The following is a 72,089-nucleotide window of genomic DNA, read 5'->3' as shown; positions in this document are numbered from 1 at the left end:
TCTGGTTCTAGGAGATTCAAGCAACTATACTTGTTGTAAGAGGGATTCTTACAATTGTATATCATGGGATACTCGAAAACATAGGCAGCTACAAGTGGAAATTCACCCAAAACCACATGTTAAAGTTTCACAAGTTTCAGGTACGTAGCTGTGTTAATAAATTACCCCCATTACTTTCCGTCCGATTTTCATGAAATTTTCAGTGTTATATTTGTTGGATTTATCTCTTTTTATTCAATTCGACTTTTTGTTGTCTTTTTAACAATATACTCATCGATAGATAAAGATTATCTCTTAAAACATTGCCTATTTTATCATGATCAGTGGAATGGTTGATTATGACAACACATAGATAGATAGATATGTAAAAAGATGGACGAGTAAAGTTATTTTTTAAAGAAAGAAAATACACTTTCACAAACATCTAAAGTAGATTTGTTTGTTCGTTTTGTTTTAATGTTATTTCTGCGTTCACAATACATTATCAAAAATAATTACACTGTTTTCGATATTCAAAATAATCCTTAATGTATACAATATAAACATTGTACATAATTTAAAAAATGGTGTGGGCATATACTTTACATTTAAAAAAAGGAACATTAACAAATGAACGCAGAAGACCGCCATCGTGAGCGGTTAAGCTTGTAATTTGATGGCGGCCTCAATTTAAGAAATTTTGATTCATGACATAATTGGAAGCTAAAAGTAAGCGGTACAGAAAATCAGAATAAAATGTATGCAAAAACAAAAATACGAATATAGATATAACAGGAAAAAAGAAGAAACATAAGAAACAATGAAAAATGAAGGAAAGGAAGAAGAAAAGGAAAAAGGAAAGAAACAAACAGTTAAAAAAAGTTAAAAACAGTATCAGAATAAACCACAAACATGGCAACGGATGGAAAACTACTAGAATACTGAATTAAATAAAGTACAGAAAATGAAAGAAAAATAGAAAGAGTATCAGAATAGTCTGCAAAGAGAAAAAAAATAAAAATCCATCTTGTTATCAGTTAAAAGTAAACCATTCGTGCATATTATAGATAACTTTATGATAATTCTATTTTCAGATTTGGACTCAGCATCTACCAAATCCAGCCCACCGATTTCCACAGTTGAAACGCTCCTCGCATCTACTGTCTCTACAACTGTTTCCGATGAAATTTATATCCCAACGAACATGACGAAACCTGATAACGAAGCACTCCGTCAAAATTCTCGAGCCGTCTACACTATAGGTCTTCCATGCGCCATCGCGTTCATCTTGGTAAGGTTTTGTTTGTTGCAATTTTTTACTAATATTTCATTCAACGGAATATCCAAGCATCGCAGAAATTCCGTACACTTTACGACTGTTCGCGATCCGATTTAGGAACAAATCGCATTTTGCTCAATTTCTGAAAATGTGAATGGAACATATCATTTTATTTGAGGTTAAAAATTAATTGAAAGAATACTAATATCACCATTTTGAAAGATTGCAAGCCTTTATTATGGAGTAAAGGCCAAATTAGTTTCAAATCGTAGCCAATCGTACGACTTTTATACAACGCTGTGGACTAAATGAACCTTACAGTAGTTGTTTAATAGTTTAAACAATCATGTTTAATTTATTGAAGATTAGATATTGAAAATTAAACTTTGTTGTTTAAAATTTTAAACACTTGTTCAAACTCTTTTAACAATTACTGTAAGGTTCATATAGTAAACATCGTTGTATAAAAATTTTAAACAGCGTTTTTACTGTGTAAATAATCATATCTGATTGATACAAGTCTGACAAAACTCAAATACACACACACTTGTCGGTGTTAGAAGCCATGCATGGCCAATATCTGTAAGTTGGCAGAACTACAGAATTTCAAAAAATCTACATTTTCCCTATTATGTAAAAATATAGGAAATCGTTAGAAAAATATAGGAAAAATTAAAGCCCCGTCCACTCGAAAATGACACTTCAAAATGCAGTAGTAGACCACCCCCCCCCAAAAAAAACTGAGGAATTAAAGTTTTGGGGGTTTTTCTTAGAATGTTTACATTGTTAAATCTTTAAGCTCAATCCTGTAAAAATTCCCCATTAATCTTCGTTTCCCTTCATTTAATTGACTACTTAATCAAACCGGATATGGTATTCCCCCAAATGGACGTTGGCGGGAAAAAGACTTTCAACTTTCCTCAAGAGCTGTCTTCCGGCTGACTTTGTTTTACAATGCCGTCTTGTTCAAACAAGATCAGTGTCATTGCAACATGTATGATACCCTTTCGTGCTACGATTTTAGGTCATTTTTTAAAGGTTCTTGTCAATTAAATTAGAACAGTAATAGTTACTAGAATGTTAATGGATTCATTTTTTTTAGTTTCAAATTAATTCAACCAATCATTAAAAAAGATAAGTAAAAAAATACATGTATGTGTACAAAATGTAATGCAACTAAAAAATGAAAGGTTTTAGACCCCCTGGAAAGCAACGTTTATGAATGAGGGTTCAACATAAAAAATACATTGTAAGTAATTGAAATTACAAGGAATATACCATTAAATGTGAAATTATTTTGTTTTTTACTTCATTTGTTTTTAACCAGATGATCGTTGTTATCGCTATCGCCCGATATCACTGGAGGAGGAAGCATTTCATGCATGTGGAGACTCCCGTCGAGAGCTTCGAAGAAGCGGTCTAGTCAAATCTGACTAACGACGAACTCACAAAGGTCTGATGCACCAGAAATATCACAATATCATCATTGGTATAAGAGTCGTTTTTTGTTTTGTAGTTTCTTTTGTGCTGGATTTTTTTTTTGTAATGGCCGGTACGCAATGTGGGGAGAGTGTCACGAGAATGGTTGCTCTCAGCCAATTAGATGCAAGGATTTCAGTAGCTTATAACATGTTGGTTGGTGTAAAATCACTGACCGCGAGACCTTCCCTGTTCTATCAGAGAATTTTATGCTAATTTAATGATGGGGAATCGTGATTAGAAATTTATGCAAAAAGTGATATTCTGTTGATTGGTATTTTTCTTACAACAATCAAAATGAAGTGGTTATTAGTTTTAACGCAGAACTCAGTTATACATGCAATTTTCTTTAAAGGTGCTATTGCTTAATTTGATTATTCTTATACAACAAAAATATAAAGAAAATCCCGAACAAGTACCCTCGTTTAAGATCATATGCAAAAGGTGCATGCTGGGCGATGTTTACCAATTCCAGGCACGTCCTCATACCTGACTACAATGCCTCTTTGGGAATTTCTTTGTTCTTAAAAGACACACTCTTAAAACAAATCAGTCAAATTGACTAGACCAGTAGTCAGCTGGGAGCAACTGATATGATAATCACTGATATTCACATTTCTGACATATATTCTAGTCAGAAATGACTCTGTTTTAGTAAGACATGACTAGAAAATAGTCAAATATGACTAGAATAACAGTTGCACACAGCTGACCCTATTAACTAGTCATTTTTGACTGATTTGTTTTTAGAGTGCAACTACCTCCTTCGATGCCTCTCTGCTCCTTTGATGATACATATTTGAGGATTGACAGGAGATTTCTTTTTAAAAATTAATATCTGACATTAAGATCACCAGGGGCCCCTTGCAGAAAGAGTTGCAATCGATCGCAACTCTAAAAATCATGCGCAACTTGATTTTCAACCAATCAACAGCGCGCATTTGGGACTTGCGTTTGATTTTTTTGACTTGCGTTTAAACGCAACTCTTTCTGCAACAGGCCCCAGAAATATGAATAACGCATTTTTTGGAGATGACTATAGTATTTTTTTTTACTTGCATTGGCCTATTATTTTAGATCGTATATTTTTTTATGTACAAAGAAGTTGCAATATGTGTAGATAATCATGTATACCAGTGTTTGTTTGTGTGTGTGCTAGTGTGAATATAATTGAATATCATACACTGTAAAAACTACGGTGTTAAAACTGAAGTGTTAAAATTACACCCTAGAGATTAAACATAACACCAAAGAGTGTAAATGTAACAACAAAAGGTGTTGTTATAACACCTATGGGTGTAAAACTAGCACCGCCAATTTAACACCGGTGTAAAATAACTGGTGTCCTCTTTTACACCGGTAACACCACAGTTTTTGCTGTGTAATAGATGGGACAGATTCATCTTTTGAACTCTTTAAGGTGAAACCTAAGGCTTATATCATCCTTTCAATATAATCGCAACTTGGTTTTAATTCATTTTGGTTTCAGAAATCGAAGTTCTAGATGGATTTGATTTTTATTATTATGGTCCATGTTATATAATTTCTATAAAACAAAAATATTTCGGAACACTTGTACAACCATAAGCTTTTACGAGATAAAACAAACGTATCTCCATGTACAATTATATGAGTCAGTGTAATTATTATGTTAATGTACATTGACATATTGTGAACGCATAGATGTAATAAGAAATGATTTATAATGCTAACAAAAAGGGTTTTCTTTATACCACAATCACAAAAATGTGCCTGATTTTTTGGTAAGCTTCTGCTTGCTAGACTGCAAGCTTCGTAAAGATCTTCGTCGTTTTTTAATCATTATCATTATCAAAGATGCCAGAAGGTGCAAAATACACCTGTACATTTATGACATCGATGCACAATGAAGACTATATGTTGTTGATTGGTCAAGATGCCCGCATCTATCGTTTTACTCTAGGGTTTTAAATTCATGGTGTTAGTTGAACACAAGTGGGTGTTATTACAACACCTTTGTTGATACTTGTACACTCTTTTGGTGTTATGTTCAATCTCTAGAGTGTAATTTTGATACCTCAGTGTGTGGTTCTCTACAGGGACACACCAACGGGTTTCAGATTTAACACCTCAGCATTTATCAGTGTAAAGGTGTAAATTTTAGTCTTTTTTATAGTATAAATGATTATCAATATTGCTTATCGTAGCCCCCCCCCCCAAAAAAAAAAAAAAAATCTCATGAACCATAATGAAAATGTCCAGGGTAATACGGTACACATCATCACACCGATTATACGTTTTTGAACGGAAGTAACTTGTGAATTTGAAATTTCGAATGTTAAATGAATCTTCGAATGTTGAATGAAGTTTTATCGGAAATCATTTAGAAAAACCCGATATCCTTTTCAAGGTCACCAAATATTATCATAATTATAGGATAGTGTGAGTCCCTCCTAATTACTTTCACTTATTTTGGTTTTGTTATACATTTAATCAGCTATAGTCAAGTACTTCACATTCAATTTCCTCTCCGATATGCATGCACTTTCACTTTCGTTACGTAAATATTTATGTCACACACTGGTGTTAACTGTCATTGATAACGTAATGGCGTATAATCTGCACTTAACACTATTTTCATGATTTTGTATGTGTCCTTAAAGGGGCTTTCACAATTGCCAATACGATCGTTTGCGATCACTTGGTCACAATATATGTTGCACAGAATCGCAACGGTTGTTAGAACAGTCGCACCACCAATTGTGAAAGGGGCTCAATAAAATTGATGATTTCTGGTTCAATGTGTTACAATTTCTGATGTATGACTCTTTTTTTTTCTAGAAATAGTCATTAATTTTTTTATTTCATTCCTCTCTATTCCTAAGTTCGGATTTTAAGTCAGAATCAATGCGACGTCGGTATTATGGTCGACATCGCTAACAAACACTGTAATTTCAAATTTATCAAATTTGACTAGGAACTGCACCAATTTGGAGTTACTTCTGTTACTAGTCAAAGTGACCCGTTTACAATTGAATTTGACTCGGAATTGAGTGATTTTACAGCTGATGCCACGCCACACCTTTCCGAATCACTTCATTTTGAATCTGAGTCACTTTGGCTCCAAGTATAGAGTGACTCTTGGCTGTCAGCGTTCTAAGGCAAATTTGACTCTACAAAAGTCAGAGTGAAGGCCCTACTTATGGTGCACTCTATTTCGGGGAAATTATGATTTGGTTGTTTTTAAATTGGCCAAATATCTGGTGTTTTTCGATGTGAGTGGAATTCTCGATCAGAAAATTCCCGGTAAAGTGCGAAACTTGACCTTTGACTATCAATGCTTTTTATAAAAAAAAATATGATAAATCCTGTCATGGTGCAGCTTTCCCCGAATTATGGAGATTCCCCTGCTCGTTCCCGTTGCTTCTTTGATTTTCAGGTAAACCTCATGCAATAGCCATTCGATAGTGGAGGGAAGTATGTAGTTAATAGATGTTTTGATGTTGATTTATCCGACATGATTGTCACCGATATCATGATGATGTCATGTAAGTGTCGGTACGTCATACAACATACAGTAGACTATACTCGACAAGGTGGCGGAGGTCAAATTCATCTATGGCGACCTTTGGGTTTCCCCGTCGAATGTCATCTATGGCGACCTTTGGGTTTCCCCGTCGAATGTACGTGCTGAGAAGTGGCATTCGTAAGGGAATCGAAGCCGATTTTACTCCCGAAAACGAGCAGTAATGTGCTCCTCCTTTTGTCCTATACCTAACTGCACAGATTAATGAACGCAGAGAGCTTTGCTATTACCCCCTCCCCCCCAAAAAAAAAATACAAACACAAACACAAACAAAACAGAAGGAAGAATAAATGGCTGCTTTCATTCTATTCAATTCAACTTTCCTTTCGAACGGCAATTTAAAAAAAAAATCCATTTAACATGTTTAAAGTCCATGTTTAATGTTCCCTCAACATACGGAGTGAGGGAACCCCGCCCCCCCCCCCCCCCGCACTTGACTCTTTCCAATCACTATTGCTTAACGAGACATTAATCGAAAGTTGCTTCTTTCCCACTCCTTCGGCTAATTATGACCTACAAATTTATTTTAAAATAAAAAACTGGTATAGGATTAATAAGCCAAAGTTATTTTCAGTTTTTATATGGAATCTATAACCTTGATTGATAGTTTTGTTTATATTTTTGTTCAACCTTTCTTTTCTCCCACGAAGTCAGGATATTTGGTTCAGAACTATACATCCGCTTTCACTTTGGTTCCAGAAATTTGAATTTGGTTTGATTTCATTTTGAAGGATTTCTAATTTTTCTTATTTATTATCATCATCATTTTTTGTAGAAATAGTTCTGAACATAAATAGATCTTATGAGAGAAAATATATATATATACATTGTAGTATTCATCGCTATGCATAATACGTATGAGAATCATATTTGAAGATGTATGTAAATTGACTTGTACATGGTGTATATACAGTATACGTGACTTGTAATAAATGATTTGTATAAAAATGTAATTGCTCATTCAGAGTGAGATCCAATTATTTGTGTTCGTTCTAGAATAACTATAAAACTATTAATAAAAAACTAATCTACATTCTTTCTCTGCAGGGATTTAAAATAAATCCAGATGGACTGTTAGGTCCATTCGAATTCTGACTTTAGTTTTAATTCTAAAAATTCATTTTTAAAAACCTATTGGATTTAATTCAAATCCCTGGAAATTTAAAAATGTTTTTCTAGGATTATTCTCGAAGGATTTGAATTCGAATTCCGTGAGATTTAAAACCGCTTTTTAAACTAAATCCAGAATTCGATTGGTCCCTTATTGCAATTCATCGAGATTTATTCTAAATTCACGCAATGTAGAGTGTATTAGATTGTAGTCAAATTTAACTAAATAAACGTGAATAAACCAAATTGATACACTACAAAAACTCCGGTGTTGATTGAACACCAGCTCGGAATATATGTATGTCCACACCAGAGAAGTGTTAAACAGCACAACTTTTGGTATTAGTCTAACACCAGATAGGTGTTTATACAACACCAATTAGTATTAAAACAGCATTGGTTTGATTCCAAACTGGTGTTGTTTCAATACTTCTCTGGTGTGGACATATTTAGATTCCGAGCTGGTGTTAAATCAACACCGGAGTTTTTGCAGTGTAAACCAAGTTGATAACTTCTTGAATAAACTCTTCTTTTTAATAGTGACGAAAACTCTTGGGGGATCACGAACCTTAAGAGAGGCTTTGACATTTTAAATGTTTTGCGGAGAATTTGAGACAATCAATACGGTATTCCATTGTTTTGAGAAGAATGTGCTTATGATAAGCGAAATATGATAATGACACCGAAACCTTGAAACCAACAAAATAAATGAATGAAATTTCGTTTGGTATATTTAAAGAAAAAAGAGAAGAAAATTTGACAATTCATTCTCACCACCAGAAAAGAAAAGATCGCGGAAAGAATAGATTTATGGCAATGTTGGATATCGTTACAGAAAATGGTCATTTTTATACTTCATGTCGATATAACAATTTTAGAAATTTGAATTACTCTTTTTAAGTTATATTCATTTAAAAAATAGTTTTTCATAGATCAAAAGGAAAATTACAGATATTCAAACACAATTTATGTCTTACAACGTAAAATGGTTGTTTAACTTTTTAAGCAGTCTTGATTCGGATGTTAAAACGGAAAAATGAAATATAATTTTTTCGTACTGGATTGATGAAATTAGTATTGATGTAGTAATGAGTTGTAAGTGTTCACCAAAACATTTACGATTTATTAAAGGTAGCATATCTGAATTTTATTACGAGTTGCATTAGACTTGGTTCACGGTCAAACACACGATTTCAAAATAAAAACAACTTTCTTATAAAAGAGTGTTAAAAGAAATGTTATGGCTGAATAATGATGTTACATTTAAAGGAATTTTAGAAATTGGATAAGATCCAACATTATTATCGGTCATTTTCTAAACAATAAATAACTTAAAGTCAAACTTGCATATGGGCAATTCCATGGAAAATGTTCACTTAGAGAAGAAAAAGAAGTTTAAGATTTCACTAATCAGTCAAATTTTCTTAAAAAGTAATCTATAAAGTACCTATTTCCAATAGAATAATCGCAATATTGATAAAATTTTGTAGTTTTTTCCATCATCAAAAAAATAGAATAGTAAATTGCAAAATGTAAAAAATGTGGCTATTTTTAAACAATTCATCTTTCCTGTCTCTACTAAAAGCAAACAAGGTCCCAGAGATCTCTTTTAACTTTTGGATAGTTGATTAATGTTTAAATCAACAGAAAATCAGAGTTAAATTTTATGCCATTCATCAATCTTAGAGAAATCTGTCTTCAGATTTGTGTGATTTCTTTACCATTATCAGTGTCATGTCCGTTACGTTTTTCACTTAAAGTTTTCATAGCTTACAGGAAATTTGTCTAAAGGTACTGCAGATTCAGATTCTATGTTAGAATTAAACCCCCTACCATGTGTAGCAATCATTTTCCCTTACCACTTCTCATTTTCATAAAAATGGCGTAACGGACATGACAATTTGCGTAACGGACATGACGCCTTATATATGACAAAAGGCAGCATTCACAAAAACAAAATATTAGGCTCAGTGTCACAGACTGAGGTCAGTCTCAATTGCTTGAGGATAGCTGGATGTAATAACTCCTAGAATCTGCATGTCATTCAAGCCATTTTTAGAAAATAGTGAATGATGAAAGTTCAGCTCTTGTTCTGGTATATTTTTCTGAGAATTAACGGTATGCCACATAATATTAGGAAAGATGCAGCTAGATCTGGCAACATACTTAGATCACAATCAATACAATTGATTATCTTCGGTGTTTGCACTGACAGTTTGGAGCATGATAAAACTTCAACTTGTGAATTCATGAGATCATTGATGATGATCAATCAACAACCAATGATCAATCACCAACCTCTACTTCTTCAGTGATGGCACGGGCTCACATTAAAAAAAAAAGTTTGTATTCAGAATCAGATATCTGTGTTACATGGTGTAGCTCTATGAATCCATGAACCTACAGTGGCACTTCTTTGCAATATCACAAAGCAAAGGAGCTGTGAAAGGAATGTGGCGCGATCAATAAGTTATGTCATCATAGTATTTTGGTCACCCATAATCACGATTTGAATGATGTATCTTCATTTGTACACAAGCAGCGCGGACAATGCAACGAAATTAGATACAGCCACATTTGTCAGCAAGTAAGATCGTAAGATTTAGAACATCCAAGATTTGATGAAAGGATGATTATACTCAGGATGATATATAATTCGAATGAAAAATTATTTCAGAAGCAATTTACAAACATTCCGATTGCCTTTCAACTCATACATAATCGATGATGAAAGATTGGTTTCCAGGTACTGCTATTAATTTTTAAAATACTTTTTAATGTCATTTTTTTAATCTTAAAACTGACATTAATACTACTACATATTCTTTATCATAAAATACATTTCATAATGTTCATCTTAGATTTATACAGGTCTGGTACATTTGTTTTCTTCTCACAAAAAATGAGATTTGGTCTTCTCAGTGTGCCGTAGTGGTACGATAAACATTGTATTCTATATAAAAATATCATGTATATGTACATGTAGGCTATAGCTATTAAATTAATGATACCTGCCAATAATATCTACATATTTTTCTTAAGAATGTTAGTAAAGGTACTTTGCTGTTACATAATTACATTCATTATTCATATTTCTTTCATTTTGAAACTAAGAAGTGCTAATGAAGTTCACTTCGTAAGGGTGTCATGTCCGTTACGCTAATGTATATTATCAAATAGTAAGCCATGAATAAAAAATAATCTTTACTATCAACTTTTTCTCTTTTAATTAGGTGTAGAGGATGGTAGTAACTGGAAAATACTCTCTATCTGTTGTTAACTGGTGTAAAATAATTTTTTTTCAATATTTTTTATTTTATAAATATTGTATGAAAAGCCCCCCTCTTAAATTGCAAAATAATGGGAGATATTACAGATTACCAGTTATGATGTGTGTCTCTAACCTCTAGCCTTAACATGTAAACAATTAGACTTGTACCATATCTTGTAATAAAATAATTATATTCGCTTACAAAAAGTGGACGAAACTGTCATGTCCGTTACGCTTCGTGTGTCATGTCCGTTACGCTACATTTTGAGCTATGAATACAGAATGCACTGCAAAACTGTTGTTAAACACCATTTTATGGATAGAGCATGATCTTAAGGTTAAATTAACACCAATGTCAGGTGCATGCAATCTAAGAATTCACAGGAATTTTGATAAGCAATTGGAGGTAAAAATGCTTCGTCCATTTCGTGTCATGTCCGTTACGCTCACAAAGAGTGCAATATCTCAACAACTGTTCAATGAAACAATTTGAAATTTCATGTGTATGTAACTGATACTGAAATGTGTCTGATAAGCTCAGTAACAGTTATCAAAAGACTGCTAATTCTACTGTATAAACCTTTGAATTACAAAAATTTGTCTGAACGTCATGTCCGTTACGCTGGAATTGACCATATACGGATGGTAGATGTTTAAGTGAATATGCCAATGTGAGAACAGCAATAAACATTAGATCAAATGCATAAAAGAAAATGAATAAACAAATTAATCGGTTTTGAATAGACAAATGCAGTTTACGTATACTCTACACTGAATCTTGTGAAACACGATGTACGCGTAGATGTGAAACAAAATTGTAATGATCTCTTGACTTTAAAAAAGAAGACGTCTAGAGCAATTTGTTATCGGAATCAAATTTTTAACCCGAATCCTGCGATTAATTGGAATATCGCTTTGGTTTTATAAGTTAAAATATGGTCATGATAACACTCTCATTGAATTCAATTTTAAGTTTATGTACAATATTTTGCCAGTTCCATTCATATTGTTTAAATGGATATTGGAAGAGTCTGATATTTGTAATTATTGTGACCAAAAGGGAGAATTAATGCATGTATTTTTTCTTTCATGATTAAGTTAAACCGTTCTGGAATACTGTAGAAATCGTTTTACGGAGCATCTGTTGTGAGAATTTTGTGTTTTCACATCAGTTTGCCATATTTAACTTACTTAAAGACAGAAAATATCAATGAAATAAGATTGTATTGACTACGCACTTTTTATATTTACAGAGCCGCAATGTAAGAAATAAAAAATGCGACACATAATAATTTTGAAATATTATTCATCATTATTGTCGAGAGACCGCATAGTGATAGAAAATAGCAAAAGCAAAACAATTAAAGAGATAAATATTGAGTTGTGGAAAAGGGTCCTCGGAGGATTGGAATTCCATAATTCCTTTTTAATTCATCGTTGTCATCGTATTCAGACAATTTCTATTTTTTCCTTGTCTGTACCTGTAATTATTGTATACAGTGTATATTTTTTCATTTGATAAAAGGAGATATTGTAATATGATTTCATAATTTTTTTTATTTTATGATTTTTTTTAATGTGGATATGATATGTGATAAATGAGACCAGAAATAGTATAAAGAGAAAAAAGAAATCGAAAATCGAACAACGAACAACGGAAGAATACGGAAGTTAGCACAAACTCCAAAGTTTAATCGTTTATAAACAATGGCTCATTTACTTCACATATAATGTTACAGCATGAGACTTTTAAAACATTTCAATCTTGCAAAAAATTCATCAGATCTAACTAAAACAGGTTGCCACTATTTCCGAAAGCACTTTCTGTGAAAAAAAATCCCACAAATATTGTGACATCGCGCCATATCCCTGCCCCCCCCCCCTCCCGGCACGCTAATACCAATAATGTTGGTTTTGGTAGTAATGAAAATGATCATACATGTAATAACAATGATAATAATATGTCAATTTATATATCGCTATAGAACTATGTGCATATACTCAACTGCGCTTTGATACGTGGTATCATAATATATAGTTACCCCGGCCAGTTTTTTCTCCAAAACTGTGTACAAAACGTACATAATATTGTGACTTTTTGCATGATCAGCCCCCCCCCCACACCCACTTTTTGCTCGTAGCGACCGAACGAAAAAAATAAATCACATTTTCAAAATTTTTCATCTATAACATGCGTAGATGAGGGCATTTAACGATTAAGGACTGGATATCAGGAAAACAATTGTGTTTGTACTCTCTCCAGTCGTTTTTTTTTGTAGCGATATTCTCAGAATTTTTTTAAATGGTATGATAGAACGTGACAGTGGATGGAGTTTTAATGTCAATGACATCCTTTGAAATATTTCAAAGGAATGTGGTGACCGGGGAGAACATTATTTTGTGAAGTTAAAGGGGTGGTCCAGGCTGAAAAAATTTATAGCTTAATACACAGAGTAGAATTCACTGAGCAAAACGCTGAAAATTTCATCAAAATCGGATAACAAAAAATAAAGTTATTGAAGTTTAAAGTTTAGCAATATTTTGTGAAAACAGTCGTCAGGAATATTCATTAGGCGAGCTGATGATGTCACATCTCCACTTTCCGTTTTCTTATGTTATTACATAAAATCCTGTTTTTTTTCATTATTTCATACTTGTGTGAATAAAATGTCTCCCTTATAATGAAATAAGTTGCAGCAATAAATATCTAATGCACTAAATCAGTTGTCAATCCAATTTTTCTAGTTCTTGGAGGAAAAAATTGAATAAACCTAATTTCATATAATAAAATACAAAAGATAAAGTGGAGACGTGACATCATCAGCCCACCTAATGAATATTTATGACGACTGTTTTTACAAAATATTACTAAACTTTAAAATTCAATAACTTTGCTATTTGTTGTCCGATTTTGAAGAAATTTTCGGCATTTTGCTCAGTGAATTCTACTCTATTTATTAAGCTATAAATACTTTCAGCCTGGACCACCCCTTTAACCCTTGCATTTGGAGCACTTTAAGAAATTCCAAGATGTATGTACATGTACATCTGTAACATCGTTAAATTACTAAATGGGATGCTCAACATGCATATAGGCTGCAAAGAATACGACCCAACGATCACTGCCCTGTATACAATGGGACAGTGCGTATCAAAAAAGTTTACACTTAGAAAAAGTCCTGTAAAATTATATATTTGTAATATCCTGAAGATTTTTCCACATTTTAACATTGGGACAGATCCATTTAAGCAAATGACGATGTAACTGTCGAAAAATATCTCCGCTTGAGTGAGCACCACTTACTTTTGGAAAGTTAGTGAAAATGATTTGCGCAGAACTTGAAAATATTTATGCGAATAAAAGTAGACCTTAATCATGAAGAACACGTGGAATTTAGCTAGTAAAATTCATTTGATGTTATCTTTTGCCTTTTTAAACTTGTTTCCTTGCCCAAAGCACTTCGAAGAGTGCATTGCGCCCAACCCCACTCCCTCACACACCGAGGCTATCTTGACAATATTTGCTTTACACTGAGCTGTGATTTATTACATGAATGGCTAAGGCTTCATTTTATTAATCCTTGTCAAGCTTGGGAAAAGTGTGGAGGAAACAAGTAGCAAATTAAATATGAATTGTAAACCCACTTTAATGACACAAACTTAGTGAAAAATGCTGGAGATGTCTGATATAAACTTAAGTTCACATCCCGTTATGTCCTCAGATCCAGCTGGCACCCAAAAGGGTAAAGGTTGTGCTTACTAAGTGTTGAAATTTCAATTTGGGTAGAAAATTGTTACAAAATGCTGGAATGTATCCGATTTATTTCAATCGACTAAAATGCAAGGGAAATGTGTGAGAAATGTTTCGCAGGGTAAGTTTCAATTTCGCCCTTTCCCCTTGACACAGCGTGAAAACCGGCATTTCTGCGCAAACAGATTTCTGCGAGCTTTACAAAAATGGACAGTGCTCACTCAAGTGTAATATTCTGTCAAAACTTTTACTTTCATTAGATAGATGAGACCTAAACCCAAGATTATATTGAAAAAATACCCACATGTTGTATATTTTTTTATTTCCCAGGGCTTTTTCAAAGTGTAAGCTTTTTTATACGCACTGTACAGTGCGTATCAAAAAAAGTTTACACTTTGAAAAAGACCTGGGAATTAAAAAATATACAACATGTGGGGGTTTTTTTCACATACAATCTTAGGTTTGGGTCTCATTTATCCAATGAAAGTAAAAGTTTTGACAGAATGTTACACTTGAGTGAGCACTGTCCATTTTGGTAAAGCTCGCAGAAATCTGTTTGCGCAGAAATGCTTGTTTTCACGCTGTGTCAAGTGGAAAGGCGAAATCCAACTCACCCTGCGACACATTTCTCATACAATCCCCTTAAACTTTTACTCAATTGAAATAAAACGGACACATTCAAGCATCTTGTAACAACTTTGCCGCCCAAATTGACATTTCAACACTTAGTAAGCATAACCTTTTTGTGCCAGCTGGATCTTAGGACATAACTGAATCTGAACAAAAATTAATTTCAGACATCTCTAGCATTTTTTCACTAAGTTTTTATAATTTAAAGTGGGTTTACATTTCATTTTTCATTTAATACTTGTTTCTCCACACTTTTCACAAGCTTGACAATGATTATCAAAATGAAAATCAAGCCTTGGCCATTTCATGTAAATTACAGCTCAGTGTAAAGCAAATATCATCACGATGGCCTCGGTGTGTGGGGAAGTGGGAGTGGGGCGCAATGCACTCTTTGAATTGTTTTTGGCAAGGAAACAAGTTTAGAAAGGTAAAAGATATCTTCAAATCAATTTTTCTAGCTAAATTCCACATGTTCTTCATGATTACGGTCTACTTTTATCACATAACTATTTCAAAGTTCTGCGCAAATAATTTTTCACTAACTTTTCAAAAGTGAGTGGTGCTCACTCAAGCGGAAATATTTTTCGACAGTTATATCGTCATTTGCTTAAATGGATCTGTACCAATGTTAAAGTGTGGAAAAATTTTCACGAAATTACAGATGTATAATTTTACAGGATTTTTTCAAAGTGTTAAGTTTTTTTTGGTACGCACTGTATAACACAATACACAGAGAATAGAGTCAATTCATGCTTCTCCCATGGGGTGGGGCGGAGGGCGGGGGCGATCGCCAAGAAAATATTGAGGATGCGGCAAGCGTATCGATTTGCCCTGCCCAATAATTTTGATAAATTGAAAAAATTGTTATGTATCTATCCACTGCAAAAAATGTGTTTGAAAAAAAAAATCCAAAAGCGTCACAAAACCATCAAACTTTGACATGTTTGACATAAAAATACTTAAACATATAACATTGTAATTTCTTAAAATTTGTGGACATTGTCTCGCCATCCGAAACATGGAACGGCGGCACTCCTGGCTCTAAACTTCATGTTTTTAATAAGTTTAGTCTCGATCATGGAGTATATAGCGACAGATTTATCCTTATGTTCTTTATAAAAAAAGGATCCTAAAGAATTCGAAAAATTCGGAGCGTTTTTGACGAAACAGGAAGAAGTTTAGAGTTAAAACGTAAATATATAGCATTAGTATTGTTATATTCGTGATGGATGAAGTATACAGGGAGGTCCATTTGAAAAAAAAGTTGCAAGGCAGTCTACTTTATGCAGGATATCATTGACTTCCCATCACACTCGCACTTTGATAGAGCATTAATGTATTCTGCACTCAGATGTTATTTTGCGAGGGAGCGTTTAGTAACCGAGCGGGAAATTTTTCGAATTTGAGTAGTAAAATCTGTGATTTTAGAGCACTTGACGACATGAATAAGATACTGCCTTAAGCTATACATATATACGCATATAGGGCCTACACATATATCTAGTGGTCGGATGGTTTTTTTTTTTGGGGGGGGGTTGTCCAACGATTTTTTATGGTTTGGTGGAAGCGTCGTGGTGTAGCGGTTCTGACTCTCGCCTTGTAATCAGAGGGTCGTGTGTTCGAATCCCACCATGGCCTAGCGTCCTTTGGCAAGGCGTTAATCCACACTTTGCCACTCTCCACACAGGTATTAAATGGGTACCCGGTAGGATGTGAAAGACTATATGTAGTATGCATAGCTATTGAGTCCAAGTTGGAACTCTTGTTGAAATGCTCCTCAGGAAGTGGAGAAGGTGCATACATTGTATGCGGGCATGCAAGGATCCGATGACCGGGGTAATAATATGTCTGTAAAGCGCTTAGAAACGTCGTTCCGATGTATTAAGCGCTATATAAATGCGGAATATTATTATTACTGGTGGGGCTTCAGTCCAAAAAAGTCCCCCCCTTAAAACCGTGTCTGTTCATTAGTAGATATTAAATTTGTCAAAATTTTATAGTGTGTGATGGCAATGGTCTGGTGGCAATGGTGATTTTTAATGGAAGAATGGACAATTTAGAAGTATGTTGCCTATTGATGTTGTAAAGTTGATTAAAACGAGTAAACACCTTGGAAGTTTCAGGGTTATTGATAGTGGGATGAATTTGGATGTTGATTGATATTGCTGATGGTGGTGGTGTACAGTTGCTACTGGTGTCAAGTTATATTGGTGTTTATTCATTTATTTATTGATCTATTTATTCATTTATTTATTCATTTATTTATTTCAGTTATTTATTTATTTATTTATTCGTAGATTTATTTATTTATCTATCTATTTATCCATTCATTTGTTTATTTATCTATTCATTTATTTATCTATATATTTATTAATCAATTAATTTATTTATTTATTTATTCATTATTTATTTATATATCTATTTATTATCTATCTATTTATTCATTTATCTATTCATTTAACTATTTAACTATCTATTTATGTATTTATTCATCTATTTATTTATTCATCTATTTATCTATTTATTCATTACTCAATTCATTAATTTATTTATTTATTCATATATCTATTTATTTATTTATTAATCTATCTATTCATTCATTCATTTATTTACTTATTTATTCATTTATTTATTCATTCATTTATTCATTCATTCATTTATTTATTTTGTATTCTTTAAACAGGACAGCCCCGTCACTATCCAGATACTGTCACACTTTGGGGCCCTGTAAAACATGAAAAATAACAAAATACACGCGTATATACAATGTAAATGGAAAATATATAATCATAGATGTGACCAGATGGAACTCTCAGATTTACAGCGTCCGATACATGACTCCGATTGCTCAGTTAATTGTCCGTGCGATTGAAATTTCCAAAGTAATAGGTTTACCAGCTGTTCTTTCTCTCCCCTTTTGAAATCACCTTTGCCTTTTTGTCCCCTAAAGGTAGAAAGTGCCCCAGGTCATGTAGGTTTGTCTCCATATTCCACCCCCTCCGAGATATCCCATTGCTTGGTGTTGTTGTTATTGATCATGTTAAAGGACAAGTCCACCCCAACAAAATCTTGATTTGAATAAAAAGAGAAAAATTCAACAAGCATAACACTGAAAATGCTGACAATGCTGAAAATTTCATCAAAATCGGATGTAAAATAAGAAAGTTATGACATTTTGAAGTTTCGCTTCATTTCACAAAACAGTTATGCACATCTCGGTCGGTATGCAAATGAGGAACTAATTACATCACTCACTATTTCTTTTGTATTTTATTATATGAAATATGAAATATTTTTATTTTCTCGTCATTGTCATGTGAAACGAATTTTCATTCCTCCCTGAACACGTGGGATTCCATTATTTCAACATTTTGTGCTTCAGGCAAGGAGGTCCTAATTGTCAAATTCGTAAAAATTGAAACATTGTATAATTCAAACAATAAAACACAAAAGAAAAAGTGAGTGAGTGACATCATCGACTCTCATTTCGATGTAACTGGCTCATTCATATCACTATTTTGTTAAAAATAAGCGACATTTGAAATGTCATAACTTTCTTATTTTACATCCGATTTTGATGAAATTTTCAGCATTGTGCTTGTCTGATTTTTCTCTATTGATTCAAATCAACATGAGGTGGACTTGACCTTTAATAACGATTTTGATTGAGATGTTTATCATAATTTTAGAGGATTAATTTCATTTATTGTGGAGCGTTGTGGCCCAGTGGATAAGTCCTCTGACTTTGAAAGAGAGGGTCGTGGGTTCGAATCCCAGCCACGGCGTAATTTCCTTCGGCGTGAAATTTATCCACATTGTACTGCACTCGACCCAGGTGAGGTGAATGGGTACCCAGTGGGATTAATTCCTTGAATGAATGAGCGCTGAAAGGCAGCTCGAGCTAAAGCGGGGATAATAACGAATAGAATATTTCTATATAAATGCCTATTGTTATTAATATTATTATCTTAATGAAAGAAATCTTGGCATGCAAGGTTTATTGTAGACATGGTAGACATCCTTTTCTTTCCCCTTTTCTATAAAGAGGATACTCAATTTTAATTGGTGCTTTTCTGTTTCCTCTCTCACGCTTACTTTGGTTTTGAAAAGAATAAGGACTTCCGACGATTAAAAACAAGTGCTAAAATATTTCTCAATAATGAAAGTTATCTCTATATCGGTCCAACCAGCAAGAGTTTCGAAACCTTCCGAAACATTTTGTTTGAAGTGGAGACTGCTGCCCCCTTTCTGTCTCTTTCTATCTGGTTTTGAAGTATAAAAGCAGGATTTTCTTTTGAATGTGTCAGACACTTTCGATGTTCGTATTATTTTATTTTGATACAACTTTTTTCTTTTGCAAAATGGTATTAAGTGGAGCTGATCTCATCCCTCCTTTCGAAATGATACGTAATTGTGAAAGTCTACTTAAAAGTCAAGATCAATTCATATATACTTGACACTTTCATTGTTTACATTATTATATTTCTTTTGTCAAAATGATACACAATAATAAGTGGGATTAGTTAACCCATATTACGCATTTTTTCGTTATTCTATGTACAGAAACTACTTTTTTAATGTATAGAAATTAACTTCCTTTCGAAATGAAACGCAGCGATAACGTGCATGGTTTTTATTTCGGTGAAGACGAACGCAAACCATATTTGTCAGTTTCGTTGGAGATATCTTTATATTTCACTATTAATTACCCCTCAAACCAGAATGACCAGATTTGGACAGTCGAAATACCGAACACTTTAAAATTAGATCAGTTATATAATGAGCCAAACATTTTTCATAGGGCTTGGAGTAGATGTTACAATTATTTAAATAAGAATTTCGAGCGAGCGAGGAGAGCGAGCAAAAATTGTGTGAGAGATATTGACATACTAAACGATTATATTTTACCTTTTTCCATTTTACTTATATGCATACTAAGAAAAACATTTAATGCTTGAATAGTCTTACACAAAATGTGTTCGAAATCGTGAAATACGGGAAAAAACGGCGTCGCGAGAAGTTTTATTTCGGGACAAATTGCTGAAATATATACGGGACTGTCCCTTGAAATCCGGGACGTCTGGTCACCCTGCCTCGAATCGACAAATTCACAACGTACTGGTGGGATATTTTGGATGGAAAGGAACTATTGCCCCTCAAATTTTCACATTCATGAATTAAAGCGTGACAATTTTATGAGATTTTAGTTATCTCTAGAGCTTTCAATGACCCCACTGGAAAAAAAAGCTTTCGAGATTTCGTGGGTCATCCTGTGCAAGCCTGTTGTTTATTTATGCTATTTTATAAATTAAATTAGATTTATTTATTTCCGTTCAAACAAATGATGTAATCCAAGTACAGTGTAAATACATGTTCAAAATAATATATACAGTTCTATAACATTTCATAACAAATATTGAAGATAAAATTATCTGAACGGAGGGACTTGCCAAGAAAAGCAGAGCTTGTAAAAAAGAGGCAAGTCCCTAAACTTAGTTCCAATACTAATTAACATAATATACAAGAGACGGATGGTAAACGAAATTAAATTTCATAATCTAGAAAATACCCAAATAGAGCGAATAAGCGATAACAAAAAGTGGAAAGTAATTTGGATAATAATTGTAATGATAACGATAATAATGATATTTTTTATAGAAATTATTAGAAGAAGGGAGGCAAAGGAAGAGAGAGGGAGAAAAGGGTGGTGCAAATAAAACTGAAAATGAAAAGAGGAACGTGACAGATGCACAAATCATAGGGCACTGTAGTGACATTATTTAGATTATACAATATTAGACAAATTTATTGATAATTAAATGTTAGATGTAAGTACGTTTAGTTACAGTTATATATTAGCTTGAATTCCAATACACTGGTCCAGAAAAGACGAAAGAGTTTTTTGCTAATGGTACACAGGTCATAGGGCACTGTAGTGACATTATTTAGAATATATGATATTAGACAAATTTATTGATAATTAAATGTTAGATGTAAGTACGTTTAATTACAGTTATATATTAGCTTGTATTCCAATACACTGGTCCAAAAAAGACGAAAGAGTTTTTTTTTTTGCTAATAGAGTACGGGTTGGGGGTAGATGATAACAATTACGTTGTCTCGTTGGATAATCATGTATGGAGGAGTTTTTACATAACATGTTTGAAAAAACTGTGGGGAGATCATTTTTATTTAGTTTATGAATAAATTGGGCGAGTTGAAAAAGATATAAATCATTCACTTAAAGAATATTTTTTTTGGAAAAAAGGGACGTCTGTGTGTGATCTGAAATTAGTTTGAAAAATTATTCTAAGGGCCTTCTTCTGCAACAACAGTATCCTTTGTAATTGTGTTTGGATTGCACAACCCCATGCCAAAATGCCATAATTAATGTATGTTGTGGCGACTTCCGAAATAAAACAATCGGTTAATAAATAAATCAATCAACCAATCAATCAATCAATCAATCAATTGCAAACGACATACAACCATACCCATGATAACATTTTAAGTAAAGATGAAATTTAAGGAATAATTAGTTTCAAACTGATTCACAGTCCTAAGTTTATTTCGAGAGTTAAAGTCCGGAGGAATTCGTAAACACTTCACTCATTTTCTTATTCTCATTATTTACCACAGACTCCCTTATTTTAAAATATAAAGAAAGTAACTTTCTTACGACAGTGCACGAGGATATTCATTTAAAGCAAAAAGACAGACACGAGGGAGAGTCATATCAAAGTGTGGTCGTAATGATGATTAAACGTGATAAAAGACATTTTCACAGTTTGGCAGCTAAATATTTCTATGAGCATGTGCGGATCTCCCCAGGGAAAAAATATCGAAATTTAAATACTTGACAAAAGGCTTAATTCATTTTGACAAAGCAAATCTTGGTATAATGTAAAGATACAAATACACTCGAAGAAATATTGGGTAAAAGTGCTCCATGAGGGTAATTATGTGTCCAGCCAACAGTGGGCATTTCTTTTGGGCATTTTTATTCATCCAGAGTGATGAAAATTTTGCCCATTCAGAAGTAATTGCTGCATATTTTTTAAACCTAACTGGACAATATGCTTCCGCGCATTGGGTAAAATACTGCCCAAATTGGTTGGACATAATTACCATCGTGGCTTCTGCTGGTTAAAATTTCATTTAATATTTCTTCAGTGCATAGGGGGAAATACTATGTATAGGAATAATCAAACAGAAAGTACAACTACTTTCTTGAACACATTTTTTAACAAACGGAAGGAATCTAGTTGTTGACTGTCTAGACTAGAAGAAATAAGAAATTGGCAATTTATAATCAGAAATATTATTCTTTTTCATTATTATCATTATTTTGTAATTGCAAGAGCAGGTCATAAAATGTTGCTAACCAAGGAATTGAAGTTGAAGGGGAGTCATGGATGAAGTGTTGCATGAATCGTGACTTCCAATGACCGATTTGTACTCTGTTTTATCAGGGCCCTGTCTCAAAAAGAGTTACGATTGATCCAAACAATCGTAACTCTATGGAAATCCATCCGTGTCATAATTTTTTTTCTACAGGAACTTTGTAAAATGTCCTTTGTAATCAAAGGAGATTACACCGAATTGCCAAGAAATCAATGAATTTATGGAAATACATTCATATCTAGATTTTTTTTAACAAAAATGAATTTTATATGTTGACTTTGCTGGCTTTCCATAGTTGTGATTGATCGGATCAATCGCAACTCTTTGTAAGATGGGCCCCAGATGTAAGGATTTTGATAGCTTCTAACAGTTGTCATTGAAAATCACTGATTATCTATTTTATGAAAATACTCCCTTCACTCAGCCGCTGTCTTGGAAAGTCTAGTCACATGGTATCTGAGTTTTCTGGTTCGATAACCTACGACGGAAATGGGTGCAGAGATGTACAGAGTCAAGCGGAATTGGACATAGTCTACAGGCACAGATCCTGATTGAAACTTTGTTGAACAAGTAAAGTGTCTCCACGCAAAGACTAGCACATACAAAACTTGGCTGCAGACCCTTACAGGACAAGTCCACCCCAACAAAAACTTGATTTGAATAAAAAGAGAAAAATTCAACGAGCATAACACTGAAAATTTCATCAAAATCGGATGTAATATAAGAAAGTTATGGTATTTTAAAGTTTCGCTTCATTTCACAAAAACAGTTATATGCACATCTCGGTCGGTATGCAAATGAGGAACTGATGACATCACTCATTATTTCTTTATTATGAAATATTTTTATTTTCTCGTCATTGTCATGTGAAATGAAGTTTCATTCCTCCCTGAACACGTGGAATTCCATTATTTCAACATTTTGTGCTTCAGGCAAGGAGGTCTTAATCGTCAAATTCGTAAAATTGAAATATTGTATAATTCAAACAATAAAAAAAAGAAATAGTGAGTGAATGATATCATCGACTCTCTCATTTGGATGTAACTGGCTCGTTCATATAACGATTTTGTTAAAAATAAGCGAAACTTTGAAATGTCATAACTTTCTTATTTTACATCCGATTTTGATGAAATTTTCAGCATTGTGCTTGTCTGATTTTCTCTATTGATTCAAATCAAAATTTTCTCTGAGGTGGACTTGACCTTTAACTCGAGTGAAAGGTTTGCACAGCAGGCTAGATTGGACCCGGGAAGATTGGGGCGGGGGAGGGTGTCCGAGTTGGTCTCTTCCCCCTTTCATTTTTTTGGGGGTAGGATGGACATGAACAGCTAATGTACATGCAAATTCTCTATATTGGTGGTTCTAACATTTTTTTTTCTTTTGCCCTTTTTGTAGGCCCCAGGTTTGGGTTTTTTTAATGTGCGCACCCCCCCCCCCCCTCAATCTGCTAAATCCTGAATGCCTTCCTGGAGTAGAGTTCTTGAACCATTTTCGTAGAAGTAAAGCTACAAGAAAAAAAATGTCAAAAATATTTGTTTGGACAAAAGATGACCTCTCTAGATGGTGTGTAAAATCAAAAGTGATTGAAATAGAACATATCTCACTCTCAAAACAAAATGAAATAGGCCTTGAATCCATTATCTTCATTGGAAATCTACGGACATTGTATTATGCTATTATTAAAGTATTGTCTTTGTTAATGTTATCATTGTACTATTGTAACAAAAAAAATGTCCTTGTCAAATTAACGAAGTTTTCTAATAAATTCAATTCAATTCAAATTACGAAAAAGACACTTTACTGTACCGATACTGAATTCGGGCAAAAAAAGAGTAGAATTCCGATTAGTTGACCTCCCCCATTAAAGATATAAAGAAAATAACAATTTTTGTGGCTTGCGCCTGTAATTCAAGGTGTGGGGAAGTTGCAAATTGATGCAGAGGTTCGAGGTTCGAGCCCTGGTCACGTCTTTCGGATGGATGGTGACGTTAAGGTCGGTCCCAGACGTAAATAATCTTATCTGATTGATACACTTCTGACAAAACTCAAATACACCCCCACACACACACAAAACACACGAGATATCTCAAACGACTCTATAAGTGTCCGGTCGACGATTTTGATTGCAACTCGTTCGTTGGAAACAAGTTTGCGATGGAATTATAGATTCCCATTGCGTATTGACATGAGCGATGGGCTTGTTGAAGGTCAAAATGTTGGAGTAATGGAGACACTTATTTCCATGCCTCAAAATTGTAGATATGATTCTTCGTCGTCGTACACAATTAGTTTTCTCGGGAGGGTGGGAAAATGAAACAGATAATGCCAAAGGAGCACGCTACTGAGCTGACAGACAGAAGGGGGTTTCAGATTCAAATAAAGGGCTAGAAATGGGCACATCTGTCTGAAATAAATATGAACAAAAAGCGGAGTAAACCTAATGAAAAGATATATAGAGAGAAATGGCAATCTTGTTTTTTAATCACAGGAAAATTTGTATACTGTTTGTACTATGTGACTCATGAATGTTATCACAAATTTACATGTAAATATCCACAATGTCTGCCTTGAGAATCAAGCAACACTTCTTTACGACATTGCTCTTGACATAGACCGAAATGAAGTGCATGAGATGTGAATTAACTATGAAACATTAATGTGTTACACCTCATTCACACCAAAGAAACCGTCTCCATACCGATCAAAGTTATTACGTTATTTCCAATGACATAATCGATCAATTTGGGGTCGATTTCAGTCGGTATAAACACGACTCAAGACAAAATATGGGGACAAAGGCCATGTTTTATCATCTATAAGGTGTACATCAAATTCGACTTTGATCTCAGTGACGGCTTTTCTCGAAACCGTCAAGTCTAAAGCCCTAGCTAATACTAATGAACCGTGCTGGGATAGGCACGTCTAACTAGTCGCTATGTGGGGATGCCTATGAATTTAGATTCAGAGTTGTGTTCGTGAAACCGACCCCATGATTTTGCAGGCATTGTTTACGCAGGTATACAATACAACCCTGACACAAAGACCTTGTGACAGAAGACCATATTTGCGTCAATTATTTACGACATCACAAAATAATGACACTACATTTTAAGAGGTAGATTCAAGAACTTATTCGACATAGCGTTTATGTCGCCTATTTTTACAAAGCATCTGGAACTACCGGACGATGACGATGACGTCGCCATTACGATGGGGGGTCTGCACAGCTGGTCTGATCTCGACTGACTTCGTTTCCAGTTTACAAGGCCATTCCGACAACCATCGGGTGGTCGCCGTCGCGACCCGGTCGTTGGAAAGATCGCAGAAGTTTGCGACCAAATTCAAGATTCCCACCGCGTATGGTAGCTATGAAGAACTTGCTCAAGATAAAAATGTAGGTGAGTGGACCCACACTGTTCTAATAATGATAATGTCATATTTTACCCAGGGTAGCCACTTCAGTTCCGAAAACGGTTCTCTCAGCGCTGGCCGATCCGCACGGCTATACCTTGATCGGGCGCTCGAGCATTCGAGGAACTTCTTCCTACCGGGTACCCATTCACCTCACCTGGGTCGAGTGCAGCACAACGTGGGTAAATTTCTTGTTGAGGGAAAACACGCCATGGCTTGCAATATACCCTTGTCCCATAGAGTGAAACACGGGTGTCATAACAACTAGACCACGGCGCTCCTTGAAGATAGCACTGTTGTGCTATCATTTGACATTAATGATGATGATGATGATAATAATATACTGTAGTCAGTTTTTATACAGCGCATAAATTATGCGCTTCAGAAAATAAAGGAGAGGAAGAATATGTGTTGGTGAGTTCACTTTGTTGAGTTGAGGTACAATTTGAATAAAGGCGCTGTCACACCTTGGCGTTTTAGACAGCGTATCCCGACGTTTTAGAGAAATTTTGATACGTCGGCATACGCTGAACTTTGTTGTTGTTTTTTTCAACTCTGGGCGTATACTTAGCGTATTCATAACGAGTTGGACGTACACATAACGTATTAGTAACTTATATCGAACGCTTCGTTAACTTATAAGTAACGTATTCCAACGAATGCTTAGCGTATTGCTGGCGTACACAACTTATGCCCTACGATAGCCTAACGTAAGGCGCTGTCACACCTTGGCGTTTTAGACAGCGTATGCCCGACGTATGAGGAATTTGGCGAATACGCTGGCGTACGTCGAATACGTTACGGGTAAGTTTTGCATACGTTGAGAGTACGCTAAAACACGCTGGTATACGTCGTCATACGGCGAGGTCGTCGAAAAATTTTGTGCAAGCACAAAATTTTTCGACGTATGCCAGCGTATGGCTCATACGTCCCGCATACGCCATGTACGCGGGCCATAAGTTGTAGGCAAGTTACGCGATCGTTGATACACGTTGACACACACGTTACTCGTAAGTTACTCATAAGTCGATGTACGTCGAGATAATGTCCAGCGTACCCTAAAACTTACTTCTAACCTATGAGTAACGTGCTTTGAACGTATGTGTAACTTAACTCCAACGTATATTGACGTATGAAGACGTGCTCCGGATGACAACAAAACTTACTGAACGTGTTTATAACTTACAGCTACCGTATAATGGCGTATTGACAACGTTTATAGGAATTGGTATACAAAGGTGGGGTTCACAGGAGTTTTCTTCGGCATGGCGGTGGTGTTGATACGGTGATGTATCGTGCGGTTATGATTTGAATAGTCGAGGGCAGCCTTTTTATAGGCTATGACACGTGTTCGTCAGCGATACGCTGCCGCGCGCGGTACCTGTAAGTTATAAACACGTTCAGTATTGTTTTGTGGTCGTCCGAGCACGTCTTCATGCGTCAATATACGTTGGAGTTAAGTTACACATACGTTCAAAGCACGTTATAGGTTAGAATTAAGTTTTAGGGTACGCTGGACATTATCTCGACGTACATCGACTTATGAGTAACTTACGAGTAACGCGTGTCAACGTGTATCAACGATCGCGTAACTTGCCTACAACTTATGACCCGCGTATGCGGGACGTATGAGCCATACGTTGGCATACGTCGAAAAATTTTGTGCTTGCACAAAATTTTTCGACGACCTCGCCGCATGACGGCGTATACCAGCGTGTTTTAGCGTACTCTCAACGTATGCAAAACTTACCCGTAACGTATTCGACGTACGCCAGCGTATTCGCCAAATTCCTCATACGTCGACATACGCTGTCTAAAACGCCAAGGTGTAGGTTTTCAGGGCCGATTTGAATTTGTCAACCGAATCAGTTGTTTTCAGGGACTTTGTTCCATAAAACGGGGACTGCATGCATGAGCAAATAAACGTGCGCCATATATTTTCGTTGATATTGGAGGAAAAATAATATAATCATAGTCAATGAATCAATTGTTTTTAGGGAATTTGTTCCATTAAACTGGGGAGGAACGATGAATGAATTCTTACTTTGTGAACGTAGATGACATGTTGGCTTTAAGCCCATGTAGCACACACTACGCGATCCGATAAAACGCGATTTATATAATAAATCGCATTTTGCATTGAATATGAAAATTTCAAGAAGTATAATCGATCAAATAGCCATCTAATTTGTTCCAAAAATGCATAGTATGTCTTTTTATATTTGTTTCGTAAAAATGTACGTGTATACACTGATATAGATAATCGATAAAGCACATGGGCTTATGGCAGGAAGCCAGCCGAGTTAATGACCTCTTTCTTTTCTATTTCAAGTTACCGGGGCCAAGGGGCTACCAACCTCAATTATTTTTTTTTAAGTGATAAAGGATGTCACAGTAGATTTAGAATTGCATTTACTCGCGCGTATCTTAAAATGAAACAGATTAAGAGAGAGGTAATCTAGAGAATGTAAGAACGTGCTTTTTGTGCCATTGGTGGCGAATTGTGAATGATAGAGAAAGATGATTAATGAGATTAGTGATGAGATTAGTGATGAAATTGAGGATTAATTTTCTGATGTGAAAGAGGTCCTAATAGGCCAGAGGTCATTGAAATGTCTGAGAGTAGATTTACTGAAAGAGGTTTAGTTTCTTAGTGTGAAAGGGTCTTCTCTATAGAATCTTTAATGCAAGAGTTAATTGAGCTGCATGCCTTTTTTTATTCAGCCCAGGATAGGTTTTTGTGTTTAAGAATTTTCAGGTGCAAATATATGCAAATTATAATTTTGGACATGTTCCTTGTACTGAACATGTAGAAAGGTACACTTGGGGCAGACACACCCAGCCAGTAAGAGAAGGAGGGCATGCCAAGCCTGGGCATGGATCCTCAGGAGATTTTGTTCATTTAATTTCTTCAGTAATTTCTGGTGAAGTCTTTTAATTCTCCTAGTTTGAGAACAAGAGAAGAACCTGTTTGACAGTTTCCATTATTTAACAAATAATCATTATTTATGAATAATGATTTCTTAATATATACACGTAGTTAATTCAGCACCACCGGTGAGTTCACTCAAGAGCTTTTGTATGTTTTGAAAGTAACAGAAATTACAATGTATGTGAAAGAAACAATACTGACTTATGATAAAGGATACTTTATTCTAGTAAATGGATGATTCTTTATGACCTACTTATAAAGTATTCGAGTAAACCCTATAATAGAATTGTTTGATTTTTATCCTTATTGTTTGAACTTCTAGAACTCATGTCAGCATTTCAAGACTGATTGCAATTATGCATGTATTTATAGGGAGTCATTGGACTTTAAATGGAATATGGAAGGATGCCATAGATTCTGAATTATTTAGTAATTATTTAGTAAGATGCTTTAGTGCTTTGATTATGAATAACTATTCATAGAATCTGAACCATATACATTTGTAGAAGGGAGTGTTTTTTTTGGGGGGCCGTTATTCAATTTTAGATGGCACGTAGTCTGGGGCAGGATGCACCCCCTTCGACGCCGATAGAGAGCTGTTTAGCGAGGTGGGCGACAGCTGGACTCCGACTTTGTCTATTTAAAGCATTGACTCTTCTTCGGAGCTGCACTCATTCAATGAACAAGGTTATGATATAACCTTGTCCTCAGTTATATCTCCATGTGTGGCAAAATAAGGGTGGTAATGTTTGGCTTATTTTCTCTTTTTCTTTGATTCTTTTACACTGACAGTATCCATTGCACCTATAATTCATACAACTTGGCTCTTATTTAAATTTGATTCTTTAAATCATTTTTTTTTCTTAATTAAAGATAGAGATAAAAAAAATGAAAATTTTCTTGCCATATTACTTTCCACCATTGCAGGGCGTACACAAAAATATGCCAAAAATTCAGGTTTTTGAGCGCTCTGGTGAATACAAAAATTATTCCCAAGTTACTAATGAAAAATAAATTGCAACTGTATGGAAATTAGTAATTTTGGTCACAAAAGTGATATTTAAATAATTTTTTAAAGTGTGTGCTCTGTACAACATTGGCATACCATAGTCCTACCTGTAGATTCCCCACAAGCAGGATGGTAGCAGTGAAGAAGTGCTTCGGAGGATGAACTATTCATCAAAGACTGGTGACGTATGGAATTGAGACCATGAGCATGATTGAATTATGAGAACAATTATAGGCGCATATTTTCAGTTAATTATTGCATAGCGAGTACGTCTACTTTAGCACATAAGGCAATGGTTTAGAATGATGTGTTCAATAATGTTAAAAGGTATTATTTGGATATTTAAAAAAAAATGTGTTAGTAATTGATTAGGAGTAGATTTAGAAAGGTCGATCTGTTTTGTGCACTGCCTTAGTTTGCATTTACGGTTTTGTAGCTTGGAAATTGTTTGAAGAATATTGTTATTTGGAGAGAGATAAAGCATAGTATGCTTTAAAAATAAAGAATATGATTGAAAGGCATGGTTGATGTGAGTATTGTGTTTATTTGGTTGTTCCCATGTGACAAAGGACCTAGGAAAAGAATTAAGAAGAAAAAAATGTGAAAGAACATGAAGAAGATAGAAAATCAGCGGAAAGAGAGCTAGGTATAGGTCATGTAACTTTATATTACGCTTGTAATTAATGTAGAAACAAGAAGACTTGTGCCCCCCCCCCCCACCACCACCACCCATCAAAATACGGTGGTGCCGCTCATTGCCCTGGAAGCCGGGGCTGATTTACACCAGATTTTTAAAAAATATGGTTGGTATTACACAGATATCCATCATTTGGAAATGAACCTCCCTCCCCTTTTGGGGAGGGGGGAGGAGGGGGCTTGTCAACATTTTCTCAGCAAACTAGCATCCCCTCTTAGAAAATCGTTCCCAGGACCCTGAACTGCCGCTCCTGATTTCAAATCCACGAGTAAATTGAAATATAAAGTGACCGGAAACGCCATCATCCCATACACTTATGTGTACTATTTAGGCGTCTATAAGACGCCTATTAACAAAATCGGGGTTTGCCTTGTAGTTTTAGCTTTTCATTCTCAATAATGGTTGTTTTCAGGGTTTGTTAGTTCTAATACATGCACTTGTACACATGTTCCATCTTGGTTGAGAATTTTTTAAATAGGCTGCTCACAAATTTAAGCAATACATTTAACCATTTGATCCCTTTGACAGACGTAGTCTACATTGGAGCCGTTAACACCGAACACGTCAGACTGAGCAAGCTGTATCTCAACCACAAGAAAAACGTTTTATGCGAAAAGCCGCTGGCGCTCACTCTAAGGGAAGCTCGGGATGTTCTGAAGACTGCGAAGGAAAATGATGTGTTCTTCATGGAAGTAAGTATCAACATACTTTGTGCATCGACGTCATCGCGTTGGTCATTGTGTTGTGTAATATAGCTGGCGCATCTCTAACAATTTCTATATCCTCTGAGGGAGGGCGCTTTAAGATTATGACGTCATATATATGCATGACAGCATGAGGTCTACTTAAAGCATTATTTAAAATGGTGTTTGGTCATAAATGTTTATATGCTGGAAGAAAATAGCATTCAGGGCCTGATTCAGGATTGACCAGGCGACACGACATATGTTCCGGCGACAATTGCTCCGGGCTTTATTTGGACTAAGATATAGGGTTAAGATGGTTATGGTTGCAATGGGCGTCTATGTTAGGTTTACGACACATGAATTTTATATTACGTTTAGACAATGAATTTTATCTAGAACATGTAAAAATAAAAAAATCAAACAACAGAACGTGTTATTTTCTAAAATTCCATGCCAAGGACCAAGCATCTCCCTTGCCCCCCCCCCCCCCCAAGTCCTCATGCACTTGACATGACAATAGATATTATCATTTTGGCTATTTCCAGAGGGCTGTCACGTTTTCAAGCTTGCTTTTGTGACGACCCTTGCAACCATCCTATTCATTGTGTAACAGAAAATACCACTTAATATTTTTTCATTTATATAAGATATATTTGATGATTTATATACAAAACTATTGTTCATTATCTTGATGTCAAATTTCAGATATGTAATTTTCTTGTCCAGAGTTTTGTTATGGAAAATGTTGCAAAAACCAATAAATGAAAAGAAAAAAAACGATTGAGTTTAGGATAAGGTAAAGCGCTACAATCCAGGGTTGAAGTTGGTCAGTTCCATTTGTGTGTGGAATTCACAGTGGAGCAATTGTCGCCAGAGCAAATGTCATGGAACCATTGACCAGGGCTCATTTCTATGATTGATACTTACTTTTACGCCTATGTCCCCTCCTGGGACATAGGCCGTCAACAAAGTTCCTCCAGGCAGAGCGGTCCTGAGCCAGCGTCTCCAGTTCTTTCCATGTGCGGCCCATCCTCTTAACATCTGCCTCCATGTCTCTGCGCCATGAGTTACGAGGCCTTCCCCTCTTCCTTTTTCCTTGAGGATTCCATGTCAATGCCTGTCTAGTAATATTAGGCATTGGTTTCCGTAGGGTGTGGCCAATCCACCGCCATCGTCTCTGCAAGAGCTCTGCCTCAATGGATTGCTGATGAGCAATCTCCCACAAGTCTTGATTACTAATTATCTCAGGCCAGAAGATTCTGAGGATACGCCTAAGACAAGTATATGATGAAGGTCTGTATTTTCCTAATAATGGCAACAGTAGTTCTCCATGTTTCTGCACCATATAGGAGGACCGGCTTGACAACTGTGTTGAAGATGCGTATTTTAATGTTCCTTGGTAGTTTTGTAGATCGCCATATGTTATTTAGCTGATGGAATGCTCTCCTTGCTTTCCCTATCCTTATTCTTACATCTGCATCTGTCCCACCTTGTTTATCCACGTTACTTCCCAGATATGTAAAGCTTTCAACCTCTTCCAGTGATTTATCTTCCAACCCGATGGCAGATTGATTTGAGGAATTGATTCTTAAAATCTTGCTCTTTGTTTGGTTAACATTTAGTCCAAGGCGACCTGACTTATCTCTAATGATGTCAGTTTTATCTTGCATCTGCTTGTGAGTGTGTGAGAGCAAGGCGATGTCATCTGCAAAATCAAGATCATCCAGTTGCTGCCATAGAGTCCACTGGATTCCATTCCTCTTGTGAGTGGTGGAGGACTTCATAATCCAGTCAATGGCCAATAAGAAGAGAAAGGGTGAGAGGAGACACCCTTGTCTTACTCCTGTCTTCACACTGAATGCATCTGTTAGCTGCCCTCCATGAATTACCCTGCATGACAATCCCTCGTATGAATTCCTTACAAGATTGGTAATTTTTTGTGGTATCCCATAATGTCTCATAAGCTTCCACAGTGTTGGTCGGTTAACGCTATCAAACGCCTTTTCATAATCAATGAAATTAACATAAAGGGAAGAGTTCCATTCCAGTGACTGCTCCAGGATTATGCGCAGAGTGGCAATTTGATCAGCACATGATCTACCTGATCGAAATCCTGCTTGTTCGTCTCTCAGGTGTGGGTCAACAGCGTCCTTCATCCTGTTGAGAAGTATTCTGTTGAAAACCTTCCCAGGCGTTGACAGTAAAGTTATTCCTCTGTAGTTTGAACACTGACTTAAGTCCCCCTTCTTAGGCAGCTTAACTAGATATCCCTCTTTCCAGTCTGACGGGATGCTCTCCTCCTTCCAAATACTCTCAAATAAAAGATATAGCATGTCCACACTGGCTACCAAGTTGGCCTTCAGTGCTTCTGCTGGAATGCCATCTGGTCCAGCAGATTTTCCATTTTTCAGCTGATTTATGGCCCTTCGAATCTCTCCTTTGGAAGGTACATTACAGTCAATGTCCAAATCATGGTTAGCTGGGTGTATGTCTGGTGGGTCATGTGGATCTGGCCTATTCAGTAGTTCCTCGAAATGTTCTGCCCATCTTTTCTTCTGACCCTCTCCGTCAAGGATAGGTTGTCCGTCCTTGTCTTTAATTGTCTCTCTGACTTATATAAATTTCCCTGACATTTTTCTGATTAATGAATAAAGTTCTCTTAAGTTTCCTCTTTTAGATGCAGTTTCAGCTTCATCTGCAAGACCTTCAATGAACGTTACTTTGTCTTGTTTTATCCTCTGTCGCACAGACTTGTTAGCCTCCCTATACTCTGTCTGCGCTTTGGATTTCTGAGCTCTTGTGCGGCTATTGTTGATTGCTGCTTTCTTTTCCCTCCTTTCCTCCACTTTTTTCAGAGTATCCTTTGTGATCCATTCCTTGTGGTTTTGTTTTACAGGACCTAATACTTCCTTACACGTCTTTGTGTAGGTCTCTTTGATTCCTTTCCAAGTCCCTTCAACTGTTTTCTCTCTCTAATGTATCCTGGAGTACTTCAAATCTATTGGAAAGGTTGATCTTGAATTCTTTGAGTTTCACTGCCTCCTTTAACAAAGTAGTATTGTATCTTTGGCGTTTTGCATTCTGTCCTGCATAGTCCCTCCTAAGTTTTAACCTTACTTGTGATACCAGTAGATGATGGTCTGAAGCCACATCTCCTCCCCTCCTTGTTCGAACATCTTGCAAAGAACTACGGAACTTCTTGATTACACATACATGGTCTATTTGATTCTCAGTTGCCAAATCTGGTGAAACCCAAGTAGCTTTGTGTATACGCTTGTGTTGGAAAAAGCTCCCTCCAATAACAAACTTGTTTGCAGCACAGAAATTTGCAAACCTTTCCCCATTGTCATTCATCTCTCCCAAACCTTGTTTGCCCATGACTTCTTCAAAACCGGTGTTGTCACATCCAATCTTGGCATTGAAATCCCCATCAGAATTGTAATTTTCTTCTCTTCTATTCTATTCTGCACTATTGTGTGGAGTTGATTGTAGAAGCTTTCTTTGTCTTCATCTGTCCCATCATTCGTAGGAGCATAACATTGGATTACATCCATATTAATCCTCTGCTTATCCGTTCTGAAGGATGCCACAATGATCCTTGGACCATGGGCTTCCCAACCAATAAGCGCCATGAACTCTCCAGTCGGAGATCCGTCCTTCCCCAGGTCCATTCTGTTTAAGTTTCTTGTTGACGTTTTCGTAGCAATCACATTTTTTTACAGGGTAGGGTCGCTAACCCGACGCCCAACCCTCCTCCTTTTCCGGGCTTGGGACCGGCATGGTGGTGTGTGCAAACCAAGGCGGAGTTATGATTGATTGATACAATGCATCATAATTCATTACGCACATATGAGATTGATTAATCACCAAGAGTTAGGGTAAGGGGCCAGCAGGGAAAGCACTTTTCATTCCAAACTACTAATGACAAGCCATACAAAGTTTGTCATCACTCATCGTGGGTTTTATTCTGGGCATATTTTTTGTGTGTGTTTGTGTGCCACAAGCCAAAGGGAAAATCGGGATCTAGGTTTTATGAATATATCAAACTAAACTCAATATTTTGCAAAAAAAAAATGTCCGTGATTTTTTTTTTTTGCTTCTATCGTGTCTATCACATTTTGTTATCAATGGATTGTGCATTGAATTTGTCTTTTTTTTCTTCAAATGTCAAGTTTCAACTTAAAACGTAGTACTGAATCTATAATTTCAAATTTATGTCGCATGCAGATTTGAACTCGGGTTTAAATTAAACCCTGGTTTAAAGTGTTGGTTTAACTATGGAGTGCTAAATGGATCACAAATCCCTTACAGTAAACATTCAATTTATAAACTCATGTGGCAACCCAAATTGATTGTAATTGTCTGGGAATGATAACTGAAGTACTTATTGTCATTTTGAAAGCGAAATGAAAAAAAAATAGTAGAAATATACAATATAAACACAATTTTTGAATATTTGGCTCCCCATAATTTTATCAGAGTTAGTCCGTGGTCTAAGTTAAACCTGGGAAGCATTTCAGGAAAGGACTTGTCAGACGTTTAATCCGATAAGTCCTGATATATCCGATATTTTCCGTAGTAACAGAGATACCTAGCCGATCAAAATCAAGGAAAGTTGTCGGATCAGACAACTTGTCAGAAAGATGTGTTGATGAAACGCCCCCCCCCCCCCCGACTTCAGAATACAGGCCTTATAGTTGTTGGTATTTTATACTTCAGGCTGTTTGGAGTCGGTTCTTTCCAGTCTCAGCTAAGATCCGGGAACTCGTCTCATCGGGACAACTCGGTGACGTCAAATCAATATTTGTCAATTTTGGACTGGATTTAAACCATGTCGAGAGGTTAAAAAAGAAAGGTTGGTATATCATTCATATCGTTAATATTAATACTTTATACAATGACTTTAAAGAATTTCAATTTAGCTATTATTTGTCATTTTAAATTTGTATTTTGGGGGAGCCGGTGTAAAAATACACTTCTCTGATCCATAGATATTGTCAATATTTCAAAATTGCATATAATCATTAACAATTATTATTGCGTTGATCATAGGCGGCGGAAGCGGGGGGGACGGGGGGGACGGTCCCCCCCCCCCCCTAAATTTGTTGTCGATGACCTTTTTTTTTTTTTTTTTTTTTTTTTTTTTTTTTTTTTTTTTTTTTTTTTTTTTTTTTTTTTTTTTCCCACGTCCCCCCTAAAATTTTTTGGGTTGAGAACTTTTTTTTTTTTTGCTTGTCAAAAAAATTTTGGTTGTCCCCTCCTAAAATGTGGGGCTTCCGCCGCCAATGGCGTTGATGATGGTGGTTGTAGTCAACAACAACAAAAATGGCAAGATATGGACAAATAATTTTTTTTATTAAATAAGTAAAAAAAAAGTGGAGGGGGGGGCAAGGCCACGCTCGCTTCGCCCACTTACTCTGCCAGATAAGCCGCCTGGTTGTAATGATAGTATTCTTACTCAATAGTGGATTCCGCAGTAGTCTTGAATAAGATGACAGTCTTTGTCAGATTATTGAGTAAATATCCGGAAACTTTTGACGATGTGACCCCCAAAAAAAAATGAATAAATGAAATAAATGAATAAATAAAGACGGGCTTGAACCAATTATAGGTCCTGTGATAGTACCTGTGATGCAATTAAAACAATAGGTCTGTGATGCAATTAAAACAATATGTTACTTTCAGAGTTAGGAGGTGGCGCCCTTTACGACATGGGAATATATCCTATCCAACTTACGACAATGGTCTTCGGACGAGCACCGTCATCGATTACCACGCAGGGATTCCTCAATGATGACGGTAAGAAATACGGAGAATAGCAAAATATGATAATTTAGGTAGCTAACAACAGAAAGAGAATGGGATAATGAATGTGATGAGATAAAATAAAAGGGCAGAGTTGTGTTTCAATGCAGCATATCTAGCGACCAATGCGAGCGAGCCGAAAATTGTACATTTTTGAAATATTCCGTATTGTATACAGGATGTAAATAATACGTGCATCTACAAAAATAATATAACAATCACAATAAAATCACATTAGTATATTGGCATGGTAGGTTAGAATTAAACAAAAATGTTAGCTGCCGTCGAAAGATGATGGAGCGAACTTCAACTACCAAGGTTATTTTGGATGAAGATAATATCCCAAGCGAAGCCGAGGGGTAAAGCGTGTAGGTATATATTCCCTCCAAAGAAGTTGTGGTTTGTTCCCTTCCATTTACCTAAAATAAGATTATTATTTACACCGAAAACGCCGGTGTTAATTTAATACCACCCTGGTATCTATATCGGAAAACAAGAGAGAGGTGTTGAACAAAATCGGTTTGGTGTTAGGCTAACACTATATATAGGCATTATTTTAAACAACATATACTCAGTGTTAAACCAATATCGGTTTGATTGTTAACTGGTGTTGTTTCAACACTTCTCCGTGGTGCTTTCCGATATAGATACCAGGCTTGCGTTAAATTAACACCGATGTGTTTGCAGTGTATAAAGTATTGTTTGCTCTAAGTTGCACCGACTGCGTTTAATTACAAGCATCTTGTAGCAAAAGTTGTTGTTTTACCTAAATATTGTCTCAGGAAACTTCAATAAATCAATTTTTATTCAGGTGTTGATGAATCTTATACAACTGTGATGAAGTTCTCTAACAACGCTCTAGCAACGCTCTCGAGTAGTTTCAAGGTCAAGTACCCGAACGATGCGGTCATCATTGGCACAAAAGGACGTTTACGGGTAAGAACCGAGTCGAGTCAGACACTGTAAAAACGTTGTTAACATTTCATGCTCGTTGTTTTCGCCAATCACTTTAGGGCTTAAACAACGTCTTAACGGTGTATACATTCAGGCGCGGATCCAGGAGGGGGCCGAGCCGGCCCCGGCCCCACCCCTATTTTTTGACAGCCTGCAGAAAAATGTGTACTCTTTATCTTGATAGAAACTACGAAAAGCAGGAAGAAAAGTAAGAAAGAGCTATTATACCCATGATGTGTAATTTACAGCCTCGTAACGGCCGGCCCCTACCCCGAAAGGAAACAAGAAAAAGATGAGGGGAAGAATTGGAAAATAGACTTTATATAAAAAAATTCGCTCGCGCATCGCGCTCGCATTGCCTGTGTAATGAATCCCATTCAAGAGGATTAAATGGCACTTTATATATCCAGCTCTGAAATCAATTTGCACACAATATTTTAGCTCACATATCAAGCTTATATTATTTTGTTTGATTTACACAAATTATTATATCAAAATTTTCAGCTCGCGCTGCGCGCTCGCACCGTTTTATTTGTGAGATACCTATCCTCTTTGGAAATTTCCAAAATTTGTCAAAATGCTCCTGTATCATGTCAGTATATAAAAAAATTAAGCTCGTGCTTCGCGCTTGCATTTAATTCCTTGAGACACACAAGCTTGTTCTTTAATTTTAAATAAAAACGCGCTTAGACCGTCCAGTTTTCAGGTCGGAATATCACTCTTATTTAATTGGTGATACTTGTATCCTCTTCATTAATCACTAAAAACAGTCCTAATTGAGTCCCTTAATTTTCACGTTACTGTAATAAAATTTCGCGCTCGCATTGTTTAGTTGGATAAATATCTTTGTTCATGATTATGAAAACTGCTCATAATCTTCAGTTTTAAGGACATAAAATATCATTATATATTAAGACCCATGAGATACCATATCTTGTTTATAACAATAAAAACTATAACAGCCTTTAGTTAGGACTACCCCATGAAAAACCAACAAAAAATAGAATTATGGCGTCCAATCGAGAAAAATGTTGCTGAAAATATTTTTCGCCCCCCCCCCTTATTGGCGAAAGCTGGATCCGCCCCTGACATTGAACACGTTCCATGTTCGTATCAGGTCGTAAGATTCAGACATGTTTTTTTAGGGATGTATTTTAATAACTGATCCAATCAGTTAGGTAGCAAGTGATTAAGTACAGTTTTATGTACAATCGCCTTGCTATGTTTGTGAGTGATTTGAAACGGTTTGGAATACGGTTACCCGAATCCCTTTCACTGTGTGAGCGTTTTCTTATAAAAAAAAGTCAGATTTCAGTTATTATGCGTAAGGGAGGTACTGCGAGTAATGTCACCTCAAGTCAAACACTGCGCAAGCGTCACATTTTCTCCCTCGTCCACTTACAAAATTGAAAATGTGAAAACGGCGATTCTCTTGCAGTCCCCAAATAATACACGTTGTCCATAAAGCATACACTCACTGTCTGTTCCATCTGATTCAGACGCTATTTTGTCAATATGATCATGAAAAATTTAACAATGTGACGCTTTTCAGTAGTCTGATGCTCAGTTGTAAGCAGCAGATTTAAAAAATTCTCAAACCAAGATGAAACATGTGTACAAGTGCATGTATGCGAACTAATAAACCCTGAAAACAACCATTATCGAGAATGAAAAGCTAAAACTACAAGGCAAACCCAGATTTTGTAAATAGGCGTCTTATAGACGCCTAAATAGTACACATAAGTGTATGGGATGAAATTAAGATGGTATTTCCGGTCATTTTATACTTCAATTTTTGAAGCACTAAATAATTTTTTAGAGCGCAATTTTTTCTGGGCTTCATTTGTGTAACATATCACAGACACAGGTGACAAGTGCGACCTTCTAGCTCAGGTTTTTTAAAAGTCAAACCAATGTTAACCAATCACTTTAATTCATTCACGTATAAATTTGCCTTGTTCTCATCGGCTAACGCCCTCGAATAGCCGTACTATAATATATGGAAGGCGGAAAGGAAAACATTGGAATTGTTCGCCTTTCTAGTCATCACAGGAGGTGCCGTGGCCGACTGGACATGCTGGAGATCTAAGGATCGGGGGTTCGATTCCCCTCACGGAACTTATGTACCTCAGCAATGTATTTCATCCATATTGCTGTTTTATCGTACATTAAATAAATGAAAATGCTGTATGCATTGTGAATAGCCATGTGTGGACTTAAAAAAATCACAGCGAATCGTTATTTCATTATGTATATTGATCATCGTTAGTTTAACTTGATGGTTCCCTAGGCTTCCCTTTCCGCGTTCCATACCTACAACGTAAACCCCTTTGGATCACCGGAGAAACATTTCTTTGAATTTCTAACCAGGTACCTGAGCATTTCTGGGCACCAACTGACTTGATATGGACGTCACCAAGCGGTGAGATCATCGAAAGTTTTCACTTCCCCTTACCCAAGCATACTGATGAATCAGGAATATCCTTTCACGATCTACCATCCGGGCTGCTATATGAGGCAGATGCTGTCAAACACGCGATTCAAGAAGGTAATACTATAATACACTCTTTAAACAAATCAGTCGAATTGACTAGACCAGTAGTCAGCTGGGTGCAAATGATACGTCTTGTCACATTTCTAACTATGTTCTAGTAAAGTACGACTAGAAAACAGTCAAATATGACTAGAATAACAGTTGCACCCGGCTGACCCTATTATCTAGTCACTTTTGACTAGATAAGAGTATAGATCAATTACAATTGCTGATCAGGGAAGGGCAAGCCTGGGGTAGGAGGGAGTTGGGCTTGCGGAGTAAATTAATTGGGAATGGGAGATCGTCAGATCCCAGTCGAAATTTCCCAGATTTTTAGCATTGTTCGAAATGATTGATATGGAAGCGGATGCGTGGGGGGGGGGGGCTCGTATAGGGAATTAGTTGGACATGGAGGATGGTTAGTGCCCCTCGCAAGAATTTCTATGATTTTCAGGGTTGTTAGTTTGTATGAAAATTTATTTGCGACTCACAGTATTAGATGGTATATGGAATTATTAAATTGTATACACAACCTCCCAATTTGGAGTAAACTTTTGTTTTAGTGATAATTGACATGATTGATTAAATTATTCATCGATTCACTAATGTCTACACTATGTCTACATTTGTAATAAATTAATTTATTTATTAATCCCCTATTTCGTCCATTATGTTTCATTCATCCAACCATTCATGCATTCATTTTTTTGATAATTTATTCATTCGAAATATTGAGTTTTTTTCATCTCTTGTTCGTTAGGTAAGAAGGAGCACGCCCTCATGAGTTGGAAGGAGAGCGAACTGATAGCCACTGTGATGGAGAAAGCTCGCCGAGATTTGGGCGTTGTGTGGATTCATGAAGGCCAATCACCGATTGTCATTCTTGCTTGAAGTTACTGTCGAAATTACGATTTTACTATCTATATCATGACTGTATATGTGTATGTTTTATGAAATAAGCAAGAACATGGACCTTCTGCATCTGCTCTAAATGGATCATTAATAATAGCGCTTAAAGGAATGGTCCAGGCTGGGAATATTTATATCTCAATAAATAAAGTAAAATACACAGAGCAAAATGCTGAAAATTACAGCAAAATGGTGAAAATTATAATCAAAATTGGATAACAAATAACAAAGTTATTGAATCTTAAAGATTTGCAGTATTCCGGTGAAACAGTTCTAGGCATGCCTTCATGAATATTCATTAGGTGGGCTGATGGTGTCATATCCCCATTTGTTCTTTTGTATTTTATCATATGAAATTGGGTTTATAAAAAAATACCAAGAACTAAAACAAATGGATTGACAACTGATTAAGTGCATTAGTTATTTATTGTCACAACTTATTTCATCATAATGGAGACACACCATTTACACGTGTATGAAAAAAATGAAACATTTATGATTTCAAGTAATAAGAAAAAGGAATGTGCATGGGATGTGACGTCATCAACCCACCTCATGAATATTAATGACGATGTGCATAATTATAACTGTTTTCACAAAATATTTATAAACTTTATAATTCAATAACTTCGTTATTTTCTATCTGATTTTGATGAAATTTTCATCATTTTGCTCTTTGAATTTTACTCTTATATATTTAGATATGAATATTTTCAGCCCGGACCATCCCTTTAACAATTACCTTATCAGAAGTCTCGCAGTATTATGACACTGGCATTAGCAGAGCAGCTATTACACGCACTGTGTTCCAAGGAATAAATTCCTGCCAGGTACCCATTCACCTCACCTGGGTCTCGAGATAGATTTCTCGCTGAAGGAACACACGACATGGATTGGAATTGAACCTACGTCCCTCAGATTGAAAGACGAGAGTCCTAACCACTGGACCACGACAACCTCATATGGACTTCACGTATGAGGACCGGAGTATTTCGGACTATTCTAATATAGGATTTCGTCAAATTTCCCAACCGATTTAATGATGTAATAATTCAATTTGCAACTAATTTGAATGACCTATGAGATCAGCATTTGAATATCCAAATACTTAATTCAATTTAATTCTATTGGCATGCGATTTCATGGTTATCTCATTGAAACATGTATGAATCACGATCAAATGAAAATAGCTGAGGAAGAGTTTTCAAATTCGCACCGGTACCTTCCTTGCGAACGTTTAGGAATTCAAATCATTAATATGCAATCACTTATAGGATATGGACAGTGTTTTTCGTTGTTGTTGTTGTTGTTGTTGTTTACTTCTTTTGAATAATTATGGAAATGGATTTTACACCTAAATTGGATGTTTACGATCTTACTGAAATGACGAACCATCATCGGGACAAAAACTCATTTTTGTGCCACTTTCAATACCATGTTTCTTATCCCTACCCCAAAACGATATAAATCACAATTATGTAAAATAAACAAGAACAGGATGATGACGAGAAAATACCTGCCATTTGCATAGGTCATCCACCCACTCACTGGCGGATCCAGGGGGGGCACAGCCGACTCGTGCCCCCCCCCCTTTCGGCACGATATTTTGACCCTTATTCTGGACGGTTCGTGGTACCTGCGACGCTTTGGTTAAAAACATTTTTTTTGCTCGTCAAATTCCTCGGGGGAAATGTGCCCCCCCCCCTTTGAAAAATCCTGGATCTGCCCCTGCACCCACTCATCAATCACTAAAAGAATAAGCGTTTACAACCATATCCTATAAGTTTTACATGAATTACGTCTTTATCAAACATAATGGAATAAAATCATTTTAACTGAAAAGGTTAGAAAAATAGAAAATAGGATAATAAAAGTTTTAAAAAATTGTTTTACGTTATGAAAAAAAAATGAACACAGAAACATGCTATCTAAATTTGGACGTTTAAAGTGCAATTATGTGTGCCGATAAATGAAATTGAAAATTGTATTTAAGGCGAAATTAAATGACACTTTGGGTCATTAAGTTGAACGAATATCTCTCCAAATTGAATTTCTACAAAATTCAAAGGAATGATATAGAACGGAATTGAATGCAAAATAAATGAACCATGAGTGCAGAGGGTGGACGAAATATTTCGAATTTGAACGTCCTTTCATTAATTTGAATGCAACTCTGATGAAATTGGACGGGAAAACCTATAGTATTCAATGAAAAAAAAAACAATTAGCCAAAGCGATTCCCTTTCAGTACACGCGTCAACTATTCACTCTGAAAATTTTGGGCAACATACTTTCCGCACAACATTAAAAATATCAAACTCTGGGTAGTTTTCAATCAATACTGTGTAGTTTTCACCAAGAATGGATAAATTTAACCAATTGTTGTACAGTGCGTTGCAAAGAGTTTGGATTACGTATTTCGTGACAGTGTTGCAATATTAAGTATGTATTCTATTATTTGTTGGTATTATTTGAAAAAAATATCGTGTTGATCAAAAATCGATATAGAAGTCTATTGTGTATTAACACTTAAGTTTGAATAAAGAGAAAAACAAAAAAAAACTCAATTATTTTGTGTTTTTGGTTTGTAATCCCGTAGGAACTCGGCAGGACAGCATTTTTTGCTGGTAACGCCAAGCTGGTATATAACCAATTACCTTGGAAACAGTTTACGTCTAGGTTAATCAGTCATAGTGGCTGACGTAATAGACGACAGATATCACTCTTGGGCCTTTTTATCAAAGTGGAGACAATGGCAGAGTTGGGATTCGAACTCACAACCTTGCGATTATGAGTCCAATGCTCTAACCACTGGACCACACGACACTCTGGGTGATCTGAAATAGACATTAAATAGTTTGATATATCATAATTTCAAAAAAAATATTGTATATTGTATTTTACGTTTTAATATACACTTTTCTTGTACTGATATATTCATTTGCCCTGTTTTTCTATGAAATATAAACGAAGATGAACGGAAATTAATACTCTTGTGGTGTTTTTAAACCAAAATAATGACCGACTTCAGGTATACACTGTAAAAACTGCGGTGTTAAATCTGACACCAATTGGTATTAATAGAGGACCACACCCTGAGGTGTTAAAATTACACCCTAAAGATTAAACATAACCCCAAAGAGTGTAAATGTAACAACCACAGGTGATTTAATAACACCTATAGGTGTAAAAGTAACACTACCAATTTAACACCGGTGTAAAATAACGCGTGGTCCTCTATGTACACCGGTTAACACGACAGTTTTTGCTCTGCATGATATTAATATTCGTTCAATAAACATTTACAAATGGTAACTTTGCAATTATTATTATAAAAAAACCTCTAATATAACGATCGGAAGTAAAATACTGTTGAAGGAACATCAATATTACTTCACAATCCCGAATATTTCTTTTCGTCAAATATGTACGAAGTCATTATAAACGTCAACCGGTAACAAAATAACTTGAGTGATGGCATGTTTGTTTAACGGCTATTGACTTATTAGTCCATACAGGACTACTGATCAAAGTTCTGTTTTAATTGCTGCAAAACATTGTTCAACAGTCACTTCAGGTTTGGAAGTAATATGACGAGTATGGGATTGGTTTTAAAAGGGGAAGTCTACCCTGACATCGTTTTGTTTGGACTAAAATGATACGAGAGGTATAATTGATGAAAGTTTGGCAATAATCCATAACGGAGTTGTGGATTTGATATGCATTTGGATTTATAACGTTTATGCCAGCAGATCTTCCATATACCATGTAATCATTATTACCTATCATTTTATTGCTTTATGATCTGTATTTATAATAGCATGTATGAAACTTTATGTATTGTATTTTTGAATGCACAATTCTATATTTCTTAGAAAGCAATAATTATGGAGACTTCTTACATGTTATGTCAAAAATTAAAAACTTGAAAAAAAAATCGTTATTGTGTTATATTCTTGGTGAATTATTACAATGTCACCCAACGTGTTCTGCAATGTTCTTGGTTTTATTTTCCATCATCATGATCATGAAATACTTTATTCTTCAAACAACACTCCCACTTATTTCAATACCAGTCGTATTGCTGAACAATGCTGAACAAACTACTAAAACGCTCATTGACTTCTTTGTAAATATGAAATGCAAATGTTAGTTTTTGTCACAAAACGCTAAAACGCGAAATATTCCAGGTAGCTGTCAACTCTTAACGTCCGCAAATATGTACAAGATACCATTCATATATGTATTTTTTCGGGGGGGCGCTGTGTTGACCCATTAAAAGAAAAAAATATACATGATCGAAACCGGGCACTATCACTTTCGAAAGTCAATAACATTAGATATTGTGTCATGATACCATAGCATAAGTAAAACGAAAATTCCCAAGTAAAAAAAACAAAAAACAGAAAAATCCCCGAAGAAAAAACCCATCCCAGTCGCATTGATCGACGTTAGCCCTGTTTACCATTTCCTCTTTGCTGTACTAACAATGATATAGGTTAAAAAACATTGTGGATTACTCAAGGATAAAGAATCGTTTCTACTTTAGTTTTTACTGATTGATTGTTTGATTGATTACTTCTATAGAAGCTTTCAAGTAAATTGTATGATCTCGACCTTTATTGTAAACTCGTCTCGTCTGAAGTATGCTTATTTTTTTAGAGAATGATGTACTAACCATTTTGAAGCATTCGTCATGTTGACGAATATATACAAAACTCGGGCTAAACTAAGAACTGATCGAATGATTTGTAAACGGTTTTTGTAGAAATAAAACAGTAGTATATTACACTCACTGGCTGAGAGCACTTGACACCAAAGGTTTCACGAACAAGAAAACATAGTAGAAATTAAAGGAAAAGAATAAGGGTGAAATACTACACTAATTTCTGAATCTTATAAAGGTTAAATTTTCAATCTCTATTTCGATCGCTTTTTGAATATTTTTTATATAGATTTTGCCCTTGTGTCATGTTATGCCCCCAAAATATTAGTGTTTACAAAACGGGAACAACTACAATCATCGCGCCTAGTTTTTTTTATTTATTTATTATTTTGTTTTATTATATTGCGGTATTGTCTCAATGTTATGACTATTTGGATAATGTTGTCTTGTTACATTTTATTCATTATTTAGTTTCCAATTTGTTAAATTCATTTAAATATTTGACTCGAGTTTACAATGTATAACAAGCGTTACAACCAGGGCTCTGGGACGATTTTTTACAGTCGGAGTGCTGATGTCAATTTGACAAGAAACAAAATCACTACAGAACAAAGATCAATTTGGTCCAGAAAAAAAATTAACAGGCAAAAAACTATTAAAAAACAGAAAGGGGTTTTACTACAAAATGGAGGTCATTCTGGTCCAGAGAAATTTGACAAGCAATAAAAAAAAACTTTAATGAAAAAGGGTTTAAATACATTTTAGTTATATATTTCTACATTTTGCTACACCAGAATTCCAGGGGTGCTGCCTATTGAGAATAACACACGCAGCACCCCCCCCCCCCCATCGGAAAATCTTTGGGGGTAATTCAGCACCCCTGCTTGCCAGGACCATGCTCATAGCGGAGATACAAAAAATAGATGTTAAAGATCATCCGAGTCCTGAAGGTTGGTGCTAGGCATTGAGAATGTTTGAGTCTTACAAAGATCAAAGTTCATCATATAGCGGTCTTAATAAACCAATTACAGGTGAGCCACTCAACACTATTTATTTCCGTTTGTACCTACAATCCTGGCAGTGATGATCCACAAAGCCGGAACATCAAGTTTCTTATTTCTTCCGACACTAACCTGTTGTACTAGCATTTAAAATAGGAAGGGCTACCTGGACTAGGCTCAAGTCATGAAGACGGCGAATATTAATTGGATTTGATAATTCAAGACGGCATGATCTGGTGATATAGCGTCTGACCTGGGGAAAAATTGGACAACGTAACGTAATGTGTTATCTTCAACGGAAATTATACAGCTTTACTTTATTGAGACTCAATTTCGCCAAGATCAAGGCTTCCTTAATCATGTTCATGATGTCCACGAACTGATTTCAGGGAGCATAGCTATCGTTTTGTAAGGCATTTTCATGATAATTCACGATTGTACATATTTTTCCCATCTCTATTACTAGACATTTGAGCTTGAAGACTGGATATTTTCAGAAATAAGGTCTAAAACACAGCTTCCAGATTTGATCACAATCTTCTAATACATTATCATTCGAATGAAGATATGACTACATGAACAGAATTTGAACCTTGTGAGGAAACGTAGAAAACAGCCATGTCGACATCGGCTCCGGAACCAAACCTTGATAACTTAGGCAATACCGATATTAACCCTGATGAAGACGTCACTATCAAGAACATCGACTTGAGTGTCGTTTTGGAAGGACCAGCCCCGCTTCGGTGGGGGATTTGCGCCACTGGCCTGATCGCGCACGACTTCGTCGCCAGTCTCGTCGGCCATGAACGCCAGCACGAGGTGGTCGCCGTGGCGTCTCGGTCAGCGGATCGGGCGAGGAAGTTCGCGGACGATTTCAAGATCGAGAAGGCCTATGGAAGCTACGAGGATCTAGCGAAGGACACTAGCGTTGGTATGACACATTAAATGGTACCTTAAACTTATTGTGAGTTCATAATGTAATGCAATGTAATACATTTTGTTACTTTATTTAAAAAAAAATGGGGATAACGGAGTGGAATTGCCCCGTTTTTAAGACATGTTTTATGTCAAGGTTTAGAAATATTTATACTTTTTGCATATAATGTGAAAGAAAAGATTTAGCATGACCAGGGAAAGCTCTATCTTGGTTCGTGCAAAGGAGAGTATTCTAAAACGGGGGGGGGGGGGTAGCGTGAGCCTACTCCCTAAAATATATACATGTATATCGTTTTGCTAAATCGTTGTAGGCCTGTATACTGTGTCTACAGGAATTATGTGGCATTGTAATCTTCTGTTTTATATGAGGATTTTTTTAAAAAATTGGTCCCGCCATCGGAACAATCCATGTTTTTAACCCCTCCCTCTCCATATTTATTTCTCTCATGTTTTTTTTAAAACCAGACATCGTTTACGTTGCATCTATTAACACCAAACACCTTGAGCACTGTCTACTGTTCACAGAGCACAAGAAACACGTTTTATGTGAGAAACCCATAGCACTAACGGTCAGAGATACACAGGAGATCCTCAAATCGGCAAAACAAAATGGCGTCTTTTTTATGGAGGTAAGTGCATATCTTCTTTGTTGACAGGCATCCCACTGAAAAAAATATATTTTTGAGTATTTTTTTTATCCAGTAGCAGTTCTTTAATGGGCTGAGGATCATACAACTAACTTCTAGATGAAAAAAAATTGCAATTTATTGGAATATTCAGATCTTATCTTTTACATTTTGGTATACCAAAACCGAAAAGAAAAAGTCACTCAAAAAGACACTATGGTCAAATAAGTCACAAGTCACCGTTTCGTTTATTTCGTCGGTGCTCTACGACACACATAAACAACTCAAAGATGGCAGCTGTCACAGCTTCTGCAATAAGGCCCCCATCCCCCCACAAAAAAAAACAGACAAACTCATAAAAAAAACATCACTTAAAGGACAACATCCCCCAAATTTATCAACTTGGGTCGCCAGGGCACCGTTGCATAAAAAAGGTACCATTATCTGATTATGGTAACTCTGCCATGCAATGGTAACTTGTACGGAATCGTTGATTGTGATTGGCTTGTGATCAGCGTTGCCATGGTAGTTACCATTGGATGTTAAGTTACCTTGATAGTAACTTTTGTGCGACGGGGCCCAGAACAGCAACACTACTTTTCGCCCTTTCGAAAGGATCCTTGAAATCACGTTTTAAAGGGGAAGTTCACCCTGAAGAAAACTTTGTTGTAAAAATAGCAGAAAAAATAGTGAAAAATATTGGTGAAGGTTTGAGGAAAATCCGTTAAAGAGTAAGAACGTTATTAGAGTTCAAAGTTTTGGATTTGTGACGTCATAAACGAGCAGTTGCCCCATGTGTTATGTAATATAAAATGCATGAATTTCAAATTTTGCATGGTTCCTGATGACTTAATTTTGTTTTCTTTTCATGATCGGATGTGAAATGATTTGTCTATTGATATACAAAAGGTACAGTGAAAACCATTTTGAATTGTCTGAGAAAACGACATTTCATTAATTTTTTACCATTCGCTATGTAGGAATGCTGCTCGCATATGACGTCACAAATCAAATAATTGAAATTCTAATAACTTTTTAATTATTTGATGAATTTTTCTCAAACCTTCGGCAATATTTTTTATTATTTTTTCTGCTATTTTTACAATAAACTTTTTGTCAGGGTGAACTTCCTCTTTAATGGAAGGACCCAGCCTGATTAGACGAAATAGTTTTGTGCACAAACAATACCGGTCCTGGAATGGCATTGTACACGGTAACTCTTTGATTGTATCCAATTCGATTGGATCCGCTATTGTAAATTGACGAGGTTTGTAAGCTTTTCAACAATTCCTTTGTTACCATGGTTACGAGTGACTGAATTTTGAATGAACTCTAAGAGGAAACTTATTGTTATTCCTTTCTCGTGTTTTGTACTTTTCAAGTTACTTTTTATTTCTACAGGGAATGTGGACAGCTTTCTTTCCAGCCTGCGAGAAAATCAGAGAAATCATTACATCCGGGCAACTTGGTGACGTCAGAGCTCTGCTCGCAAACCACGGCCAGAACATATCACATGTCGAGCGCATTTCAAGAAAGGGTAAATAAATCAAACCAAGAAAGGGAATCTTTTACTGCATGGGGCCGCGGAATCGGTGAGGTGGCTTTAGCCCCCCCCCCCCCGCACTTAAGAAAAAAAAACTTGTACGAAAATGATTTTTGCATTGTCAGCAGCCCGGTCCGTCCCCCATTTCAAAACTGTTCCTCGGCTCCAGTTTGAAAGTGACCCTTCAGTCGTAATATACACGAGAAATGTCCCGTATTACGTTACAGGCGTTACACATAATTATTTTTATTGATGTATATTTCTTCAGTTTTTGTATTTATCTTTTAATTCTGTCTCTCAGTATTGTTATGTAATGATGTATCATAAACAAAAGTAATTGTTTGTAAAATCATAGTGACAAGACATCCCGAATTTCAAACGTTTTTGAAAACAATAACAACATTGCTTTTATAGCATATCAATTCAAAGTTTTTAAAGAAAATAATATAACGTACGTTGCTATGGTAACCATTTTCTTATTTCAGATTTAGGAGGAGGTGGTTTATATGATCTTGGTGGATACCTGATGTACTGGGCTGCCATGGTGTTTGGAAGGGCGCCTCTCTCGTTATACACACACGGATTCCTCAACTCGGATGGTATGTACCAGTTGAAACCAGTCAGCACCGGTTAAAACCAGTTACGGGCAATTACATGGGATTTGTCAGTTTTATAGGGTCTTGATAGCTTTTCTGACATCCTGGGCTAACTTTAGTCTGCTGGGCAAACCCTTCACTCGAAACAAGGGTCTGAATGTGCAGCCTACTCATGCCTTGTAAGTTTTGTATGTGCTAGTCTTCGCGTGGAGGCACACTTGTTGATCAAAGTTCCAATGAGGGTCTGTGCCTGCAGACTAGGCTAACTTCGCGTTTGGTGTGGCTCCTCTTTCATTATACCCTCACGGATTCCTCAACTGTTCTGTTTATCCGCTAACATAATATTCAGAAAATAATATATTTCACTCTTTCCCTTCCTTTTTTCTTGGGCGTGATTTTTTTTTTTTGGGGGGGGGGGGTAGGGACCATGAGCCCAAGCCCCCATCTGTTCACCAGTAGTGACGAGCCATGAGGCGAGTATCCAATGAACACTGTTTAAGGGAAATCGAGCTTTGCATTATTTTTTTTTTACACTCTAAAAACATGAAGTACTAATTTAGCTTTTAAAGAGCGTGTATAGTTACTTCACTTCGGAGTGTTGATTTTTCTCGTTCAAATTTGAACTAGGCAAATCAGCACTCCGAAGTGCAGTCACTACACACTCTTTAAGAGCTAAATTAGCACTTCATTATTAGAGTGTAAAAGGAGGATTTAGTAAAAACGGCATGGACCTATCCACGGAGGATATGTCTATTGTTACTAGGTGTGGCTGTGACACTGCTCAGCACCCCCAGTATAACAATAGACTAATCCTCCCTGGATAGGTCCCTGAAAACGGGTTAAAGGGTTGTACGGTTTTGTACTTTCTTTACCCCAATATTCGAATGTGTTTCATTTTAGTTTCAATTCGAACTTTGAAACGGTATATCATCGATTTGCACCTTCAATGTTTCTCAATTTCATTTCAGGCGTCGATGAGACCTTCACGACCACCATGCTATATCTAGGGGGCGCTGTAGCGACTTTGACGTGTAGTACCAAGGCTAACTACCAAAACGACGTCACAATAATTGGAACTAAGGGTAGAATTAGGGTAAATCAATCATCAAATAAAAATTATGAAATACAATAAATAAACGCTTATTTTGATATATTCAATACAATTCGGTATTAATTAAATGTCATAGTATATGTGCTTCCCCTGTCTATAATGAATACGAATTATAGTAATGATTATACACCTCGGACTAAAGGTTGCTGTAAAGCACAAAAACAGAACTCAAAGACAGTTATGGCAAGAAAAGTTATACCCAGCCATTCCAGCAGTTAAATCAACTTTTCATGAAATATTCATCGATCATTTACGATGTTAAATCAGAGGGAAATTAGTTTAGTTGTAGAACATGTTGCTTGAATGTTATAATACTTAGAGCATTTGATTAAATTCAATTCATTTTTTTTTCAATTCAATTTCAATTGAATTAAAAAAATTGAACTGAATTAAATATGAACAATAATTTATTCATGGCAGATTCCGAATAATATGTGGCGTCCATCTAGTTTCGAGTGGATTAATGAAGAAGAAGAGTCGACATTCTTTGAGTTCACTAACCCAATCTCCGATCAATCGTATCATTTCGGCACGGAATGGTCGGCCATGTATTTCGAGGCTGAAGCGGTCAGACAGGCGATAGCAAGAGGTTAGTAATTTATTGGGAGGGGTTCAGGGGGCATTTACCCCCTTTACCCAAACCCAAAGCCATAAGGACAAATTGTTGAGAAACTGGCGAAATTTATACACTCGTCATTGAACCAGAGGAAGCGCCGAGAGGGGACGGGGTGGGAGCAAGGGGCGACTATTCTCAATTATTGTTCAAATAGTATAAGAAGAGGAGGGAAATGGGGAAAGAGGAAGAAAATAGAAGGAAGGACGAAGAAGGATCGAAAAATGAGAAGCTTGGGCTATGTAACTCTGTTACCAAGTACTCCAGCTGAGAAAATATATGACGTCAAATTTATGTCGCTTTACCCCCCCCCCCCTATAAAACAAAATCTTGTCGCCACCTATGCCTTGATCTTCTCTATCGGTATGTCTTTTTTATCATTTATTCGTCACCTTTTAAGAGTACACATCGATGTCTTTTTTTATTAATAATGACCGACCTCCTCTCCTTTTCATCATAGGTTTGAAGGAGCACCCTTTGATGAGTTGGAAATCTACCCAGCTGATCGCCCGTCTTCTTGAACATGCAAGAAGAGACTTGCGTATGACGTGGAACGATGAAGATTGTCTGTGAAACCTGGTCCACGCTTTCAAGACTTTTTAAAGCTATCATTCGAGGACCGGTTACACTTTTTGCTCCAATATGAAGGGAATACCAGGGCGCCGCCTACGTTTATTTGATAGGGCATGGGGTATTAGCGAGTTATACAGTCTTTCAAAAGTAACAGTTTTTCCAATTTCTTTGACGTTTTTAATTTATTGTTTTGGGTTTTTTTACGAAACAAGACCAAGAACAGTTTCAGCTAACTAATTGCCTTTGGTAATAATAATGATTATTCTGAGACATAAATTTAAAAAAATACCTATTGTAATATTTTTGTATATGTTTTCAGATATTTTTAAAGAGGGGTTATTTGGAACGAGCGCCATCTCTCGTGAGTTACCTCAATATAATTAATTGTTTAATTACCTTTTACGCCTGATCAGATTTCATCTTCATGATATTCGATTCTATTTACATGAAAACCAAAGAATATGAAGACTGACGAGAGATGGCGCTAGACATGTACATTTGTGCGAACAACAAAAATTAAGATTTTTTGTCCTATTCGGCATATCATCACAAGCATGCTTGTTGCATCATGTTTCATACAATGACAAGAATACCTATGTGGCAGAGATTTCATGAAACTATTTAATGTCGATTTGGCAAGGTACATGTCACCATTTTGGATCTACGTCGACGTGATAGGCCAGACTACATATCTCGTCAACTGGCAGTGCTAAAGCCCCAGTCACATATAGACCCCGGACCATCCCGGATCTGATCCGGGGTGGTCCGGGGAGAGATCCGTGTTGGCGCCTTGGGCATCCTTGGAGGTCCGGGGTGGTCCGTGTTGGTCCTTGAACGTCCGGGAGGCCAACACGGCAGTTTTTGACTGTCAAAAACATCCGGCGTCATCCGTGGACTGCCGGGTTGGCAAAGCCATCCGGGATGGTCCGTGTATGTCCGTGTGGCTACCGTGTAGGTCAGTGTGGCTGCCGTGTAGGTCCGTGTAGCTGCCGTGTAGGTCCGTGTGGCTGCCTGGAGTATCCTTGGCAGTCCGTGTTCTTTTTTCCCATCAAATATTTACAACGCTATTTACTTTATGAACTTTTCAGTAGTTGTTAAACAGTTGATACAAACATGCTTAATTTATTTATGATTAAATGGATGATTAAATGATTCAGGATATTTTCTTACGCTTTGGAGATTGGCCTCAACCTAATATTTGTAAACTTAGTGCATGTATGAATAATTCGTTTTCCTCTTTTTTCTAATATTTACCCCAACTTTGTCTGTTATTATTATTTCACATTTCATTTGTTATTAAATATGTTATATGTATATGTTATGTACCTGTTACATCGAAATTGTACATTAAGTTTTATACTACTGCCCTTCATCGACAGTTATGTGTCATGACCTGGGCCTATCTTAAGTTTTATTATGTTTTCAATTGAATTGGAAAATTTCTTTCCTTTATTGTGATTTCAATAAAGTGATATCAAATCAGTGGCGTAACTAGGATTTTCCACAGGGGGGGGGCAAAATCGTCCGCCAAAAAATGACAAGCCAAAGTTTTTTTTATTTAATAAAAAAACGGTTTTCAATCACAAATAAAGGATTTCGTACCCGAAAAAAGATTGACAAGCAAAAAAAAAAAGGTTTTCAATCACAAATTGGAAGTTTTGAGTTTTGATATCTTTTTTAAAAAACATCATAAAATAATGTTGCGACAAGGATGAGAAAAAATGAATAAATAAGTATATCAGCTCATTATTATGAGCAGATTTAATTTGCCGTGCTGGTCAATATAGCTGCCGTGTTGATCCTTGAGCTGACGTGTTCATCCTTGAGCTGACGTGTTGGTCCGTGTAGCTGACGTGTTGATCCGTGTAGCTGACGTGTTGGTCCGTGTTGCTGACGTGTAGGTCCGTGTTGCTGACGTGTTGGTCCTTGTCGCTGACGTGTTGGTCCGTGTTGCTGACGTGTTGGTCCGTGTAGCTGACGTGTTGGTCCGTGTTGCTGACGTGTAGGTCCGTGTTGCTGACGTGTTGACGACGTGCTCTGCCGGCATGGTCCGTGTAGATCCGTGTGAAGCTGCCGTGTTGATGCCGTGTTTACAGTCATCCGGGGCAAAACTATCCCGGACCTCCCCGGATCATGCCGGCATTGCCGTGTTGATCCGTGAGGATCCGTGTCTATATGTGACTGGGGCTTAAGCACCAAGATTTCATATAGGAATGTATTATTTTAAGATTTACATTTTCAGTGTCGATTAATGTATAATATGGATCAGAGGCGTCGATCATAGAAAGTGAGGGTAGATCGCTCCCACTAAACTTTTGGTGGCATATCAATCCCCCCCCCCCGATAATTTAGACAACTTGAAATCTTCAAAGTATGCAATGCAAATTATTACTTCTTTAATCATTGAAAACAGTATAAAACGATTGATCTTTGCATGAAAATACTATCAAAAATACAAAATTGTCAATTTCCGGTGCGAAAAATTCTGTATTGTAATCATCCCGCGAAGAGCACCGAAAATTCTTTGAGTCAAAGAATTTTCGGTGCTCTTCGCGGGATGATTACAATACAGAGGCGTCAATCCATGTATGTTTCGGATTTGGGGCAAAGTTTTCTTTTTAACATGTCAGACATGTTAAAAAGAAAACTTTGCCCCAAATCCGAAACATACATGGATTGACGCCTCTGATGTGGATCCTTCCATTTAAGCACGACATTTGATTATATCCATTCATAACTGCTTGTATAATTTATTAATTTCTACACTGTCTTGTTAAAAGAAATGAAAATCTAGATTATATAATTACGTCTTTCCTTAAAGTGATTGGTTAACATTGGTTTGACTGTTAAAAATCTGAGCTAGAAGGTCACACCTGTCACCTGTGTCTGTGATATGTTCCAAAAATGAAGCCCAGAAAAAATTGTGTTCGAAAATGATTATTTAGCGCTTCAAAAATTGAAATATAAAGTGACCGGAAACACCATCTTAATTTCATCCCATACACTTATGTGTACTATATAGTTGTCTATAAGACGCCTATTTAATAGGGGTTTGCCTAGTAATTTAAGCTTTTCACTCTCAATAATGGTTGTTTTCAGGGTTTATTAGTTCTAATACTTGCACTTGCATACATGTTTCATCTTGGTTTGAGAATTCTTTTAATCGGCTGCTCACAAAGTTAAACAATACCTTTAAGCAATGTATTGTCTCTTGTGTTAATGTGCTGTTCCAAACTAGCAAATACACAATTAAAAGATAAGCCTCACGATTTGTGGGTATATGATTTCTCTGTTGCAGAACGCAATCTGATAAATTAATGGTTATACTTTGTCTATAGCATGGTGAATTTTTGCTTGATAGATAAAATGCAGCGAGATAGTGACAAAGCGACAAATAATATATTGCGATGTCAATATTCTTTGATTATTATCTTTGGCATAAGAACGATTCCATGACATTTGCCTCAGCGACAATTGATCCGCTGTATACACATTCATCTATGACTAATTATTATTTCAACACTTGATTTAACACTCTTAATACTACTACTACTACTAATAATGATAATAGCCAATTTTTATAAAGCGCTTTTCCCAGAATGGCCCAAAGCGCATTACAGCATATCATTACCCCGGTCATTGGATTCATTTCAATCAAGCACGAAAAGTGCACAATTTCCACTCCCTGGGGAGCATTCCTTGCATTCATCGCAGCCTCATTATGGCGCTGGCAAAATCAAACATACAATATCTTTCGCATCCTACCGGGTACCCATTTAGCACCTGGGTTGAGAGTGGCAAAGTGTGGATTAACCCCTTGCCAAAGGACGCTAGACCGCGGTGCCATGCCATTCGAACACACGACCCTCTGTTTACAAGGCGAGAGTCAGAACCACTACACCACGGCTCTTCCAACCCTAACATGAAACATCCTTGTAGCCCTCACTCTAACCCCATTTCAGACGAAATAAACCGGATCATTTATCACAGGAGCAAATGTCGTGTCAACACTGACACTCTTCTTTTTAACGGTATCGTACTTATTAAAGTTAAATGTCACAATCAATAGGCCTAGTTTTGGTTCTTATTCAGCGCTATGACTGTCAGCGTTCAGATAGGACAGTCCTGATACTTCACAATTATTACCTCAGCTTCGGTATAAAGCCCTTGGGAAGACACCTTAGCGTTATACTTACCCCCCCCCCTTGCCCCGGGGACCCCGACACGTCTTCAGACAGTGTCGGGGTCCTGAGTTCCACCATGTATTCTCACCGGAGTACAAAACTTCGCGATGTTTGGCATTAGAAAACCGGTGATAATAATGAATTAAAAATCTAACGATGAATATCAATCTTACCTAAACAAACTGTTCCTAAATCAGCTTAACTTTCAATTAAAACTGATGTATACAATTCCAAGAAATCCTTCGAAAGAACGTCAATTTTCGGACTTTTGTTCCAATCGCGAGATCGCCATGTTTGAAGAAAGTGAAAATAGTTTCTGCGCATGCGTATATAAATATTCATAAGATGACGTCTCTACCTTTACAAAACAGTTTAATGAATATGCATGTAAGACCCCTGTTACATCTGAGAGATTCCCTACCTCGGGCCGGCCCGGGGCCTACCTCGGGTCGGAAAGAAATCAGATGTAAACATCCCAAACCTACCTCGGGCCACCTTTTAGCGAACCTACCCGAGACCACATCCAGAGGTAGTCTCGGGTAGGTATCGGGCCGGCCCCGGTCCACCGATTTGTAGATGTAAACGCACACAAGCTTTCGAACCTATCTCGGTCCGTTCGCCAGCTGTCAAATTACGTCATAGCGCGCGCTATCCCCTCCCCAACCCCGTCGTTCTTCGAATGTTTTTGCGGCATGCGACACGTGAATTGTGAATGATAGTCTTTGATTTGAGTGAAAAGAAGCATTTTAAACGTATCCTTTTCAAGTCGACCATATCTTCAACGACTGCTGGGATCATCAGCATTCTTTCCGAATCTCGGGTAACTTCAATTAGCGCGCGCGAATTATTCGGAGCCTAGATCGAGAGCGCCTTTTGAAGGTGTCAGCAATCGGATGCCGCTCGAAACAGTACAGATAGGGCGATAGGGGAGGGAATGACCACTGAGATGTAAACAGACCATATTTCGGACTCGGTCCGTTCGCGAAGCTAATCCACCAATAATCCAGTCAAGGTTGTAAGTGGACTCGGTCGGGTCTCGGGTAGGAAACTTTCAGATGTAACAGGGGTCTTAGTCAAAACTTTCGGCAAGTCGCCTCGTGATTTAGGCATGTAATTCAATACCATTTTTTCATTTTAATTTGAAAAAAAATCTGTATTAATGAAAAAAATAATTTATTTCATATATATTGCTATTTTGTTACATTCTGTGTTTTTATAATATATATTTTTTTATTTGTCATTTGTTATAAACTTATATTTCTTTCTCCTTTTCATTCTTTTTATGCTTTGTTTATGGGAAGGGGGGGGAGCATGACTGTTCTCTTGGTGTGTGTTTTATATACTGAACAAATAAAATTTACGAATAGCATGATTTTTTTTATAATTATATTAAGAGATATCTAGATCATGTAGAAACTTTTAGTCTGTATTATGATTATTCCCTTTGTGATTATGAGATATTAAAGAAATAGTTACAGATTCTAATTTTACATTTAGAATAACGATTTTCTTAAATATGAATCCTGATTTTATTGATGTTATTCGTCTTTTTCACTTGTAATAGCAATTAGGAAGGAATGAATATGATTTTAAATGAAAGGACATACTGAAAAACAACTTTGCCTCCTTTTAAAATAAATATCAAGATATTGTAAAGAATAAATAATTATGATTAAAAAAAAATTCTGCCACTTTGATAATCTCTAATCACCATGGCAGTAGCATAGGTTTTTTAATCACCCCCTTCTAAAGAAAATTGATACGAAACGACCTCCAATTTTATGTTGAAGACCCTTTTGTGCTTGTCAAATTCACATTAAAAACATCCAACTCACTGCCGGATCCGGGGGGGGGGGCAAAGCCGGCTCGTCCTCCCCCCTTGAGAAGCATAATGAAAATTTGTGAAAATGGTGTTAAAACCGTACTGTGCCCCCTCCCCCTTTTTTTTCTTGTCAAATTTTTTTCGGGCCAAATAATTTTTTTTTTGTTAAAAAGATTTCTTTCATTTTGTTTTATTTGGCTTAGCAATTTTTTTTCCTGGACGAAATTTCCTTAATTTTGGTTGGAAAACCTTTCTTCTTTTTTTTTTTTGCTCGTCAAATTTTTTCATTGGAAAAATTTGCCCCCCTTTTGAAAATCATGGTTCTGCCCCTAATTGAGCTCATTTATATGAAGTGCTTACACTGTCAAAAAATAATTTAAACAAAATTATTTATTGTGTGAATTGTGCAGTAGTTGTTTAAACATTTTAAATAAGTGTTTAAAATCTTAAACAATCAATCTTTAATTATTGATTTGATATTTGAATTTAATTATTGATAATCAAATTTTGAATTTAACTGTGTTGTTTAAGATTTTAAATACTTGTTTAAACAATTGTGTGATTCGTGTCGTAAACAGCGTTTTTTCAATCATTTTTAACAGTGTATTTGAATGATTAGGAACAAAAAGTGACAAGCAAAATATCAAATTAATGGCGCAAAATAGGCGACAGGAGATTGATGACATATGAACTTCCATCATCTAGTAATATTGTATTTTTTTTCACAATTTTTATAACTGCCCCTTTACATGCTCATGATAAGGCCGTCTGCGGCCCCAAATAAATGCACTATAGTAAAGAGCTGAAAAGCGGAAGAAGTAGCCTTTGTGGGTAATTGACATCATTGTTATTATATAGTTTACCGCCCTTACCTAGGGATCGGAAAAGTTGGTATTGATCAATTTGAAGAAATATATTACTTTGACCTGTAATCTTAATACAAGTTCCGTTCCCAAATATTATATTTAAAAACTTGATGCCGCAACGAAACAAAATAGCATTAAGCCGAGATGGGAAAACGGGGAAAGGTAAACAAAGGAGAAAACTATATTTTCATGATTTCCTCGCAAACTTGCGCGGAAGCAAATATTTATAGAGAAAGAAAATCCCGCAAAGCTATCTTTTTCGCCATTGCTTTCCCCTTCGCTCTCACCATTTCTCATGTTCTTTTTTTTTTGGGGGGGGCGTTAGGATGGGGAAGGCCACCCCACCGCCTCCTTGCGACGCACTTGTTATAGAAAAATGGAAAAGGAACATGACAAAGGCCTGACTTTTATTGGGATGTTATGACAAAATCTATCACAAAATTTGATTTCTGCATCAATACTTCAGTGGTACTGCAGTAGAAATATAGATAAGCTGATTTAGTGTCATCATTATTATTCATTAATTCTTATAAGCAAAACAATTAAGATAAAGAACGGGACGTATTCGAGAAAAGCGCCTCTTGGATGCCAGGAAAACAATCAGATAAGCAAGATTCCCGGCGAATTTATGCATCCTATAATGAGCAATTCAATTCTTTGTAATTACAGGCCTATACTTATCCCGCAGAGATTTATATACTCAATGATTGAGGCTTAAAGAATGCCAACAAGATGAAAGATTACATAGTAATCTAGAAACAAACATATGAATTTTAATCATATTTCATGATCATCTTATATTCTCCGTTCAAACAAATTACAAATCGATATTGATATAAGCATCAATAGTATATGAAAATTGTTGGATGATAATGAGATTAGCATATATTTTCATTTCATTTATTTATTTTAAATTCTATTTAAAACATGCAACATACAATTCAAACTAACAGAACGATTCATGCATGCACAGTATACAAAATAAATAAAATGAAAAACAAGAGAGAAAGAACAAAATTAAAATATGTGAGAGCCAGCATTGGATTCCGTGATGTCTTTAAAATCATTTCACATCACGGAGTCCTCTAGATTCTAGGCTAAGTCAGCGCAGACCTTTCAGTTGCTGGGTTCCAGAAAATGGGCATCAATATCTTAAAGAGATGATTTGCTGATCACTCAATAATTTTGATCAACGAATATTTTCACAAGCGTACCTAAGAGGGGGGGGGGGTAGACAGCCCCCCCCCCCTCTGACGAGTCATAACTCATGCAATGGACGTACCCCTGCCCCCATGACGAATCACAACTGATCCCGACGAGCCACAAGTGCCCCCTCTTTTGAACTTGTAGACCTTTTTTTTTCTTATTTGCTTGTCAATTTTTTTTCTGGTACGAAATCATTTATTTCTGGTTGAGACAAGTTTTCTTTTTTTTTGCTTGTCAAATTTTTGGGCAGACGAATTTGCCCCCCCCCCCACGGAAAATTCTGGGTACGCCCCTGAAAATATTTCTTAAATAATTTATTTCTTCGCTTGTTTATTTACCTCTATCTGTAGATTTCTATAATAATAATAATGATAAAAAAATTGTAGTACGACACCATGAGTATTATCTCTCGAAAACAAAGAAGACAAGAAGAAAATTAGAGACAAAAAAAGCGAAGAAAAAAAATGAAGAATAAAAAAGAAAAACAAAAGGCAAAAACTAAAAAAAAGGGAAGAAAAAAAAACCGACCCAAAAATGAAGAGAAGGTAGGGGAACAAAATAACGAGAATAAAAAAAAGGGCGAAGCAAAATAAAATAGAACAGAAGAAAAGAAAAAAAATGAAGGAGAAAGAAAGAAAAAACAAATAATTCAAAAGAAAATATATTTCTTTCAAAGAAAAAACCAAGGCCGTATGTTGACTGGTTATCAGGCAAAGGGAAAAGCAAGAATTTACGGAACTAGACTCATGAATATTCATGTAATCTTTCTCCGACGTATCGAATGATAGCCTTTTGTCGGGGCCTTAAGTTATATTTTCTATATGGACTTTAGTGCTATTGGCAAATCTGATGAACATACGAACTTACTGAAATTCACACATATTACGCATATTCAATTATTATTTTATTTTTTAAGTATATTTTTCTTTTATTGTTTGTTTTTGTTTTTTCGCCTGTTTGCTGACAAAAATCAAATTTATCCCGTTGCCTCGTCAAAAGGCTATATCGATCCTCCATTGGTTCCTGTACAAACGACTTTTAATGCACGTCGGAAAAACATCCCTCCATTTTTGCCTAGTTTTGGGACATTACTTCTTCGTTTTGAGGATTGTGAATATTCCGGCTTAAGTTGTAAGTATGTATTGATTCCTTCATTTCAATTTCTTACCATATGATTAATAATCATTAAATTCCCGAATCTCTTTTGGCCGATCCGGTCCGGATCCGGTGAACTTGGGTGAAACTATTCGCAGCCCGAACACAGTACGTGTTCGGGCTGCCGCAGTAACCCCCCCCCCCAACCGATTTACATCACCTGGATCGAGTGTGGCAAATGAGGATTAACGCCCAAATGATGTTGGTGTCACAACAAGATTCGAACCCCAAACCGTGTGATCCATTACCTTAGATATCCACTGGACCACGAAAGCTTCTTCGTCGAGGATAGTAAGACCCCCGGGTAGAGTATTTTCGTTCATTAAAATTGGGATTTTGTGCTGATATCGGTGATCCAAAAACTAATAGTTAGGCCTACGTGGGATTGGATCACAGGGGTGGGGACCAGTTATCCATCTCAATACTCATCCCGCTTCGAAAACAACCTATATACGTATTAGGCCTATTCATCTATCCAGAGTGCATCGCCCACTTTATCCTACTCATCGATTCGAGTACCCTTTCTGACCTCAGGGTATTTTTCGGAGGTCGACCTTACCTCCCCTTCTTTAACAGCCCCCCCCCCTCCCGCAATTCATCCCCACAAAAATCAATACTCGATCACCGATCTCTGTACCACCACGGCTATGGGGTAGGTAGCTCCTCGGCCGGCTGTGCAAGTGGGCGTCAGACGTATCCAGGCGTTGCTATGCTGGAGTTTTATAGCTTCTATTGATGTGTAAAGCCGGATCGCGCGGTTCAATAGCGTGAAAGATAAAAGCCGATTCGCGCTGCTTGAACCATCGTGAATGGATCGTCACCTCTCAAAAGGATTACACTCGGCCAGCCTTTATCATTGCTCACATATATTTTTCAATAAACAAGATGGGAGATGGTTGAATCGAAATCTCTCGATTTAAAGCGTTTTTAAGATGAAATCAGGAGTCTATCACACGAGCCAATTAGAAGAAATGGAAGTATGATATATTGTTTTACATTTTTGGTTTATTAGCCCTTTCGTGATACAGAGAATTCGTACAGATCAACTCCAAAACAAACAGGTATATATATTATGTTACTGTATTACTTTTGTATTGTATTATATATTAACTTGTGCAGGTGTATGTGCTATGGCCTAATGGTTGTGAAATATTATATAAATTATATACTGTATGCACATCGAAGTGTGCGGCGTGAATTTGATACTGGAATTTGAACTCGTATAAATGGCCATATACTGACAATTCCTAATTAGTATATTAAGTTAAACAATGCGTTCAATGACCCGATTTAGGTAAATTCATGTATGATATTAATGTTCTATATTGTTAATCATGACCAGATTTAAACAAAAACCTAAATACTATTAGAAACGGGGAATCATGTATCGCGCGATTTTCGTGAGTTCGTCTACACCTAGATGCCTACATTGGATGAACTTATATAAACTAATAAGGGCTATTTTCGTACAAATTAGGCCTAATTGGTATTCAGTATTTGATTTAGCTTGATAAAGGTTGCTTGATCCTGAGAGGGATTAATCATCTCGGTAAACAATTATTACATTGATAATTGTGACAATATACTCTACTCTTTCCATAAATTATTATATAGCGAAATGACATGAAGTGATGTAAAAAGTGAACTGCAAAATTATGAAGAAAATTATTTAAAAAATGATAAATGCAAAATGAAACTAGTTATTCTTAAATATTGAAGGTCCCGTGTAATATCAAATATTATTAGAGTGTTTATAATATTCAAAATTGTATGAAACATGTATTTCACCTAATATTAACAAAATTTTACCCATCAAACTTATAATTTTTATGTTGACTCTTTACTATAAATATATAAAATAACACAGACTGGTATATACGAAAATGAAGTTTTAAACGACATACATTTCATTTCATTATTATGGTTTTATTAAATATCCACATCGCAGCTAATTAGGCTGAATAACATTGGATTTACAAAATATGAACAATACAAATAAAATTTAAATAGTAATCAAACATTATAAAGTCACTATTTACAGATAAAACGACTAAACGTTCACAGCAAAAACTGTGGTGTTAACCGGTGTTCATAGAGGACCACACCATTTATTTTACACCGGTGTTAAATTGGTGTGTGTTAGTTACATTTACACTCTTTGGTGTTATATTTAATCTCTAGAGTGTAATTTTAACACGTCAGGGTGTGGTCCTCTATTAGCACCAATTGGTGTCAGTTTTAACACCACGGTTTTTACAGTGTATAAAGTCACTATTTACAGATAAAGCGACTAAATGTTTGGTAACCTGAGAGATGAAGGAAATATTCATAAGTATTCTTACTTTTTGTTTTATATAAGTAGATTTAAAAAAAAATCAAGGAAAAAATAAGAGCCATACTATGTTTTCCATATACCAGTCGCGTAAATCTATACTGGTATCGCATGAAGCCCCCATGATTTAACATAATCCTCTCATTCAATGTCACATGGAGGTGAAGGTCATGACCCCTGACCCCCTTTCTTTCCCTTCCCTGCTAGTTTTGAAATTCAACAAATTGAGGATAGTCTACCTCGCAGACACCCCTCTTTACAGAGCAAAAACGCTGTTCAAATTTTGATACATAACGCTTTAACAGTTTATACAAATGTTTAAATTCTGAAACAAAATTTTAATTTTTATATTCAATCTTAAGCATGCATGGTTGTTTAAACTGTAAAACAACTACTTTATAATGTTCATATAGCATTTATATAGGAAACAGTTTTGTATAAGATTTAAAAACGGTGCTTTTAATGTATAACTCTTGGAAAACCATGATATTGACACCTTTTGACACCCTCAACATTTGCAGACTTTACGATTTCAATAGACATGATAGATGGGCAATTCCATACACTATAAAACGTTGTTTCATTTTTTCAAGCAACGCTGTCCAAGCCTGTCATTCATATTGTTTAAACAAGTTGTTTTTTAAAGTTTAAACAATATTACTGTTGGCAGTTCATTCGATGGAACTCGACAATATCAGACTTTTTAATTCAAGAATCAAATTTAAATCGACTTTGGATATGAATCTTTAAGAGTACGGTTCATAACACAACTATATGTCAATAAATCACCATGTTGCCCAGTGAACATGAATGTTGACATTGATCAAAGCCGAACATTGAGGGTAAAGAAAATATACACGAATGATTATTTATTTTGATAAAAATCGGGAAATTGTTAGCGTTTGTGTATACATCACCTTCACGCATTGGCGGCGGAAGCCAAAAATTTTAGGAGGGGACAACAAATTTTTTTTTGACAAAAGCAAAAAAGCAAAAAGATTCTGAACCAAAAAATTTTAGGGGGGACATAGGAAAATAAATTGACAAGCAAAAAAAAAAAAGGTCATCAACAACAAATTTTAGGGGGGGGCCGTCCCCCCTTCCTCAAATTTAGGGGGGACACGTCCCCCCCTCTTCCGCCGCCTATGCCTTCACGACAAAATCATATAAAGAAGGAAATAATGCGGATCCGTTTTTCCTAAAGTGTGTATAAAAACTTATCCTGACTCCTAGATATGCGAAAGATGATTGGCGGGGGCGGCGCTTCGAAGGGACAGGAGGCGGTCGCCCCATGAATTTTCAATTAGTGAAAAAGGAGGAAATTATTAAAGGGAAAAAGGGGGAAGGGGAAAGCAAATAAATTGGCCTAGAACTCAGGGTCACGTAACTCTATATCCACTCTCTAAATGTAAAGGAACAAATCTGGTACCTTATCACACTCCTATCAGAGATGAAGGACCAATCTTGATGGAACGATATTTTCATCTTTCAAGAGTGAATTTTACCTTGTTTGGCGTGAAAATAAAAAACCCCAGATGCACACTTTCACTCTAAAAGAGGTAAAATTCACTCTTGAAAGATTGAAATCTCATTCCATCAGGATTAGTCCCTCATCTTACTCTGAGAGGAGTATGATTAGGTACCGATAGCTCCTTTGCAGTAAAAGAGTATATTAACCTGCATCCTTCTCAAAATACCCTGGCGCCCCCAGCACCCCCCCCGCCCGCTACTTGACATAGATTCATAAAAAGTTCCATGAAATAAGGTCCATGAATACATATAAGTCCAATATTTGGTGGAAAGGAACAGTTTTGGAAGTGGGGGAAGTGTGCCACGTAAAAAAATCGAAATAACATTGTGATTGTAACGTTTTTGTATCTACGTTTATTGAACAGCATGGGGGGGGGGCTGCAGTGCCCTCAACATTGCCTCCTGTAATGTTAATTGGATATATGCCAAATATGTAAATGCTATGCAAAATTGACACAAAGTTGCATTAAATTTTACCCATTGATCAGGCATTTTATCTAAAATGAGGCAAAACATTACACAAGGAACGCGCATGCACCCCTCTTACCAAATAGTTGGTAGTTCCCATTTTCACACCACATCTCAGTTTAGACAACCTCGTTCCGCTAACTATGATTTATGGCGAACCTATAGCAATTTCGTGTTTGTCATCTTCCCAGAGGAAATATAAATCGTTCTTCTACATCGTTAAGTTGATACAACACAGTAAAATATTTCCTATTGGGTTCAGGGGCAGCTCTCGGGAGCGGGAGGGGGAGTTACCGCCCCTGAATTTTGTTACATTTCAAGATAGAGGATAGAGAAAATAGATTGGTATGGGGTTAAGAGGGGTGGTTCATGCCTAACTTACGTAACCCTATTTTCCATTTTATAACCAAAGTTCGTTTTTTTTTTTGGGGGGGGGTTGGAGGTATAATATTCTGCCGCTGACTTGGTTTAAGTGCAGGATTCCATTTATCGCTTGCAGGTTACAAGAAGAAATTATGTCATTACTTCGGGAAAAATGACAAGTCCTCCTTGTTTGTTATGAATCAAGTTCTCGAATTTAAATCTAGAGTCCTGGACCTGTTGAAGATGGGTTTATCCGGACATGATTAAAAAGCCGTTTTCCGAAAGAGTGCGAATGCGGTCCAAAAAACAATATTTTACTTCGACAGAATTTGAATTAAGTTTGAAGCTTCTTGGAAACGTTTTCCTTGAACTGCAATGAACGCGATGCGTCTGACCCCAACAAAACCTGGAAATATTAGGAGCATCATCAAGAAAAAAATTGTATTCATTATTTTCTTGCAACAATCGCATTCGAATTTCTCCTTCCCGTGAATCTATGCTTTAACCTGTCATAAATAACCTAATAATATACCCACTGGCACACAAGACCTTTTTTTCTGGAGTGGTAAAATATCACAAATCGCTAGGACCCGTAATTATTGTTGGCATAACCTCCCAATTTAGTTATTTTTAGAAGGTATTCAGTAACATGTAGATATTGAATTACAACTTCTATTTTTAAAAAGAAAAAACAAATGAAATGTGCAGTACATTTCAGGATCAAATCATAACCAAACTATTTTTTCGTTTTTTTTTAAACGAACAGCCTTTCGCGAGACAAACGAATGATTTCCGAAAGATCTGTAATGGCAATATCCATTTCTTTCCACTGGCCCACCTCATCCTATACTAATGCGATTGAAAAAACAACAACATGAAATACGGGAGCTAATTCATGGCTATATACCGATGTCAAAATAAACCGTTGTAATCATCTCATGCAATTTTTTGGTTCGATCATCCTCGTGTGGTGTATTCACTTGCAAACTCTCATTTCATTTTTAATACTTCCTGGCGCTCTCGGTCATCTTTTTTTTTTTAGAAATGAAATTGTTGATGACACTGAATTTACGGAAACTCTGTAGAGATGTACACCTGTCGATAGAGACTTTTCTATTGTATGCATTCATCATTTTATCACCCATCTTTCTAACCCACAGTGCTCTAACAAAGGACGTCGATAATATTATTATATGGAATTTATAAAGATTCATCATCCGATTTTTAAGGTCACCAAATTTATTTTTTATTTTTTTGATAAGGAGAGCATACAGGGTAGGTCAAAATTTTCAAAGATAAACTTATATCTGGCAGTGGCGTAATGAGCAGAAAATTGTGAGGGGGCTCGAGAAGACGTATTGCGTACAAGTAATAAAAAGTTGCGAGCGAGCGAAGCGAGGAAAATTTTGACCATCTTTATCACAAGATTCCAAGTTTGTGATAGATTTTGGTATACTGAAAGATTGCTGTATCAACTGCGTTTTTTTAAACCATATTGTAATATGCAAATTTCAGCAACCTATTAAAAAAACATATTTCTTTAGAGTGAGAAATAACTAGGAATGTGGTATTTTTTAAAAATGTCTTATTTAGTGGTCGATGGGACTCCGCTGAACAGCAGGTTGTGAGGTTCGATCCCCGCCGAGCGAAACGGAAGACACAGGGGGCGTTTCGATTTTACAATTGATTGACTCACTTTCAACTACTGCAAATCATATTATACTCTTTGTTTCATGGAGCAGATCAATCGCCAAATTACAATAAATTACACGGCATATGCTTGATTTCGTGAACGAAAATTGACTTGCAGTTGATCGCAAGTTTCTTGCAACGCCCCAATAGAAATGTAATCTTCTTTTCGTTTGCTTTGGTGCTCAGAGTATTAAGATAATAGGGTTTCACTGGATTACAACATAGTTTTCAGGTATTTATAATAGAGAGATCGCTGGTAAATCACTCATTAGCTCGATGATGTGAATCGAAAAAAAAAACATTGAACAAACGCCATTAAATGGACGGTGCATATAGAAAAAAAAGAAATGGTGTGTTTTCATTTGTGCAATAATAGTTTGGCTTGGGGTTGGGGGCTGTCAATTCATATATTGATATAACTTTATTAATATAACTTCCTCATTAATCAGTTTGATTGAAGAGTATGGAGAATCTTAATTTGAGTTTTATATACAGATTATAAGTGCATTTCCGTAATTTTAGATTTTTGCTGTTGTTGTTGTACCCGGATTCTATTCTGAATTTATCCCTTCGTGATTAAAGAAATGTGAGCAGATTAATTCTAAGTTTACATTTAAAATTCATATATATTCCTTTTTTACCATGTTAAAATGTTTATGTGTAAACTTGAAACAATTAAGTTTTATTGATGTCATGTTATATATATATTTTTTACATGTGATATGATGAAGAAATAAATATGATTTAAAACAAAAAAATATATATTTTTGCTTAATTTATATATTTTTTTGCTTATGATATGCTTGGATCACAAAACACCTAAATATCAAAACAAGCTGTTAAATGGAAATTGCGAGGGTACAGAACAGTGCCTTTGAAATATTCTGTGAAAGCGTATAGCTTGGCTTGACAGGGGGCCGTTTGTTTTTAAAGCTTTGTAAGCTACAAACCTATTCAGCACCATCTTCGCGGAGTGATTTTCTGTTTCAGAGCATAACGAAACATTATTCTATATGAATAGATGAGGTTGTATTCTATAGATTTTTCGTTCGCATGCTCTTAAACGTAGACGATCAATACCCGATACAGAATCTGCATTATATCATAATGAATCGCTCGATTAGCCTCAGGCGATATCGTATAAACCCAACCTAATCTAAGTGAAAATTCCGTTGATAGTGGATATCGATCAATGTTACTTGATAACATTCCACACCAAATGAGTTTTAACAAAAGTCGAATTGGTTTGACTGGTTAATTACCTTGCTTGTAACAAGACCAAGGTTCATCTTGGCACATAATGTAGACACCCTTCCGAAAAAACAACACTTCCAATTTGGTAGATATAGCATCGTTTTTATTACATTATTTATAACAGATTTGTAGAATATCTGGCTATTTTGTTTTTCTGCATGCCAAACCTATGATATATCTTGATTGAAATTCATGTTTTTTTATTGTAAAGCTTTGCTTTTCAGTGGGTTCCCTTTTTCAATTCTGTATATTATATTTTTGTGTTTTGCCTTACATTGTAACTTCTGTTGAATTTTGGAATGAAAAAGAATAAATGCAATCAATCAATTAATCAATCAAATCAATAAATCAATCAACCAACCAACCAATCTACCAATCTATTCATAATGTTTCAGAATTACTTCATTACAAAGGAATCATTTTCAATAAATATGCCTTCATCATTCCGTCGCGCACCACCACGAACCGTCCTCGTGGAATAAATGCAGTGCGCTATCGCGCCTGGCGATTTCACCACGAACCGTCCTCTCTGTTACGATGCCCACTGTGGCGTAAATAATTCACTTCAAGAAAATATAAAGATAAGGGATGAAACTTTGGAACCTAAACTATCGAACGAAGACACTGGAAAATAATTTGCTTTTCTTGTAGGTGCACTTTTTGCTGGTTTTAAAAAAGCTTTTCTTTAAATGCGTTTTCTGCGAAACTTTCGTATCGAAGTGCGCAGAGAGGACGGTTCGTGGTGCGTGCGACGATTCTACGTCACTGATTATTATACTTTCGTGTCTTTGCTTACAGGTATCATGTTGCTGAACGAAGATGTAATGAAATCAGCGAGCCTTGGTAGCAAGAAAGGCTACTTCGCAACCTTCTTCATCCCACCTGCCGACGAGGACGAATGTGTCTTCCAAGACATCATCAAGACCGAGAAGGAATGGCGTCCAGATACCTCCCTCAGCCATCACACATCGACGTCATCCTCGAGATCGAACCGCGGTTCGAAGTCGCCACGAGGTCGGGCGGGTCAACGCGGTCGGGGAGGCGCGAGAAGCAAAAGCGCCACGAGGAGCATCGACTTCGATCTCGACGACGGTGACCCGGAGAGGGACAGGAATCGGGTGAGCACGGCGAGGAGTTCGAAAGCGATGTCGGTACTGTCGTGGGGAGGTTATTCTGATTCCACACCGCCGCCGCCACCGTCGAGATCAGCCATGAGGAGTCATGCTGGTGATGGGAGACGTTCGATCGGTAGAGGACAACCGATTAAGTATGCATTCGATCAAGGAAAAGCTTTCGCCACTCCTACAGAGAGGACAAAGAAGACTTGTGAGGTTATCAAAGATGCTAACCGTGGAAGCGGCGGTGATTCGAAAGAGCGTACCTGTCGTCCGTATAGTAGCTATACCGTGTATCAGAAGCGGGAGAACATAGCTATCAGCCCGTATGGTGAGCCGAACTTGAAAGGAGCCGCAGGAAGGTATCGAGAGCAGTACCAAACCATCACCAACTCCGTGCCACCGCCGAACGACTCAACCAAGGAATCCAGAGACTATGTCTTCAAGAAGTTCCTGGAGAACCTGACAGCACGCTCGAGTCTTGCCGGTCGCTCACCCATTGGGACACTTAAGAAACCGCCGCCAAAGCCGGTAAGGAAACCAAGCGCGAAGCTGAATTCGAAGATTGATCATCTGCACAAACAGGCAAAAGCTAGAATGACCAGTGTCCAGAAAGACCTGTCCAGTGAGAACAAACTCGTAAAGGGACATCACGGTGTGGAATACGTTATAGCCATGGAGCTGTCTCACAACCTTGAGAAGCATCGTATGAAGCGGTCATACAGCTTCCCCAGCTTGCCAACAGTCGCAGTAGCCGCTAACACAACAACGCGGTTAGATGCACCGCGGTTGAGAACTCAATCGGTTAACCACCTCACGCCGGGTGAAACAGCCATCAGAGGTGGTATTGAAACTAACGTTTTCGATTCGGAACGAAGCAAACGCGGACCACTGACATGCATTGAGCGTAAACCTCGCGTGCGGTCACCACCGCTTTCTAAACTCTCGCGTGACCGCTTCTTACCGGAGGCGATTAGACGTCGTGAGATTGAGCGTCAGGAGAGTCTCGCTGGGCTACGCATTACCGCCAACA

General features: G+C 36.4%; 4 protein-coding genes across 4 annotated transcripts in view; all 4 read left to right on the top strand.

Annotated features, from left to right (window-relative positions):
• LOC121406220 overlaps positions 1 to 3,594 on the top strand; it is a 6,778-nt gene extending 3,184 nt beyond the window's left edge. The window contains exons 3-5 of the mRNA XM_041597242.1: positions 1 to 140; positions 1,074 to 1,270; positions 2,586 to 3,594. The exon at positions 1 to 140 is cut by the window's left edge and continues 41 nt beyond it. Of these exons, the coding sequence (XP_041453176.1) occupies positions 1 to 140; positions 1,074 to 1,270; positions 2,586 to 2,681 (433 nt within the window). The 3' untranslated portion in view covers positions 2,682 to 3,594. The remainder of the gene's footprint in view (positions 141 to 1,073; positions 1,271 to 2,585) is intronic.
• A 21,937-nt stretch (positions 3,595 to 25,531) lies between these two features.
• On the top strand, positions 25,532 to 41,578 carry LOC121406180 (trans-1,2-dihydrobenzene-1,2-diol dehydrogenase-like). The gene is made up of 7 exons (XM_041597202.1): positions 25,532 to 25,866; positions 31,046 to 31,209; positions 35,923 to 36,058; positions 36,889 to 37,002; positions 37,820 to 37,944; positions 40,333 to 40,510; positions 41,256 to 41,578. The coding sequence occupies exons 1-7, from the start codon at positions 25,656 to 25,658 to the stop codon at positions 41,384 to 41,386; spliced, it is 1,059 nt and encodes a 352-aa protein (XP_041453136.1). The 5' UTR covers positions 25,532 to 25,655; the 3' UTR covers positions 41,387 to 41,578.
• Positions 41,579 to 47,118: 5,540 nt separating this feature from the next.
• LOC121405940 (trans-1,2-dihydrobenzene-1,2-diol dehydrogenase-like) lies at positions 47,119 to 53,372 on the top strand. Its single transcript, XM_041596931.1, has 7 exons — positions 47,119 to 48,002; positions 48,473 to 48,636; positions 50,035 to 50,170; positions 50,662 to 50,775; positions 51,741 to 51,865; positions 52,304 to 52,472; positions 52,957 to 53,372. The coding sequence occupies exons 1-7, from the start codon at positions 47,690 to 47,692 to the stop codon at positions 53,067 to 53,069; spliced, it is 1,134 nt and encodes a 377-aa protein (XP_041452865.1). The 5' UTR covers positions 47,119 to 47,689; the 3' UTR covers positions 53,070 to 53,372.
• A 9,711-nt stretch (positions 53,373 to 63,083) lies between these two features.
• Positions 63,084 to 72,089, top strand: part of LOC121405888 — a 10,539-nt gene continuing 1,533 nt past the window's right edge. The window contains exons 1-2 of the mRNA XM_041596878.1: positions 63,084 to 63,363; positions 70,740 to 72,089. The exon at positions 70,740 to 72,089 is cut by the window's right edge and continues 1,533 nt beyond it. Coding sequence (XP_041452812.1) covers positions 70,745 to 72,089 — 1,345 coding nt within the window. The 5' untranslated portion in view covers positions 63,084 to 63,363; positions 70,740 to 70,744. The remainder of the gene's footprint in view (positions 63,364 to 70,739) is intronic.

Source organism: Lytechinus variegatus, chromosome 19 (genome assembly GCF_018143015.1).
Source record: "Lytechinus variegatus isolate NC3 chromosome 19, Lvar_3.0, whole genome shotgun sequence".
Classification (NCBI taxonomy): domain Eukaryota; kingdom Metazoa; phylum Echinodermata; class Echinoidea; order Temnopleuroida; family Toxopneustidae; genus Lytechinus; species Lytechinus variegatus.
The sequence above is the reverse complement of the archived record's forward strand: the minus strand, read 5'-3'. Positions and strand labels throughout refer to the sequence as shown.

What these genes read in the sequence shown, in the direction of transcription:
- LOC121406180 (XM_041597202.1), top strand. Translation starts at nt 25,656, where the DNA reads ATGACGATGACGTCGCCATTACGATGGGGGGTCTGCACAGCTGGTCTG. An exon ending in TGCTCAAGATAAAAATGTAG is followed by an intron (nt 25,867 to 31,045) that starts GTGAGTGGACCC and finishes TCCCTTTGACAG; the next exon opens with ACGTAGTCTACATTGGAGCC. An exon ending in ATGATGTGTTCTTCATGGAA is followed by an intron (nt 31,210 to 35,922) that starts GTAAGTATCAAC and finishes TTTATACTTCAG; the next exon opens with GCTGTTTGGAGTCGGTTCTT.
- LOC121405940 (XM_041596931.1), top strand. Translation starts at nt 47,690, where the DNA reads ATGTCGACATCGGCTCCGGAACCAAACCTTGATAACTTAGGCAATACC. An exon ending in AGCGAAGGACACTAGCGTTG is followed by an intron (nt 48,003 to 48,472) that starts GTATGACACATT and finishes TTTTAAAACCAG; the next exon opens with ACATCGTTTACGTTGCATCT. An exon ending in ATGGCGTCTTTTTTATGGAG is followed by an intron (nt 48,637 to 50,034) that starts GTAAGTGCATAT and finishes TTATTTCTACAG; the next exon opens with GGAATGTGGACAGCTTTCTT.